At 38.8% G+C, this 72,089-nt stretch overlaps 5 non-coding genes across 5 annotated transcripts; 4 read left to right on the top strand and 1 right to left on the bottom strand.

Moving 5' to 3' along the window:
• Positions 1-6,414: 6,414 nt before the first annotated feature.
• Positions 6,415-6,522, top strand: LOC148555459 (small nucleolar RNA R71). The gene has a single exon (XR_015886626.1). It is a non-coding gene; the product is annotated as a small nucleolar RNA R71 (small nucleolar RNA).
• Positions 6,523-27,400: 20,878 nt separating this feature from the next.
• LOC148555458 (small nucleolar RNA R71) lies at positions 27,401-27,508 on the top strand. The gene has a single exon (XR_015887690.1). It is a non-coding gene; the product is annotated as a small nucleolar RNA R71 (small nucleolar RNA).
• A 9,122-nt stretch (positions 27,509-36,630) lies between these two features.
• Positions 36,631-36,738, top strand: LOC148555457 (small nucleolar RNA R71). Its single transcript, XR_015886822.1, has one exon. It is a non-coding gene; the product is annotated as a small nucleolar RNA R71 (small nucleolar RNA).
• An 18,076-nt stretch (positions 36,739-54,814) lies between these two features.
• Positions 54,815-54,922, bottom strand: LOC148555456 (small nucleolar RNA R71). The gene has a single exon (XR_015886799.1). It is a non-coding gene; the product is annotated as a small nucleolar RNA R71 (small nucleolar RNA).
• A 10,152-nt stretch (positions 54,923-65,074) lies between these two features.
• LOC148555455 (small nucleolar RNA R71) lies at positions 65,075-65,182 on the top strand. The gene has a single exon (XR_015887650.1). It is a non-coding gene; the product is annotated as a small nucleolar RNA R71 (small nucleolar RNA).
• The last annotated feature ends 6,907 nt before the right edge of the window (positions 65,183-72,089 follow it).

The following is a 72,089-nucleotide window of genomic DNA, read 5'->3' as shown; positions in this document are numbered from 1 at the left end:
TATGCTAATATGTGGCATACAGACAGGCAAAGACTATTTGGATCTGCTATCTATGACTATCGGACCTTGGTCAGAGGAAAGATTGTTCATACCCACCCTGACAAGATCAGGGAGATCTTAAAGCTACCTCAGCTAAAAGATGATCCAGACTCCTTCAATAGGAGAATGATGAGAACAGACAAGGGCCTGGATAAGATTCTAGAGGATATATGCATCCCTGGAGCCAGGTGGACCACCAGCACGAAGGGTGTCCCAATTCAACTCAAAAGAGAAGATCTCAAACCAGTCGCCAGAGGATGGCTGGACTTCATTGGGCATTCTCTGCTGCCCACTAGCAACCGTTCAGAAGTCACTATTAGAAGAGCAGTGATGATCCATTGCATCATGATGGGAAAAGAAGTGGAAGTTCAGCAACTGATTTCAACTGAATTCTACAAAATTGCAAACAAAAATTCCAAAGATGCCAGGTTGGCTTATCCAAGCTTGATTTCTATGCTCTGCAAGGACGCTGGAGTAAGGATGGGAATAACTGAATATATCTCAGTTGAGAGGCCAATCACCAAAGCATTAATTGAAAAACAACAAGCACAGGATGACCCCATCAAGAAGAGAACACAGGAAATTCTCCCAGAAATCCCTCAATCTGAATACTGGGAGTATCTTGAAACATCTATCACCAAAATGCAAGAAGCTATGGAACAAATACAGAAAGAACAGAAGGAACAAAGTAGCATTCTTTGCTATTTGCTTAAAGAACAGGAGGAGCAAGGGCGTGATTTAAGGGAATTGAAGCGCCAGAAATTATCTCTTGAAGGACCAAGCACCCCGCAGATTAGAGGAACATCCACTTCCCAGAACAAAGGTTGTTAAATTCAAATCTTAGCCTTAACTCTGTGATAACAGTTTTTATTTTAGTTTTACCTTAGGAGTCATATAGTAGTAATTAGTATCTATATTTTTGATTTTATCCCCAATTAAGCTATAATTTAATTTTATCATCATCATTAAACATGAATAAAATAGAAGAATTTCTTTAGAATAAGAGGCAATATTTTTTTTCGAGTTTTTAATAAGATAAATTCTAATTATTTATGTGTGGTGGCAATGTTCTCTATCTTCTGAATGAATGCTTGAACAGTGCATATGTATTTTGAATTTGATGTTTAAGACTGTTAAATATGTTGGCTCTTGAAAGAATGATGAACATGAGACATGTTATTGATAATCTGAAAAATCATAAAAATGATTCTTGAAGCAAGAAAAAGCAGTGAATACAAAAGCTTGCAAAAAAAAAAAAAAGCAAGCAGAAAAAGCCAATATCCCTTAAAACCAAAAGGCAAGGGTAATAAAAAGGACCCCAAGGCTTTGAGCATCAGTGGATAGGAGGGCCTAAAGGAATAAAATCCTGGTCTAAGCGGCTAAACCAAGCTGTCCCTAACCATGTACTTGTGGCGTGAAGGTGTCAAGTGAAAACTTGAGACTGAGCGGTTAAAGTCAAGGTCCAAAGCAAAAAAGAAGAGTGTGCTTAAGAACCCTGGACACCTCTAATTGGGGACTCTAGCAAAGCTGAGTCACAATCTGAAAAGGTTCACCCAATTATGTGTCTGTGGCATTTATGTATCCAGTGGTAATACTGGAAAACAAAGTGCTTAGGGCCACGACCAAGACTCATAAAGTAGCTGTGTTCAAGAATCAACATACTGAACTAGGAGAATCAATATCACTATCTGAATTCTGAGTTCCTATAGATGTCAATCACTCTGAACTTCAATGGATAAAGTGAGATGCCAAAACTGTTCATAAGCAAAAAGCTACTAGTCCCGCTCATCTAATTAGAATCTGGGCTTCACTCAAAAACTCTGATATATTATTGCTTCTTAAATTATTTGTATTCTATTTTGTTTATCTAGTTGCTTGAGGACAAGCAACAGTTTAAGTTTGGTGTTGTGATGAGCGGATATTTTATACGCTTTTTGGGGTTAATTTCATATAGTTTTTAGTGTGTTTTAGTTAGTTTTTAGTTTATTTTCAGTAGTTTCTAGGCAAAATTCATATTTCTGGACTTTACTATGGGTTTGTGTGTTTTTCTGTGATTTCAGCTATTTTCTGGCTGAAATTGAGGGAGCTGAGCAAAAATCTGATTCAGGCTGAAAAAGGACTGCTGATGCTGTTGGATTCTGACCTCCCTTCACTCAAAGTGGATTTTCTGGAGCTACAGACCTCCAAATGGCGCGCTTCCAATTGCGTTGGAAAGTAGACATCTAGGGCTTTCTAGAAATATATAATAGTCCATACTTTGCTCAAGGATAAATGACTTTAATTGGCGTTCAACGCCAGTTCCATGTTGCTGTCTGGCGTCCAGCGCCAGAAACAAGTTACAAGTTGAAGTTCAACGCCAGAAAAGGATCCAAAGCTGGCGTTGAATGCCCAAAACAGCCCTATGCACGTGATTAGCTTAAGTTTCAGCCCCATCACACACCAAGTGGGCCCCAGAAGTGGATTTCTGCACCATCTATCATAGTTTACTCATTTTCTGTAAACCTAGGTTACTAGTTGAGTATTTAAACAAATTTTAGAGATTTATTTCGGATCTCATGACATTTTAGATCTGAACTTTGTACCTTTTGATGGCATGAGTCTCTAAACTCCATTGTTGGGGGTGAGGAGCTCTGTTGTGCCTCGATGAATTAATGCCAGTATTTCTGTTTTCTATTCAATCACGCTTGTTCCTATCTAAGATGTTCATTTGCGCCTCATTATGATGAATGTGATGATCTGTGACACTCATCACCATTCTCAACCTATGAACATGTGCCTGACAACCACCTCCGTTCTACATTTGATCGAATGAGTATCTCTTAGATTCCTTAATCGGAATCTCCGTGGTATAAGCTAGAATCCATTGGCAGCATCCTTGACAATCCGGAAAGTCTAAACCTTGTCTGTGGTATTCCTAGTAGGATTTTGGGATTGGATGACTGTGACGAGCTTCAAACTCGCGAGTGCTGGGCGTAGTGACAGACGCAAAAGGATAGTGAATCCTATTCCGGTATGATCGAGAACCTACAGATGATTAGCCGTGCGGTGACAGCGCACCTGGACCATTTTCACTGAAAGGAAGGATGGTAGCCATTGACAACGGTGATCCTCTAACACACAGCTTGCCATATGAGGGATGTGCGTGCGTGAAGAAGAAGATAGGGAGAAAGCAGAGATTCAAAAGGCAAAGCATCTCCAAAACTCCAACATATTCTCATTTACTGCATAACAAGTAACCCTTAATTCATGCTCTCTTGTTCATTTGCAAGTCAATTGATAACCACTAATTAATATCCTTACTAAGAGTTGCAAGATAACCATAGTTTGCTTCAAGCCAACAATCTCCGTGGGATCGACCCTTACTCACGTAAGGTATTACTTGGACGACCCAGTGCACTTGCTGGTTAGTGGTACGAGTTGTAAAAAGTATAATTTACAATTCGTGCACCAAGTTTTTGACAGGCGGGAATACTCACCACTATACTACAACGAAGTATATTAAGGCTAAGAGAACAACTGATCATGCCATAACTTTAGAATATTGTTTTAGGATGCCGACTTGTTGGATGGGTTTTGTTAGAACTTCCCAACCTCTTCTTTGGATTTCATGTCGAATCTCCGGATACCCATTCTTCTTGAGCTTGAAAGGGACCTCAGGGATCACCTTCTTCTTGGCCACAACATCATAGAAGTGGTCTTGATGAGCTTTGGAGATGAATCTTTCCATCTCCCATGACTCGGAGGTGGAAGCTTTTGTCTTCCCTTTCCCTTTTCTAGAGGATTCTCCAGTCTTAGGTGCCATCAATGGTAATGGAAAAACAAAAAGCTTATGTTTTTACCACACCAAACTTAGAATATTGCTCGCCTTCGAGCAAGAGAAGAAAGAAAAGATGAAGAAGAAGAAGAAAATATGGAGAAGAGGGGGAGAGGTGTATTCGGCCAAGAAGAGAAGAGAGGGTTGTGTTGTGTGAAAATGAGGAAGAATGGAGGGCTTTATATAGGGAAGAGAGGGGGGATAAGGTTTCGGCCATATAGGGTGGGTTTGGGTGGGAAATTGATTTTGAATTTTGAAGGTAGGTTTATGGGGAAGAGTGGATGGATGTGAGTGGTGATAGGGAAGAGAGATTGAGGTGATTGGTGAAGAGTTTTGGGGAAGAGTGTTTATGGGATTGTGTGAAAGAGGGGTGAGAAGAAGTGAGTGGAGGTAGGTGGGGATCCTGTGGGGTCCACAGATCTTGAGGTGATCAAGGATTTACACCCTTGCACCAAATTAGGCATGCAAAATGCCCTTGCACACAACTCTGGGCGTTCAGCGCCAAATTGGTGCTTGTTCTGGGCGTTGAACACCCATTTGTTGCCTATTTCTGGCGTTGAACGCCAGAACCATGCTTGTTCTGGGCGTTCAGCGCCAGCTCTTCTCCAGGGTGCAATTCTGGCGTTCAAATGCCCAGATGCTGCCCATTTTGGGCGTTCAGCACCAGAACCATGCTCTGTTCTGGCGTTGAACGCCAGCCAGATGCTTCTTACTGGCGTTTAAACGCCAGTAAGGTCTTCCTCCAGGGTGTGATTTTTCTTCTGCTACTTTTGATTCCGTTTTCAATTTTTTTTTATTTATTTTGTGACTCCACATGATCATGAACCTAATAAAACATGAAAGAACAAGAAAAATAAAATTAGATAAAAATTGGGTTGCCTTCCAACAAGCGCTTCTTTAATGTGAATAGCTTGACAGTGGGCTCTCATGGAGCTTCACAGATGTTCAGAGCATTGTTGAGACTTCCCAACACCAAACTTAGAGTTTGACTGTGGGGGCTCTGGTTGACTCTGTTTTGAGAGAAGCTTACTGTGCCTCTTTTCCATGTTTACAGAAGGGTAACCTTGAGTTGTAAACACAAGGGAGTCCCCATTCAATTGAAGGAGTAATTCACTTCTGTCAACATCAATCACAGCTCTTGCTGTGGCTAGGAAGGGTCTTCCAAGGATGATGAATTCATCCTCATTCTTCCCAGTATCTAGGACTATGAAATCAGCAGGAATGTAAAGGCCTTCAACCTTTACTAACACGTCCTCTACTTGTCCATAAGCCTGTTTTCTTGAATTGTCTGCCATCTCTAATGAGATTTTAGCAGCTTGCACCCCATAGATTCCCAGTTTCTTTATTACAGAGAGGGGCATAAGGTTTATCCCTGAACCAAGGTCACACAGAGCCTTTTCAAAGATCATGTTGCCTACGGTACAAGGTATTACGAACTTTCCAGGATCCTGTTTCTTCTGAGGTAATGTCAGTTGATCCAGATCACTTAGTTCATTGGTGAACAAGGGAGGTTCATCTTCCCAAGTCTCAATACCAAATAATTTGGCATTCAGCTTCATGATTACACCAAGGTACTTGGTGACTTGCTCCTCAGTAACATCCTCATTCTCTTCAGAAGAGGAATACTCATCAGAGCTCATGAATGGCATAAGAAGGTTTAATGGAATCTCTATGGTCTCTGAATGAGCCTCAAATTCCTTTGGTTCCTCAGAGGGAAACTCCTTATTGATCACTGGACGTCCCAGGAGGTCTTCCTCCTTGGGATTCACGTCCTCTCCTTCCCTTACAGGTTCGGCCATGGTGATCAATTCAATGGCCTTGCACTTTCCTTTTGGATTTTCTTCTGTATTGCTTGGGAGAGTACTAGGAGGGATTTCAGTGATCCTTTTACTCAGCTGGCCCACTTGTGCTTCCAAGTTTCTAATGGAAGACCTTGTTTCATTCATGAAACTCACAGTGGCCTTAGATAGATCAGAGACTAAGTTTGCTAAATTAGAGGTATTTTGTTCAGAGTTCTCTGTCTGTTGTTGAGTGGATGATGGAAAAGGTTCACTATTGTTAAACCTATTTCTTCTACCATTATTAAAGCCTTGTTGAGGCTTTTGTTGATCCTTCCATGAGAGATTTGGGTGATTTCTCCATGATAGGTTATATGTGTTTCCATAAGGTTCACCCATGTAATTCACCTCTGCTATTGCAGGGATTTCAGGATCATAAGCTTCTTCTTCAGAAGATGCCTCTTGAGTACTGTTGGATGCAGCTTGCATTCCATTCAGACTCTGAGAAATCATATTGACTTTCTGAGTCAATATTTTATTCTGAGCCAATATAGCATTCAGAGTATCAATTTCAAGAACTCCCTTTTTCATAGGCGTCCCATTATTCACAGGATTCCTTTCAGAAGTGTACATGAACTGGTTATTAGCAACCATGTCAATGAGTTCTTGAGCTTCTGCAGGCGTTTTCTTTAGGTGAATGGATCCACCTGCAGAAGTATCCAATGACATCTTAGTTAATTCAGACAGACCATCATAGAATATATCCAGGATGGTCCATTCTGAAAGCATGTCAGAAGGACACTTTTTGGTCAGTCCTTTGTATCTCTCCCAAGCTTCATAGAGGGATTCACCTTCTTTCTGTCTGAAGATCTGAACATCCACTCTAAGCTTACTCAGCTTTTGAGGAGGAAAGAACTTGGCTAAGAAAGCCTTGACCAGCTTATCCCAAGAGTTCAGGCTATCCTTAGGTTGGGAGTCCAACCATACTCTAGCTCTGTCTCTTACAGCAAAAGGGAAAAGCATGAGCCTGTAGACTTCAGGATCTACTCCATTAGTCTTAACAGTATCACATATCTGCAAGAATTCAGTTAAGAACTGAAATGGATCTTCAGATGGAAGTCCATAAAACTTGCAGTTCTGCTGCATCAGAGAAACTAATTGAGGTTTCAGCTCAAAATTGTTTGCTCCAATGGCAGGAATGGAGATGCTTCTTCCATGTAAATTGGAATTAGGTGCAGTAAAGTCACCAAGCATTCTCCTTGCATTATTGTTGTTGGGTTCGGCTGCCATCTCCTTTTTTTGTTCGAAAATTTCTGAAAGGTTGTCTCTGGACTGTTGTATTTTAGCTTCTCTTAGTTTTCTTTTTAGAGTCCTTTCAAGTTTTGGATCTGCTTCAACAAGAGTATTCTTGTCCTTGCTCCTGCTCATATGAAAAAGAGGGAACAAAATAATAATAATAATAGGGATCCTTTTTACCACAGTATAGAGGTCCCTGTGTGAGTAGGTGAATAAATAAATAGAAGGAGATGAGGGAGAAGGATTTTCGAAAATTATTTTTGAAAAAGGGTTAGTGATTTTTGAAAATAGTTTTTGAAAAAGGTTAGTAATTTTCAAAATTATAAAATCAAAAGTTAAAATAATTAGTTAATTTAAAAAGAAATTTTGAAAAAGAGGAGAGATATTTTCGAAAATTAGAGAGAGAGTTAGTTAGGTAGTTTTGAAAAGATTTGATTTTTAAAATCACACTTAATGACTTGATTCACAAGAAATCACAAGATATGATTCTAGAACTCAAAGTTTGAATCTTTCTTAACAAGCAAGTAACAAACTTGAAATTTTTGAATCAAAACATTAATTGATGATTATATTTTTGAAAATTATGAGATAAAAGTAAGAAAAAGTTTTTTGAAAAATATTTTTATAATTTTCGAAAATAAAAAAGAAAAATTAAAAAGATTTAATTTTTGAAAAAGATTTTGAAAAAGATAAGATTTTTAAATTGAAAATTTGATTTGACTCATAGAAACAACTAGATTTTTAAAAATTTTTTAAAAAGTCAAATCTAATTTTCGAAATTTTAAGAGAGAGAAAGGGAAAGATAGTTTTTTGATTTTTGAATTTTTATGATGAGAGAGAAAAACACTAAAAATGCTCAATGCATGGAAATTTTAGATCAAAACAATGAATGCATGCAAGAATGCTATAAATGTCAAGATGAACACCAAGAACACTTTGAAGATCATGATGAACATCAAGAACATATTTTTGAAAATTTTTATATGCAAAGAAAATATGCAAGACACCAAACTTAGAAATCTTTCATGTTCAGACACTATGAATGCAAAAATGCATATGAAAAATAAGAAAAGACACAAAACATGAAGACATCAAGATCAAACAAGAAGACTTACCAAGAACAACTTGAAGATCATGAAGAACACTATGAATGCATGAATTTTTCGAAAAATGCAAGATGAACATGCAATTGACAACAAACTTTCAACTTGACTCAAGACTCAAATAAGAAATACAAAATATTTTTTTGATTTTTGATTTTATGATTTTTTTGTATTTTCTTTTAATTTTTTCGAAAATCATTTTGAAAAAAGAAAAATAAGGATTCCAAAATTTTTAATATGAATTCCAGGAATCTTATGCTCTTTAGTCTAAAGCTCCAATCAAAGGGTCATGCATGGCTTAATAGCCAGCCAAGCTTTAGTATGTAACATGAGAGTAATTCATTCAATTTTAAGCCAAAACCTCAGTCCAAAAGAATTCAGACATGGCTCTACAGCCAGCCAGGCTTCAACATGCTTCATGAAACACTAGAATTCATTCTTAAAAATTCTGAAGAAAAATATATTTTTGAAAATATTTTTTTTTTCGAAAACAGATGAGAAATTTTTGAAAGGTTTTTTGAAAAATTTTTGAAAATAAAACAAAAAGAAAATTACCTAATCTGAGCAACAAGATGAACCGTCAGTTGTCCAAACTCGAACAATCCCCGGCAACGGCGCCAAAAACTTGGTGCACGAAATTGTGATCATCAATGGCGCCATCAACATGGTACGCTCAATTGTAATCTCAACTTTTTATCACAACTTCGCACAACTAACTAGCAAGTGCACTGGGTCGTCCAAGTAATAAACCTTACGCGAGTAAGGGTCGATCCCACGGAGATTGTTGGTATGAAGCAATCTATGGTCATCTTGTAAATCTCAGTCAGGCGGATATAAAATAGTTATGGAGTTTTCGAACATAAATAATAAATAGATAGAAAATAAGGATAGAAACACTTATGTAATTCATTGGTGAGAATTTCAGATAAGCGTATGGAGATGCTTTCGTCCCTCTGAATCTCTGCTTTCATGCTGTCTTCACCCAATCAGTCTTACTCCTTTCCATGGCTGGCTTTCTGTAAGGGCATCACCGTTGTCAATGGCTACATCCCATTGGTGCACGAATTATGAATCACACTTTTCACAACTCGTACCACTAACCAGCAAGTGCACTGGGTCGTCCAAGTAATACCTTACGTGAGTAAGGGTCGAATCCCACGGAGATTGTTGGTTTGAAGCAATCTATGGTTATCTTGTAATTCTTAGTCAGGAAGTCAATTTTATTTATCAGTTGAATTGCGAATAAACAAGAGAGCATGGGTTAAAGGTTACTTGTTATGCAGTAATGGAGAATATGTTGGAGTTTTGGAGATGCTTTGTCTTCTGAATCCCTGCTTTCCTCTGTCCTCTGATTCACGCACGCACGTCCTTCTATGGCAAGCTGTGTGTTGGGGCATCACCATTGTCAGTGGTTACATCCACTCCTCTTGTGAAAATGGTCCAAATGCTCTGTCACAGCACGGCTAATCATCTGAGGTTCCCGATCATGCTGGAATAGGATTCACCCTCCTTTTGCGTCTGTCACTACGCCCAGCACTCACGAGTTTGAAGCTCGTCACAGTTATTCAATCCCTGAATCCTACTCAGAATACCACAGACAAGGTTTAGACTTTCCGGATTCTCATGAATGCCGCCATCAATCTAGCTTATACCACGAAGATTCTGATTAAGGAATCTAAGAGATATTCATTCAATCTGATATAGAACGGAGGTGATTGTCAGACACACGTTCGTAGATTGAGAAAGGTGATGAGTGTCACTAATCATCACCTTCTCCATAGTTAGGCGCGAATGGATATCTTAGATAGGAACACGCATGTTTGAATAGAAAACATAAATACTTGCATTAATTCATTTAGACACAGCAGAGCTCCTCACCCCCAACAATGGAGTTTAGAGACTCATGCCGTCAAAGAGTACAAAGTTCAGATCTAAAATGTCATGAGATGCAAAATAAGTTTCTAAAAGTTGTTTAAATACTAAACTAGTAGCCTAGGTTTACAAAAAGTGAGTAGACTATGACAGATGGTGCAGAGATCCACTTCTGGGGCCCACTTGGTGTGTGCTGGGGCTGAGACTTAAACAATTCACGTGCATAAGGCTGTTTTGGGTGTTCAACGCCAGGTTTGGATCCATTTCTGGCGTTGAACTCCAACTTTTAATCCTTTTCTGGCGCTGGACGCCAGAATTGGGCAGAGAACTGGCGTTGAACGCCAGTTTACGTCATCTATCCTTGAGCAAAGTATGGACTATTATATATTGCTGGAAAGCACTGGATGTCTACTTTCCAACGAAATTGGAAGCGCGCCATTTTGAGTTCTGTAGCTCCAGAAAATCCACTTTGAGTGCAGGGAGGTCAGAATCCAACAGCATCAGCAGTCCTTTTTCAGCCTGAATCAGATTTTTGCTCAGCTCCCTCAATTTCAGCTAGAAAAATACCTGAAATTCAGAAAAATACACAACTCATAGTAAAGTCTAGAAATGTAAATTTTTCCTAAAAACTAATGGAAACAAACTAAAAACTCACTAAAACATACTAAAAACTATATGAAATTAACCCCAAAAAGCGTATAAAATATCCGCTCATCACAACACCAAACTTAAACTGTTGCTTGTCCTTAAGCAACTAGACAAATAAAATAGAAGACTAATAAGTTAAGAAGCAATAATATCTCAGAGTTTTGAGTGAAGCTCAGATTCTAATTAGATGAGCAGGACTAGTAGCTTTTTGCTTCCGAACAGTTTTGGCATCTCACTTTATCCATTGAAGCTCAGAGTGATTGACATCTATAGGAACTTAGAATTCAGATAGTGTTATTGATTCTCCTAATGAAGTATGATGATTCTTGAACACAGCTATTTCATGAGTCTTGGCCGTGGCCCTAAGCACTTTGTTTTCTAGTATTACCACCGGATACATAAATGCCACAGACACATAATTGGGTGAACCTTTTAGATTATGACTCAGCTTTGCTAAAGTCCCCAATTAGAGGTGTCCAGAGTTCTTAAGCACACTCTTCTTTCTGCTTTGGACCTTGACTTTAACCGCTCAGTCTCAAGTTTTCACTTGACACCTTCACGCCACAAGCACATGGTTAGGGACAGCTTGGTTTAGCCGCTTAGGCCAGGATTCTATTCCATTAGGCCCTCCTATCCACTGATGCTCAAAGCCTTGGGATCCTTTTTATTACCCTCGCCTTTTGGTTTTAAGGGTTATTGGCTTTTTTTTTTGCTGCTTTTTCTTGCTTCAAGAATCATTTTTATGATTTTTCAGATTATCAATAACATGTCTCATGTTCATCATTCTTTCAAGAGCCAACATATTTAACAGTCTTAAACAACAAATTCAAAAGACATATGCACTGTTCAAGCATTCATTCAGAAGACAGAAAGTATTGCCACCACATGTAACTAATTAGAATTTCTCTTATTAAAACTCGAAATTTTATTGCCTCTTATTCAAAAGATCTACTATTTTATTCATGTTTGCTGATGATGAGAAAAATAAACTATGGCTTAATTGGAGATAAAATAAAAATAGATACTAATTACTACTATATGACTCCTAATGTGAACTTCTATAATGACACTATCACAGAGTTAAAGCAGAAATTGGAATTTAACAACCTTTGTTCTGGGAAGTAGATGTTCCTCTGATCTGTGGGGTGCTTGGTCCTTCAAGAGATAACTTCTGGCACTTCAATTCCCTTAAGTCACGCCCTTGCTCCTCTTGTTCTTTAAACATATAGGTAAGGATTTGACTGTGTTCCTTCTGTTCTTTTATTATTTGTTCCATAGCTTCCCGTATCTTGGTGACAGACGTCTCAAGATACTCCCAGTATTCAGATTGAGGGATTTCTGGGAGAAATTCCTGTGTTTTCTTCTTGGTGGGATCATCCTGTGCTTGTTGTTTCTCCATTGATGCTTTGGTGATTGGTTTCTCAACTGAGATATACTCAGTTATTCCCATCCTTACTCCAGCGTTCTTGCAGAGCAGAGAAATCACGCTTGGATAAGCCAACCTGGCTTCTTTAGAATTTTTGTTAGCAATTTTGTAGAGTTCAGCTGAGATTAGCTGATGAACTTCCACTTCTTTTCCCATCATGATGCAATGGATCATCACTGCTCTTTTAACAGTGACTTCAGAACGGTTGCTAGTGGGCAATAGAGAATGCCCAATGAAGTCCAGCCATCCTCTGGCGACTGGTTTGAGATCTTCTCTCTTGAGTTGATTTGGGACACCCTTTGTGTTGGTGGTCCACCTGGCTCCAGGGATACATATGTCCTCTAGAATCTTATCCAGGCCCTTGTCTGTTCTCATCATTCTCCTGTTGAAGGAGTTTGGATCATCTTTCAGCTGAGGTAGCTTTAAGATCTCTCTAATCTTGTCAGGGATGGTATGAACAATCTTTCCTCTGACCATGGTCCGATATTCATAGAAAGCAGTTCCAGATAGTTTTTGCTTGTCAGTCTACCATATATTAGCATAGAACTCCTGGACCATATTCCTTCTCACTTTCGTCTCAGGATTAGCTAGGACCTCCCAGTTCCTGATTCGAATTTGCTCCTGGATCTCTGGATATTCGTCTTCTTTCAGATCGAATCTAACTTTCGGGATCACTGATCTTAGACCCATTATTTTGTAATAATGGTCTGCATGTTCTTTAGATAAGAACTTTCCTTGATTCCAAAGTGGTTTTGGAACGCTCTCTTTCTTGCCTCTTGAAGTGGGTTGTTTTCCCTTAGGAGCCATGCTCTTAGTGATCACGGATAAACACACCAAACTTAGAGGTTTGCTTGTCCTCAAGCAAAAGAAAAGAAAGGAGAGGGATAGAAGGAGAGCTAGGTGCAATTGTTGATGGAGGAGGGTGGAGGCCGAACCCATATATAAAAGGAGGGGGGTGGGTTCGAAAATTTTGAAAAGATATGATAAAAAGATTGATTTGGAAAAGATAAGATAGAAGATATGATAAGAGAGGATATAGTTTAAAATTGAAAAGATATGAAAAATTTTTGAAAAAGATAAATCTAGATTTTGAAAAAGATAATGTGGAGATTTTGAAAAAGATATTGATGAGTTGAAAAGATAGATTTGTTTTTTTTTTAAAAAAAGGATTTGAAAAGAGTTGGATTGAATTTGCAAAGAGGCTTGGTGCTTATGGATTAAGATACATTTGATATTTTTAAAGTAGGGTTTTTAGAAATTAGGGATTTTAGAAATTAGGGTTTTTAACATGTTTATGCAAGAAATCATGAATTAAAAATATGGAATTTTAAAATTAGAATGAAAAAATATGAAGAAGAATGATTTTTACCTCCTCCCCACTATCCTGGCGTTTGAACGCCCAAACACTGCCTGTTTTGGGCGTTCAACGCCCAATTGCTGCTCTCCTGGGCGTTCAACGCCCAGTTGTTGCCCTTTTCTGGCGTTGAACGCCAGATTGCTATCCTTACTGGCGTTCAGCGCCCACTGGCTGCCCCTTTTGGGCGCTGAACGCCCAAAATAGGCTCTTACTGGCGTTTTCTTGCTAGTGAGCTCTTTTTCTCTGTTTTGTGTGCAGATTCCTTCTGTAACCCTGTGAACTTATGCAATTGATTCTTTATCTTGTTATCAATGAACTCTATATAAACAAATAAAAATAAAAATAGGGCAAAATGCTTAGAGGATTGATGCCCCATGGCTGGGTTGCCTCCCAGCAAGTGCTTCTTTATTGTCTTTAGCTGGACCTTGCTGAGCTTTTAGTCTAGCTTCAGCCTTGAGCACTCTTGCTCAAGGTTGCCTTCAAGATAGTGCTTGATTCTCTGTCCATTGACAATGAACCTCTTATCAAAATCAATATCTTGAAGCTCCACATAACCATATGGCGATACACTTGTAATCACGTATGGTCCCCTCCACCGGGATTTCAGTTTCCCGGGGAATAGCCTGAGTCTAGAGTTGAACAGCAGAACCTTCTGTCCTGGCTCAAAGATTCTAGATGACAGCTTTCTGTCATGCCACTTTTTTGATTTCTCTTTATAAAGCTTGGCATTTTCGAAAGCTATGAATATGAATTCCTCTAGCTCATTTAGCTGGAGCAATCTTTTTTCTCCTGCTAATTTGGCATCAAAGTTTAGGAATCTGGTTGCCCAGTAGGCTTTATGTTCCAGTTCCACGGGCAGGTGACATGCCTTACCATACACAAGTTGGTATGGAGAGGTCCCTATAGAGGTCTTGAATGCTGTTCTGTAAGCCCACAGAGCATCATCCAAGCTCTGTGCCCAATCCTTTCTACGGGTACTTACTGTCCGTTCTAGGATTCTCTTTAATTCTCTGTTAGAGACTTCAGCTTGCCCGTTAGTTTGTGGATGATATGGAGTAGCCACCTTATGGCGAATTCCATACCGAACCATGGCGGAGTAAAGTTGTTTATTGCAGAAGTGAGTGCCCCCATCACTGATTAGTACTCTAGGGACACCAAACCTGCTAAAGATATGTTTCTGGAGGAACTTCAACACTGTTTTAGTATCATTGGTGGGTGTGGCAATGGCCTCAACCCATTTTGATACATAGTCAAATGCCACCAGAATATAAGTGTTTGAGTATGATGGTGGGAAAGGTCCCATGAAGTCAATTTCCCATACATCAAACAACTCAATTTCCAAGATTCCTTGTTGAGGCATGGCGTAACCATGAGGCAGATTACCAGCTCTTTGGCAACTGTCACAGTTACGTACAAACTCTCGGGAATCTTTATAGAGTGTGGGCCAATAGAAGCCGTATTGGAGGACCTTGGTGGCTGTTCGCTCACCTCTGAAATGGCCTCCATATTGAGATCCATGGCAATGCCACAGGATCCTCTGTGCTTCTTCTCTAGGCACACACCTACGGATTATTCCGTCTGCACATCTCTTAAAGAGATAGGGTTCATCCCACAAGTAGTACTTTGCATCAGTAATTAATTTCTTCTTTTGTATCCTGTTGTACTCCTTGGGTATGAACCTTGCAGCTTTATAGTTTGCAATATCGGCAAACCATGGTGTTTCCTGAATGGCAAATAAATGCTCATCCGGAAAAGTCTCAGAGATCTCAAGAGAGGGGAGGGGCGTTCCTTCTACTGGCTCTATCCGGGACAGATGATCAGCCACTTGGTTCTCTGTCCCTTTTCTGTCTCTTATTTCTATATCAAACTCTTGCAGAAGCAACACCCATCTGATGAGCCTGGGTTTTGAATCCTGCTTTGTGAGTAGATATTTAAGAGCAGCATGATCAGTATACACAATCACTTTTGATCCTACTAAGTATGATCTGAACTTGTCAATGGCGTAAACCACTGCAAGTAATTCTTTTTCTGTGGTTGTGTAATTTTTCTAGGCATCATTTAGAACGCGACTAGCATAATAAATGACGTGCAGAAGCTTGTCATGCCTCTGTCCCAACACTGCACCAATGGCGTGATCACTGGCATCACACATTAGCTCAAATGGTAATATCCAGTCTGGTGCAGAAATAACTGGTGCTGTGACCAGCTTAGCTTTCAGCGTTTTAAATGCCTGCAGGCACTCTGTGTCAAACACAAATGGCGTGTCAGCAGCTAGCAGATTGCTTAGAGGTTTTGCGATTTTTGAAAAATCCTTTATAAACCTCCTATAGAATCCTGCATGCCCCAGAAAGCTTCTGATTGCCTTGACATTGGCAGGTGGTGGTAATTTTTCAATTACCTCTATTTTTGCTTGATCCACCTTTATTCCCTTGTTTGAGATTTTATGCCCAAGAACAATCCCTTCAGTCACCATGAAGTGACATTTTTCCCAGTTTAAAACTAGGTTGGTCTCTTGGCATCTTTTCAGAACAAGTTTCAGGTGATCAAGACAGGAGCTGAATGAGTCTCCATATACTGAGAAGTCATCCATGAAGACTTCCAGAAATTTTTCCACCATATCAGAAAAAATAGAGAGCATGCATCTCTGGAAGGTTGCAGGCACATTACACAGCCCAAATGGCATCCTTCTATAAGCAAACACTCCAGATGGACATGTGAATGCTGTTTTCTCTTGATCCTGAGGATCTACTACAATCTGGTTATAGCCCGAGTAGCCGTCCAAAAAGCAGTAATAATCATGACCTGCTAGTCTTTCTAGCATCTGGTCTTTGAATGGTAAAGGAAAATGATCCTTTCTGGTGGCTGTGTTGAGCCTTCTGTAGTCAATACACATGCGCCACCCTGTAACTGTTCTTGTAGGAACCAGTTCATTTTTTTCATTATGAATCACTGTCATGCCTCTTTTTTTTGGGACGACTTGGACAGGGCTCACCCAGGGGCTATCAGAAATAGGATAAATAATCCCAGCCTCTAGTAATTTGGTGACCTCTTTCTGCACCACTTCCTTCATGGCTGGATTTAGCCGTCTCTGTGGTTGAACCACTGGTTTAGCATTATCCTCCAATAAAATTTTGTGCATGCATCTAGCTGGGCTTATGCCCTTAAGGTCACCTTTGGACCACCCAAGAGCTGTCTTGTGTGTCCTTAGCACTTGAATAAGTGCTTCCTCTTCCTGTGAATTTAAGGCAGAGCTCATGATCACTGAAAAAGTGTCACCTTCTCCCAGAAATGCATATTTCAAGGATGGTGGTAATGGCTTGAGCTTGGGTTTAGGAGGTTTTTCCTCTTCCAGAAGAGATTTCAGAGGCTCTTTCATGTCCTCTGAATCCTCCAAATCAGGCTGAACATCTTTAAAGATGTCTTCCCCAACTCCGATTCGAGACTCTCAGCCATGTTGATCTCTTCTACCAAGGAGTCAATGAGATCAACTTTCATGCAGTCTGTTGATGTGTCTGGATGCTGCATGGCTTTGACAGCGTTCAACTTAAACTCATCATCATTGACTCTCAGGGTTATTTCCCCCTGTTGGACGTCAATGAGGGATCGTCCAGTTGCTAGGAAGGGTCTTCCTAGAATGAGAGTAGCACTCTTGTGCTCCTCCATTTCCAGCACAACGAAGTCAGTGGGAAAGGCGAATGGCCCAACCCTGATAATCATGTCTTCAATCACGCCTGATGGGTATTTAGTGGAGCCATCAGCAAGTTGGAGACATATCCGGGTTGGTTTAACTTCTTCAATTAAACCAAGCTTTCTGATAGTGGATGCAGGTATTAGGTTGATTCTTGCCCCAAGATCGCATAAAGCTGTCTTGGTGCAATTACCTTCTAATATGCATGGTATCAGAAAACTCCCAGGGTCTTTAAGCTTTTCAGGAAAGCTCTTCAGAATGACTGCACTGCATTATTCAGTGAGGAGAACTCTTTCTGTTTCTCTCCAATCCTTTTTATGACTCAAGATCTCTTTCATGAACTTGGCATAAGAAGGTATTTGCTCAAGTGCTTCTGCGAATGGAATCTTTATTTCAAGAGTCCTGAGGTAATCTGCAAAGCGAGCAAATTGCTTATCCTGCTCCTCTTTCCGGAGTTTTTGAGGATAAGGTATCTTGGCTTTATATTCCTCAACCTTAGTTGCTGCAGGTTTATTGCCTACAGAAGTGGTTGAATAAGCCTTTTTAGAGGGGTTGTTATCAGCATTTGTGTGTGTCTGATCCCTCACTGGCAATTGAGTGCCAGGGTTAGAAGCTGGAGTGAAATTGGACGCCAGCTCCTTGTCTGTTCCTGGCGTCTGAACGCCAGAACTGTGCCCATTTTGGGCGTTCAGCGCCAGATCTTGCCCATTTTGGGCGTTCAACGCCAGATCCTTGCCTATTTCTGGCGTTGAACGCCCGTCCTGCCTTGTTTCTGGCGTTGAACGCCAGTCCTGAGCATGGTATGGGCGTTCAGCGCCAGCCTTCCACCAAATTTCTGGCATTTTAGTTCCAGAATTACTTTTTCCTGGGCTCTTACTGTCCTCAGGTGAATTTTGGGTGGTTTGCTCATTTCTTAGCTTTTTGCTGCCTTGAGGTTGGGTATTTAATATTTTCCCACTTCTTAATTGAATTACTTGGCATTCTTCTGTTATTTGCCTTGACAGCTGCTGCTTTGTTTGCTTAAACTGTTCTTCCATATGTATATTAGCCATCCTTGTCTCTTGTAGTCTATCTTTGAATTCGGCTAACTGCTTTGTTAGAAAGTCCAATTGCTGATTGAATTCAGCAGCTTGTTTTACAGGGCTGAGTTCAGCAGTTACTGTCTTAACCTCTTCTTTCATGGAAGGGTCGCTACTTAGGTACAGATGCTGATTCCTGGCAACTGTATCAATGAGCTCTTGAGCCTCTTCAATTGTCTTTCTCATGTGCATAGATCCACCAGCTGAGTAATCTAGAGACATCTGAGCTCCTTCTGCAAGCCCATAATAGAAGATGTCTAACTGAACCCACTCTGAAAACATTTCAGAGGGGCATTTTTGTAGCATCTCTCTGTATCTCTCCCAGGCATCATAAAGAGATTCATTATCTCCTTGTTTAAAGCCTTGGATGTCCAGCCTTAGCTGTGTCATCCGTTTTGGGGGAAAGTATTGATTCAGGAATTTTTCTGTCAGCTGTTTCCATGTCCTTATGCTGGCCTTAGGTTGGTTATTTAACCACCTCTTAGCTTGATCTTTCACAGCAAATGGAAACAGTAATAGTCTGTAGACATCCTGATCTATTTCCTTATCATGTACTGTATCAGCAATTTGTAAAAACTGTGCCAGAAACTCTGTAGGTTCTTCCTGTGGAAGACCGAAATACTGGCAATTTTGCTGCACCATGATAATGAGCTGAGGATTAAACTTAAAGCTACTGACTCCAATGGAGGGTATGCAGATACTACTCCCATATGAAGCAGTAGAGGGGTTAGCATATGACCCCAGAGTCCTCCTAGACTGTTCATTTCCACTTAGATCCATGATGGAGAAAGGGAGATGATAAAAAAAATATATTTTATTTATTTATTTATTTATTTCGAAAATGAAATAAATTAAAATAAAATAAATAAAAATGGTTGAAAATTTTCGAAAAAAAATGAGGAGAGAGAAAGTGGTTAGGATGTTTTGAAAAGGATATGATGATTTTTGAAAAAGGTTTTAAATTTTGAAATAAAAATCTGAATTTTAAAGGCAAATTTCGAAAATTTGCTTTAAAATAGAGAGAAAAGATATTTTTGAATTTAAAGAGGAGAGAGAAAAACAATAAGATAGCACAAGATTTAAAATTTTTAGATCTAATGCTCCTTGTTTTTGAAAATTTTGGAGGGAAAACACTAAGGAAGACCAAACTTAAAACTTTTAAGATCAAGACACAAGGAAAACTCAAGAACACTTTGAAGACTCACAAGAACACAAGAACATGAAGAAAGAACACCAAACTTAAAATTTTTAGAAAACCAAACCAAAATTTTCGAAAACCAAAGGGAAATCAACAAGAAAACACCAAACTTAAAGTTTGGCACAAAATTTAATAGAGAAATTATTATTTATGAAAAAGAAGATTTTGAAAAGAATATAAAAGATTCTAACCCAATTACCAAGAACACAGATTAACGCTCTAGCCAAATGAGTTATGAATGTAACACTTGTTTTGAAGAAGTATTTTTTATTTTATTTTTTTTAACCAAGAACAATAATAAGAGACTCTAAACCAAAAAGAAAAATTTTCCTAATCTAAGAAACAAAATAAACCGTCAGTTGTTCAAACATGAACAATCCTCGGCAATGGCGCCAAAAACTTGGTGCACGAATTATGAATCACACTTTTCACAACTCGTACCACTAACCAGCAAGTGCACTGGGTCGTCCAAGTAATACCTTACGTGAGTAAGGGTCGAATCCCACGGAGATTGTTGGTTTGAAGCAATCTATGGTTATCTTGTAATTCTTAGTCAGGAAGTCAATTTTATTTATCAGTTGAATTGCGAATAAACAAGAGAGCATGGGTTAAAGGTTACTTGTTATGCAGTAATGGAGAATATGTTGGAGTTTTGGAGATGCTTTGTCTTCTGAATCCCTGCTTTCCTCTGTCTTCTGATTCACGCACGCACGTCCTTCTATGGCAAGCTGTGTGTTGGGGCATCACCGTTGTCAGTGGTTACATCCCCTCCTCTTGTGAAAATGGTCCAAATGCTCTGTCACAGCACGGCTAATCATCTGAGGTTCCCGATCATGCTGGAATAGGATTCACCCTCCTTTTGCGTCTGTCACTACGCCCAGCACTCGCGAGTTTGAAGCTCGTCACAGTCATTCAATCCCTGAATCCTACTCGGAATACCACAGACAAGGTTTAGACTTTCCGGATTCTCATGAATGCCGCCATCAATCTAGCTTATACCACGGAGATTCTGATTTAGAAATCTAAGAGATATTCATTCAATCTGATGTAGAACAGAGGTAATTGTCAGACACACGTTCGTGGATTGAGAAAGGTGATGAGTGTCACTGATCATCACCTTCTCCATAGTTAGGCGCGAATGGATATCTTAGATAGGAACACGCATGTTTGAATAGAAAACATAAATACTTGCATTAATTCATTGAGACACAGCAGAGCTCCTCACCCCCAACAATGGAGTTTAGAGACTCATGCCGTCAAAGAGTACAAAGTTCAGATCTGAAATGTCATGAGATGCAAAATGAGTTTCTAAAAGTTGTTTAAATACTAAACTAGTAGCCTAGGTTTACAAAAAGTGAGTAGACTATGACAGATGGTGCAGAGATCCACTTCTAGGGCCCACTTGGTGTGTGCTGGGGCTGAGACTTAAACAATTCACATGCATAAGGCTGTTTTGGGTGTTCAACGCCAGGTTTGACTGGCGTTGAACTCCAACTTTTAATCCTTTTCTGGCGCTGGACGCCAGAATTGGGCAGAGAACTGGCGTTGAACGCCAGTTTACGTCATCTATCCTTAAGCAAAGTATGGACTATTATATATTGCAGGAAAGCTCAGGATGTCTACTTTCCAACACAATTAGAAGCGCGCCATTTCAAGTTTTGTAGCTCCAGAAAATCCACTTTGAGTGCAGGGAGGTCAGAATCCAACAGCATCAGTAGTCCTTTTTCAGCCTGAATCAGATTTTTGCTCAGCTCCCTCAATTTCAGCCAGAAAAATACCTGAAATTACAGAAAAACACACAACTCATAGTAAAGTCCAGAAATATGAATTTTTCTTAAAAACTAATGGAAACAAACAAAAAACTCACTAAAACATACTAAAAACTATATGAAATTAACCCCAAAAAGCGTATAAAATATCCGCTCATCACCCATCCTCTTGTGAAAATGGTCCAAATGCTCTGTCATGGCACGGCTAATCATCTGAGGTTCTCGATCATACTGGAATAGGATTCACCCTCCTTTTGCGTCTGTCACTACGCCCAGCACTCGCGAGTTTGAAGCTCGTCACAGTCATTCAATCCCTGAATCCTACTCGGAATACCACAGACAAGGTTTAGACTTTCCGAATTCTCATGAATGCCGCCATCAATCTAGCTGACACCACGAAGATTCTGATTAAGAGATCTAAGAGATACTCATTCAATCTAAGGTAGAACGGAAGTCGTTGTCAGGCACGCGTTCATAGGGAATGATGATGATTGTCACGTTCATCACATTCAGGTTGAGGTGCGAATGAATATCTTAGAAGCGGAATAAGTTGAATTGAATAGAAAAACAGTAGTACTTTGCATTAATCTTTGAGGAACAGCAGAGCTCCACACCTTAATCTATGGAGTGTAGAAACTCTACCGTTGAAAATACATAAGTGAAAGGTCCAGGCATGGCCGAATGGCCAGCCCCCATGATCTAAGAACCAGACGTCCCAAGATGATCAAAAGATCAAAAGATAATCCAAAGATGATCCAAAGATGTCTAATACAATAGTAAAAAGTTCTATTTATAATAAACTAGCTACTAGGGTTTACAGAAGTAAGTAATTGATGCATAAATCAACTTCCGGGGCCCACTTGGTGTGTGCTTGGGCTGAGCTTGAATGTTACACGTGTAGAGGTCAATCTTGGAGTTGAACGCCAGTTTGTAACGTATTTCTGGCGTTTAACTCCAGACAGCAGCGTAGAACTGGCGTTCAACGCCCTTTTACGTCATCTAAACTCGGCCAAAGTATGTACTATTATATATTGATGGAAAGCCCTGGATGTCGACTTTCCAACGCAATTGGAAGCGCGCCATTTTGAGTTTTGTAGCTCCAGAAAATCCACTTTGAGTGCAAGGAGGTCAGAATCCAACAACATCAGCAGTCCTTCTTCAACCTCTGAATCTGATTTTTGCTCAAGTCCCTCAGTTTCAGCCAGAAAATACCTGAAATCACAGAAAAACACACAAACTCATAGTAAAGTCCAGAAATATGAATTTAACATAAAAACTAATGAAAACATCCCTAAAAGTAACTAGATTCTACTAAAAACATACTAAAAACAATGCCAAAAAGCGTATAAATTATCCGCTCATCACAACACCAAACTTAAATTGTTGCTTGTTCCCAAGCAACTGAAAATTAAATAGGATAAAAAGAAGAGAATATACTATAAATTCCAAACTATCAATGAAACATAGCTCCAATCAGATGTGCGGGACTTGTAGCTTTTTGCCTCTTGAATAGTTTTGGCATCTCACTTTATCCATTGAGGTTCAGAATGATTGGCATCTATAGGAACTCAGAGTTCTAATAGTGTTATTGATTCTCCTAGTTCAGTATGATGATTCTTGAACACAGCTATTTTATGAGTCTTGGCCGTGGCCCTAAGCACTTTGTTTTCCAGTATTACCACCGGATACATAAATGCCACAGACACATAATTGGGTGAACCTTTTCAGATTGTGACTCAGCTTTGCTAAATTACCCAATTAGAGGTTTCCAGGGTTCTTAAGCACACTCTTCTTTTGCTTTGGACCTTGACTTTAACCGCTCAGTCTCAAGTTTTCACTTGACACCTTCACGCCACAAGCACATGGTTAGGGACAGCTTGGTTTAGCCGCTTAGGCCAGGATTTTATTCCTTTAGGCCCTCCTATCCACTGATGCTCAAAGCCTTGGGATCCTTTTTATTGCCCTTGCCTTTTGGTTTTAAGGGTTATTGGCTTTTTTCTCTTGCCTCTTGGTTTTAAGAGCTTTTGGCTTTTTCTGCTTGCTTTTTCTCTTCTTTTTTTTCGCTATTTTTTTTCTCTTTTTTTTTCTGCAAGCTTTGTTCTTTGCTGCTTTTTCTTGCTTCAAGAATCATTTTTATGATTTTTCAGATTATCAAATAACATGTCTCCTTTTCATCATTCTTTCAAGAGCCAACATATTTAACATTCTTAAACAACAACTTCAAAAGACATATGCACTGTTCAAGCATTCATTCAGAAAACAAGAAGCATTGTCACCACATCAATATAATTAAGCTAAGTTCAAGGATAAATTCGAAACTCATGTACTTCTTGTTCTTTTGAATTAAAACATTTTTCATTTAAGAGAGGTGATGGATTCATAGGACATTCATAACTTTAAGACATAGTTACTAAATACTAATGATCATGTAATGAAGGTACAAACATGGATAAACACTTAACATAGAGAAAACGAAAAACAGAGAATGTAAGAACAAGGAATGAGTCCACCTTAGTTATGGTTGCGTTTCCTTCTTGAGGAACCAATGATGTCCTTGACCTCTTCTATGTCTCTTCCTTGTCTTTGTTGCTCCTCCCTCATTGCTTTTTGATCTTCTCTAATTTCATGGAGGATGATTGAGTGCTCTTGATGTTCCACCCTTAATTGTCCCATGTTGGAACTTAATTCTCCTAGGGAGGTGTTGATTTGCTCCCAATAGTTTTGTGGAGGAAAATGCATTTGAGGCATCTCCAGGATCTCATGGTGATGAGCTTCATGCGTCTTTTGAGATCCATGAATGGGTTCTCTTGCTTGCTCCATCCTTTTCTTAGTGATGGGCTTCTCTTCCTCAATGGGAATGTCTCCTTCTATGGAAGCTCCAGCTGAGTAACATAGATGGCAAATAAGATGAGGAAAAGCTAGCCTTGCCATGGGGGAGGACTTTTCGGCTATTTTGTAGAGTTCAAGGGAGATGACTTCATGAACTTCTACTTCCTCTCCAATCATGATGCTATGAATCATGATGGCCCGATCCACAGTAACTTCGGATCGGTTGCTGGTGGGGATGATGGAGCGTTGTATGAACTCTAACCATCCTCTAGCTACAGGCTGGAGGTCTAGTCTTCTTAGTTGAACCGGCTTGCCTTTGGAGTCAATCTTCCATTGAGATCCTTCCACACATATGTCCATGAAGACTTGATCCAACCTTTGATTAAAGTTGACCCTTCTAGTGTAGGGGCGTGCATCTCCTTGCATCATAGGCAAGTTAAACTCCAACCTCACATTTTCCGGACTAAAATCTAAGTATTTCCCCCGAACCATGGTGAGATAATTCTTTGGGTCTGGGTTTTTACTTTGATCATGGTTCCTAGTGATCCATGCATTGGCATAGAACTCTTGAACCATTAGGATGCCGACTTGTTGGATGGGTTTTGTTAGAACTTCCCAACCTCTTCTTTGGATTTCATGTCGGATCTCCGGATACTCATTCTTTTTGAGCTTGAAAGGGACCTCAGGGATCACCTTCTTCTTGACCACAACATCATAGAAGTGGTCTTGATGAGCTTTGGAGATGAATCTTTCCATCTCCCATGACTCGGAGGTGGAAGCTTTTGTCTTCCCTTTCCCTTTTCTAGAGGATTCTCCGGTCTTGGGTGCCATCAATGGTAATGGAAAAACAAAAAGCTTATGTTTTTACCACACCAAACTTAGAATATTGCTCGCCCTCGAGCAAGAGAAGAAAGAATAGATGAAGAAGAAGAAGAAAATATGGAGGAGAGGTTGGAGGGGTGTATTCGGCCAAGGAGGGGAAGAAAGGGTTGTGTTGTGTGAAAATGAAGAAGAATGGAGGGCTTTATATAGGGAAGGGAGGGGGGTAAGGTTCGGCCATAAGGGTGGGTTTTGGGTGGGAAATTGATTTTGAATTTTGAAGGTAGGTGGGGTTTATGAGGTAGGTTTATGGGGAAGAGTGGATGGATGTGAGTGGTGAAGTGGTGATAGGGAAGAGAGATTGAGGTGATTGGTGAAGAGTTTTGGGGAAGAGTGTTTATGGGATTGTGTGAAAGAGGGGTGAGAAGAAGTGAGTGGAGGTAGGTGGGGATCCTGTGGAGTCCACAGATCCTGAGGTGATCCTGTGGGGTCCACAGATCCTGAGGTGTTCAAGGATTTACAACCTTGCACCAAATTAGGCATGCAAAATGCCCTTGCACACAACTCTGGGCATTCAGCGCCAGATTGGTGCTTGTTCTGGGCGTTGAACACCCATTTGTTGCCCATTTCTGGCGTTGAACACCAGAACCATGCTTGTTCTGGGCGTTCAGTGCCAGCTCTTCTCCTGGGTGCAATTCTGGCATTCAAACGCCCAGATGCTGCTAATTTTGGGCGTTCAGTGCCAGAACCATGCTCTGTTCTAGCGTTGAACGCCAGCCAGATGCTTCTTACTGGCGTTTAAACGCCAGTAAGGTCTTCCTCCAGGGTGTGATTTTTCTTCTGCTATTTTTGATTCTGTTTTCAATTTTTATATTTATTTTGTGACTCCACATGATCATGAACCTAGTAAAACATGAAAGAACAAGAAAAATAAAATTAGATAAATAAAAATTGGGTTGCCTCCCAACAAGCGCTTCTTTAATGTCAATAGCTTGACAGTGGGCTCTCATGGAGCCTCACAGATGTTCAGAGCATTGTTGAGACTTCCCAACACCAAACTTAGAGTTTGGATATGGGAGTTCAACACCAAACTTAGAGTTTGGTTGTGGCCTCCCAACACCAAACTTAGAGTTTGACTGTGGGGGCTCTGGTTGACTCTGTTTTGAGAGAAGCTTACTGTGCCTCTTTTCCATGTTTACAGAAGGGTAACCTTGAGTTGTAAACACAAGGGAGTCCTCATTCAATTGAAGGACTAATTCACCTTTGTCAACATCAATCACAGCTCTTGCTGTGGCTAGGAAGGGTCTTCCAAGGATGATAGATTCATCCTCATCCTTCCCAGTATCAAGGACTATGAAATCAGCAGGGATGTAAAGGCCTTCAACCTTTACTAACACGTCCTCTACTTGTCCATAAGCCTGTTTTCTTGAATTGTCTGCCATCTCTAATGAGATTTTAGTGGTTTGCACCCCATAGATTCCCAGTTTCTCTATTATAGAGAGGGGCATGAGGTTTATCCCAGAGCCAAGGTCACACAGAGCCTTCTCAAAGGTCATGGTGCCTATGGTACAAGGTATTACGAACTTTCTAGGATCCTGTTTCTTCTGAGGCAATGTCAGTTGATCCAGATCACTTAGTTCATTGGTGAACAAAGGAGGTTCATCTTCCCAAGTCTCAATACCAAATAATTTGGCATTCAGCTTCATGATTGCACCAAGAAACTTGGCAGCTTGCTCTTCAGTAACATCCTCATTCTCTTCAGAAGAGGAATACTCATCAGAGATCATGAATGGCATAAGGAGGTTTAATGGAATCTCTATGGTCTCTGGATGAGCCTCAGATTCTTTTGGTTCCTTAGAGGGAAACTCCTTATTGATCACTAGACGTCCCAGGAGGTCTTCCTCCTTGGGATTCACGTCCTCTCCCTCCCTTACAGGTTCGGCCATGGTAATTAATTCAATGGCCTTGCACTCTCCTTTTGGATTTTCTTCTGTATTTCTTGGGAGAGTACTAGGAGGGATTTCAGTGATCCTTTTACTCAGCTGGCCCACTTGTGCTTCCAAATTTCTAATGGAAGACCTTGTTTCATTCATGAAACTCACAGTGGCCTTAGATAGATCAGAGACTAAGTTTGCTAAATTAGAGGTATTTTGTTCAGAGTTCTCTGTCTGTTGCTGAGTGGATGATGGAAAGTATTTACTATTGTTAAACCTATTTCTTCCACCATTATTAAAGCCTTGTTGAGGCTTTTTTTGATCCTTCCATGAGAGATTTGGGTGATTTCTCCATGATGGATTATATGTGTTTCCACAAGGCTATTGTAGGGTTTTCAGGATCAAAAGCTTCTTCTTCAGAAGATGCCTCTTGAGTACTGTTGGATGCAGCTTGCATTCCATTCAGACTCTGAGAAATCATATTGACTTGCTAAGTCAATATTTTATTCTGAGCCAATATAGCATTCAGAGTATCAATTTCAAGAACTCCCTTCTTCATAGGCGTTCCATTATTCACAAGATTCCTTTCAGAAGTGTACATGAACTGGTTATTAGCAACCATGTCAATGAGTTCTTGAGCTTCTGCAGGCGTTTTCTTTAGGTGAATGGATCCACCTGCAGAGGTATCCAATGACATTTTAGCTAATTCAGACAGACCATCATAGAATATATCCAGGATGGTCCATTCTGAAAGCATGTCAGAAGGACACTTTTTGGTCAGTTCTTTGTATCTCTCCCAAGCTTCATAGAGGGATTCACCTTCTTTCTGTCTGAAGGTCTGAACATCCACTCTAAGATTACTCAGCTTTTGAGGAGGAAAGAACTTGGCTAAGAAAGCCTTGACCAGCTTATCCCAAGAGTTCAGGCTGTCCTTAGGTTGAGAGTCCAACCATACTCTAGCTCTGTCTCTCACAGCAAAAGGGAAAAGCATGAGCCTGTAGACTTCAGGATCTACTCCATTAGTCTTAACAGTATCACATATCTGCAAGAATTCAGTTAAGAACTGAAAAGGATCTTCAGATGGAAGTCCATGAAACTTGTAGTTCTACTGCATCAGAGAAACTAATTGAGGTTTAAGCTCAAAATTGTTTGCTCCAATGGCAGGAATGGAGATGCTTCTTCCGTGTAAATTGGAATTAGGTGCAGTAAAGTCACCAAGCATCCTCCTTGCATTATTATTATTTTCGGCTGCCATCTCCTCTTCTGTTCAAAAATTTCTGAAAGGTGCTTGCTGGATTGTTGTAATTTAGCTCCTCTTAGTTTCCTCTTCAGAGTCCTTTCATGTTCTGGATCTGCTTCAACAAGAATATTCTTGTCTTTGCTCCTGCTCATATGAAAAAGAGGGAACAGAAAAATAATAATAATAGGGATCCTTTTTACCCAAGCATAGAGGTTCCCTTATGTGAGTGGAAGAAAAGAAGAAGAGAAAATCTGAACTCAGAGAGAGAGGGTTCGGATTTTTGGTGAGATGAAGTGTTAGTAGATGAATAAAGGAATAGAAGAAGATGAGAGAGAAGGAGAATTTTCGAAAATTATTTTTGAAAAAGAGTTAGTGATTTTCGAAAATAGTTTTTGAAAAAGGTTAGTAATTTTGGAAAACTAAAATCAAAAATTAAAATAATTAGTTAATTAAAAAGAAATTTTGAAAAAAGAGGGAAGATATTTTCGAAAATTAGAGAGAGAGGGAGTTAGTTAGGTAGTTTTGAAAAAGATAAGAAACAAACAAAAAGTTAGTTAGTTAGTTGAAACAAATTTGAAAATCAATTTTGAAAAGATAAGAAGATAAGAAGTTAGAAAAGATATTTTAAAATCAAATTTTTGAAAAAGATATGATTTTGAAAAAGATAAGATAGAAAGATATTTTTGAAAAGATATGATTGAAATTAGTTTTGAAAAAGATTTGATTTTTAAAATCACAATTAATGACTTGATTCACAAGAAATCACAAAATATGATTCTAGAACTTAAAGTTTGAATCTTTCTTAACAAGCAAGTAACAAACTTGAAATTTTTGAATCAAAACATTAATTGATGATGTTATTTTCGAAAATTAGGAGGTAAAGATAAGAAAAAGATTTTTGAAAAATATTTTTAAAATTTTCGAAAATAACTAAGAAAATTGAAAAAGATTTGATTTTTGAAGAAGATTTTGAAAAAGATAAGATTTTCAAATTGAAAATTTGATTTGACTCATGAAAACAACTAGATTTTTAAAATTTTTGAAAAAGTCAAATCTAATTTTCGAAATTTTAAGAGAAGAAAAAGGAGAAGATATTTTTTTTTGAATTTTGAATTTTTAATGATGAAAGAGAAAAACATGAAAAAGATGCAATGCATGAAAGTTATGGATCAAAGTATGTGATGAATGCAAGAACACTATGAATGTCAAGATGAACACCAAGAACACTTTGAATGTCATGATGAACATCAAGACTTATTTTTGAAAATTTTTATATGCAAAGAAAATATGCAAGACACCAAACTTAGAAATCTTTCATGTTTAGACACTATGAATGCAAAAATGCACATGAAAAACAAGAAAAGATGCAAAATAAGAAAACATCAAGATCAAACAAGAAGACTTACCAAGAACAACTTGAAGATCATGAAGAACACCATGAATGCATGAATTTTTCAAAAAATGCAAGATGAACATGCAATTGACACCAAACTTTAAATCTGACTCAAGACTCAAACAAGAAATACAAAATATTTTTTTTTGATTTTTATGATTTTATGATTTTTTTGTATTTTCTTTTAATTTTTTTGAAAATCATTTTGAAAAAGAAAAATAAGGATTCCAAAATTTTTAATATGAATTCCAGGAATCTTATGCTCTTTAGTCTAAAGCTCCAATCAAAGGGTCATGCATGGCTTAATAGCCAGCCAAGCTTTAGTATGTAACTCAGACATGACACGCCTGACATTCCCTACCCAGAGGAATTAGACATGGCTTTACAGCCAGCCAGGCTTCAACATGCTTCATGAAACACTAGAATTCATTCTTAAAAATTCTGAAGAAAAATATATTTTTGAAAACATTTTTATTTTAAATTTTTTTTTCGAAAACAAAGGAGAAATTTTTGAAAGGTTTTTAAAAAATTTTTGAAAATAAAACAAAAAGAAAATTACCTAATCTGAGCAACAAGATGAACTGTCAGTTGTCCAAACTCGAACAATTCCCGGCAACGGCGGCAAAAACTTGGTGCACGAAATTGTGATCATCAATGGCGCCATCAACATGGTACGCTCAATTGTAATCTCAACTTTTTATCACAACTTCGATACAACTAACCAGCAAGTGCACTGGGTCGTCCAAGTAATAAACCTTACATGAGTAAGGGTCGATCCCACGGAGATTGTTGGTATGAAGCAAGCTATGGTCACCTTGTAAATCACAGTCAGGCAGATATCAAAAGGTTATGGAGTTTTCGAAATTAAATAATAAGTAAACGTAAAATAAGGATAGAAACACTTATGTAATTCATTGGTGAGAATTTCAGATAAGTGTATAGAGATGCTTTCGTTCCTCTGAATCTCTGCTTCCCTGCTGGCTTCATCCAATCAGTCTTACTCCTTTCCATGGCTGGCTTTATGTAAGGACATCAACGTTGTCAATGGCTACTTTTAATCCTCTCTGGAAAATGGTCCGATGCGCTGTCACTGCATGGCTAATCGTCTGGAGGCATCACCCTTGTCAATGGCTGCATCCTATCCTCTTGTGAAAATGGTCCAAATGCTCTGTCACATCATGGCTAATCATATGAGATTCTCGATCATACTGGAATAGGATTCACCCTCCTTTTGCGTCTGTCACTACGCCCAACACTCGCGAGTTTGAAGTTTGTCACAGTCATTCAATCCCAGAGTCCTACTCGGAATACCACAAACAAGGTTTAGACTTTCCAGACTCTCATGAATGCCGCCATCAATCTAGCTTATACCACGAAGATTCTGATTAAGAGATCCAAGAGATACTCATTCAATCTAAGGTAGAACGGAAGTGGTTGTCAGGCACGCGTTCATAGGGAATGATGATGATTGTCACGTTCATCAAATTCAGGTTGAAGTGCGAATAAATATCTTAGAAGCGGAATAAGTTGAATTGAATAGAAAAACAGTAGTACTTTGCATTAATCTTTGAGGAACAGCAGAGCTCCACACCTTAATCTATGGAGTGTAGAAACTCTACCGTTGAAAATACATAAGTGAAAGGTTCAGGCATGGCCGAATGGCCAGCCCCCATGATCTAAGAAAAAAACGTCCTAGGATGATCAAAAGATCAAAAGCTAATCCCAAGATGTCTAATACAATAGTAAAAAGTCCTATTTATAATAAACTAGTTACTAGGGTTTACAGAAGTAAGTAATTGATGCATAAATCCACTTTCAGGGCCCACTTGGTGTGTGCTTGGGCTAAGCTTGAATGTTACACGTGTAGAGGTCAATCTTGGAGTTGAACGCCAGTTTGTAACGTATTTCTGGCGTTCAACTTTGGCTTGTGACGTGTTTCTGGCGTTTAACTCCAGACAGCAGCATAGAATGGGCGTTCAACGCCCTTTTACATCATCTAAACTCGGCTAAAGTGTGAACTATTATATATTGCTGGAAAGCCCTGGATGTCAACTTTCCAACGCAACTGAAAGCGCACCATTTTGAGTTCTGTAGCTCCAGAAAATCCACTTTGAGTGCAGGGAGGTCAGAATCCAACAGCATCAGCAGTCCTTCTTCAACCTCTGAATCTGATTTTTGCTCAAGTCCCTCAATTTAAGCCAGAAAATACCTGAAATCACAGAAAAATACACAAACTCATAGTAAAGTCCAGAAATGTGAATTTAACATAAAAACTAATGAAAACATCCCTAAAAGTAACTAGATTCTACTAAAAACATACTAAAAACAATGCCAAAAAGCGTATAAATTATCCGCTCATCACAACACCAAACTTAAATTGTTGCTTGTCCCCAAGCAACTGAAAATCAAATAGGATAAAAAGAAGAGAGTATACTATAAATTCCAAACTATCAATGAAACATATCTCCAATTAAATGAGCGGGACTTGTAGCTTTTTGCCTCTTGAGTAGTTTTGGCATCTCACTTTATCCATTGAAGTTTAGAATGATTGGCATCTATAGGAACTCAGAGTTCAGATAGTGTTATTGATTCTCCTAGTTCAGTATGATGATTCTTGAACACAGCTATTTTATGAGTCTTGGCCGTGGCCCTAAGCACTTTGTTTTCCAGTATTACCACCGGATACATAAATGCCACAGACACATAATTGGGTGAACCTTTTCAGATTTTGACTCAGCTTTGCTAAAGTCCCCAATTAGAGGTGTCCAGGGTTCTTAAGCACACTCTTCTTTTGCTTTGGACCTTGACTTTAACCGCTCAGTCTCAAGTTTTCACTTGACACCTTCACGCCACAAGCACATGGTTAGGGACAGCTTGGCTTAGCCGCTTAGGCCAGGATTTTATTCCTTTAGGCCCTCCTATCCACTGATGCTCAAAGCCTTGGGATACTTTTTATTACCCCTGCCTTTTGGTTTTAAGGGTTACTGGCTTTTTGCTCTTGCCTCTTGGTTTTAAGAGTTTTTGGCTTTTTCTGCTTGCTTTTTCTTTTTCTTTCTATTTTTTTTCGCCTATTTTTTTTTCTGCAAGCTTTGTTCTTTGCTGCTTTTTCTTGCTTCAAGAATCATTTTTATGATTTTTCAGATTATCAAATAACATGTCTCCTTGTCATCATTCTTTCAAGAGCCAACATATTTAACATTCTTAAACAACAACTTCAAAAGACATATGCACTGTTCAAGCATTCATTCAGAAAACAAGAAGCATTGTCACTACATCAATATTATTAAACTAAGTTCAAGGATAACTTCGAAACTCATGTACTTCTTGTTCTTTTGAATTAAAACAGTTTTCATTTAAGAGAGGTGATGGATTCATAGGACATTCATAACTTTAAGACAAAGTTACTAAATACTAATGATCTTGTAATGAAGACACAAACATAGATAAGCACTTAACATAGAGAAAACGAAAAACAGAGAAAGTAAGAACAAGGAATGAGTCCACCATAGTGATGAGTGTGTTTCCTTCTTGAGGAACCAATGATGTCCTTGAGCTCTTCTATGTCTCTTCCTTGTCTTTGTTGCTACTCCCTCATTGCTTTTTGATCTTCTCTTATTTCATGAAGGATGATGGAGTGCTCTTGATGTTCCACCCTTAATTGTCCCATGTTGGAACTTAATTCTCCTAGGGAGGTGTTGATTTGCTCCCAATAGTTTTATGGAGGAAAATGCATTTGAGGCATCTCCAGGATCTCATGGTGATGAGCTTCATGCGTCTCTTGAGATCCATGAATGGGCTCTCTTGCTTGCTCTATCCTTTTCTTAGAGATGGGCTTCTCTTCCTTAATGGGAATGTCTCCTTCTATGAAAGCTCCAACTGAGTAACATAGATGGCAGATGAGGTGAGGAAAGGCTAACCTTGCCATAGTAGAGGACTCGTCAGCCACCTTGTAGAATTCTTGAGGTATAATCTCATGAACCTCCACCTCTTCTCCAATCATGATGCTATGGATCATGATGGCCCGATCTATAGTAACTTCAGACCGGTTGCTAGTGGGAATGATTGAGCATTAAATGAACTCCGACCATCCTCTAGCTATAGGCTTAAGGTCCAGTCTTCTCAGTTGAACCGGTTTGCCTTTTGAGTCAATCTTCCATTGAGCTCCTTCCACACATATGTCCATGAGGACTTGGTCCAACCTTTTATCAAAGTTGACCCTTCTAGTTTAGGGGCGTGCATCTCCTTGCATCATAGGCAAGTCAAACGCCAACCTCACATTTTTCGGACTAAAATCTAAGTATTTCCCCCGAACAATGGTGAGATAATTCTTTGGATCCGGGTTCTTACTTTGATCATGGTTCCTAGTGATCCATGCATTGGCATAGAACTCTTAAACCATTAGTATGCCGACTTGTTGGATGGGTTTTGTTAGAACTTCCCAACCTCTTCTTTGGATTTCATGTCGGATCTCCGGATACTCATTCTTCTTGAGCTTGAAAGGGACCTCGGAGATCACCTTCTTCTTGGCCACAACATCATAGAAGTGGTCTTGATGAGCTTTGGAGATGAATCTTTCCATCTCCCATGACTCGGAGGTGGAAGCTTTTGTCTTCCCTTTCCCTTTTTTAGAGGATTCTCTGGTCTTGGGTGCCATCATTGGTAATGGAAAAACAAAAAGCTTATGCTTTTACCACACCAAACTTAAAATATTGCTCGCCCTCGAGCAAGAGAAGAAGGAAAAGATGAAGAAGAAGAAGAAAATATGGAGAAGAGGGGGAGAGGTGTATTCGGCCAAGAAGAGAAGAGAGGGTTGTGTTGTGTGAAAATGAGGAAGAATGGAAGGCTTTATATATGGAAGGGAGGGGGGGTTAGGTTCGGCCATATAGGGTGGGTTGGGTGGGAAATTGATTTTGAATTTTGAATGTAGGTGGAGTTTATGAGGTAGGTTTATGGGGAAGAGTGGATGGATGTGAGTGGTGAAGTGGTGATAGGGAAGAGAGATTGAGGTAATTGGTGAAGAGTTTTGGGGTAGAGTGTTTATGGGATTGTGTGAAAGAAGGGTGAGAAGAAGTGAGTGGAGGTAGGTGGGGATCCTGTGCGGTCCACAGATCCTGAGGTGATCTTGTGGGGTCCACAGATCCTGAGGTGTTCAAGGATTTACAACCTTGCACCAAATTAGGCATGTAAAATGCCTTTGCACACAACTCTGGGCGTTCAGTGCCAGATTGGTGCTTGTTCTGGGCGTTGAACGCCCATTTGTTGCCCATTTCTGGCGTTGAACGCCAGAACCATGCTTGTTCTGGGCGTTCAGCGCCAGCTCTTCTCCAGGGTGCAATTCTGGCGTTCAAACGCCCAGATGCTGCCCATTTTGGGCGTTCAGCGCCAGAACCATGCTCTGTTCTGGCGTTGAACGTCAGCCAGATGCTTCTTAGTGGCGTTTAAACGCCAGTAAGGCCTTCCTCCAGGGTGTGATTTTTCTTCTGCTATTTTTGATTCCGTTTTCAATTTTTATATTTATTTTGTGACTCCACATCATCATGAACCGAATAAAACATGAAAGAACAAGAAAAATATAATTAGATAAATAAAAATTGGGTTGCCTCCCAACAAGCGCTTCTTTAATGTCAATAGCTTGACAGTGGGCTCTCATGGAGCCTCACAGATGTTCAGAGCATTATTGAGACTTCCCAACACCAAACTTAGAGTTTGGATATGGGAGTTCAACACCAAACTTAGAGTTTGGTTGTGGCCTCCCAACACCAAACTTAGAGTTTGACTGTGGGGGCTCTGGTTGACTCTGTTCTGAGAGAAGCTTTTTATGCTTCCTCTCAATGTTTACAGAAGGATGTCCTTGAGTTTTAAACTCAAGGGAGTCCTCATTCAACTAAAGGACTAGTTCACCTCTGTCAACATCAATTACAGCTCTTGCTGTGGCTAGGAAGGGTCTTCCAAGGATGATGAATTCATCCTCATCCTTCCCAGTATCTAGGACTATGAAATCAGCAGGGATGTAAAGGCCTTCAACCTTTACTAACACGTCCTCTACTTGTCCATAAGCCTGTTTTCTTGAATTGTCTGCCATCTCTAATGAGATTTTAGCAGCTTGTTCCCCATAGATTTCCAGTTTCTCTATTACAGAGAGGGGCATGAGGTTTATCCCTGAACCAAGGTCACACAGAGCCTTTTCAAAGATCATGTTGCCTATGGTACAAGATATTACGAACTTTCCAGGGTCCTGTTTCTTCTGAGGCAATCTCAGTTGATCTAGATCACTTAGTTCATTGGTGAACAAGGGAGGTTCATCTTCCCAAGTCTCAATACCAAATAATTTGGCATTCAGCTTCATGATTGCACCAAGAAACTTGGCAGCTTGCTCTTCAGTAACATCCTCATTCTCTTCAGAAGAGGAATACTCATCAGAGCTCATGAATGGCATAATGAGGTTCAATGGAATCTCTATGGTCTCTAGATGAGTCTCAGATTCCTTTGGTTCCTCAGAGGGAAACTCCTTATTGATCACTGGACGTCCCAGGAGGTCTTCCTCCTTGGGATTCACGTCCTCTCCCTCCCTTACAGGTTCGGCCATGGTAATTAATTCAATGGCCTTGCACTCTCCTTTTGGATTCTCTTCTGTATTGCTTGAGAGAGTACTAGGAGGGATTTCAGTGATCCTTTTACTTAGCTGGCCCACTTGTGCCTCCAAATTTCTAATGGATGACCTTGTTTCATTCATGAAACTCACAGTGGCCTTAGATAGATCAGAGACTAAGTTTGCTAAATTAGAGGTATTTTGTTCAGAGTTCTCTGTCTGTTGCTGAGTGGATGATGGAAAAGGTTTACTATTGTTAAACCTATTTCTTCCACCATTATTAAAGCCTTGTTGAGGCTTTCGTTGATCCTTCCATGAGAGATTTGGGTGATTTCTCCATGATGGATTATATGTGTTTCCATACGGTTCACCCATATAATTTACCTCTGCTATTGCAGGGTTTTCAGGATCATAAGCTTCTTCTTCAGAAGATGCCTCTTGAGTACTGTTGGATGCAGCTTGCATTCCATTCAGACTCTGAGAAATCATATTGACTTGCTGAGTCAATATTTTATTCTGAGCCAGTATGGCATTCAGAGTATCAATTTCAAGAACTCCTTTCTTCATAGGCGTCCCATTACTCACAGGATTCCTCTCAGAAGTGTACATGAACTGGTTATTAGCAACCATGTCAATGAGTTCTTGAGCTTCTGTAGGCGTTTTCTTTAAGTGAATGGATCCACCTGCAGAAGTATCCAATGACATCTTAGCTAATTCAGACAGACCATCATAGAATATATCCAGGATGGTCCATTCTGAAAGCATGTCAGAAGGACACTTTTTGGTCAGTTCTTTGTATCTCTCCCAAGCTTCATAGAGGGATTCACCTTCTTTCTGTCTGAAGGTCTGAACATCCACTCTAAGCTTACTCAGCTTTTGAGGAGGAAGGAACTTGGCTAAGAAAGCCTTGACCAGCTTATCCCAAGAGTTCAGGCTATCCTTAGGTTGAGAGTCCAACCATACTCTAGCTCTGTCTATTACAGCAAAAGGGAAAAGCATGAGCCTGTAGACTTCAGGATCTACTCCATTAGTCTTAACAGTATCACAGATCTGCAAGAATTCAGTTAAGAACTGAAAAGGATCTTCAGATGGAAGTCCATGAAACTTGCAGTTCTGCTGCAACAGAGAAACTAATTGAGGCTTCAGCTCAAAATTGTTTGCTCCAATGGCAGGAATGGAGATGCTTCTTCCATGTAAATTGGAATTAGGTGCAGTAAAGTCACCAAGCATCCTCCTTGCATTATTATTATTTTCGGCTGCCATCTTCTCTTCTTGTTCGAAAATTTCTAAAAGGTGCTTGCTTGATTGTTGTAATTTAGCTTCTCTTAGTTTTCTCTTCAGAGTCCTTTCAGGTTCTGGATCTGCTTCAACAAGAATGTTCTTGTCCTTGCTCCTGCTCATATGAAAAAGAGGGACAGAAAAATAATAATAATAGGGGTCCTTTTTACCACAGTATAGAGGTCCCTGTGTGAGTAGAAGAAAAGAAGGAGATGAGAGAGAAAGAGAATTTTTGAAAATAATTTTTGAAAAAGAGTTAGTGATTTTCGAAAATTGTTTTTGAAAAAGGTTAGTAATTTTCGAAAATTAAAATCAAAAATTAAAATAATTAGTTAATTAAAAAGAAATTTTGAAAAAGAGGGAAGATATTTTCGAAAATTAGAGAGAGAGAGAGAGTTAGTTAGGTAGTTTTGAAAAAGGTAAAAAAAAACAAAAAGTTAGTTAGTTAGTTGAAATAAATTTGAAAATCAATTTTGAAAAGATAAGAAGATAAGAAGTTAGAAAGGATATTTTAAAATCAAATTTTTGAAAAAGATAAGATAAAGAGATATTTTTGAAAAGATATGATTGAAATTAGTTTTGAAAAAGATTTGATTTTTAAAATCACAATTAATGACTTGATTGACAAGAAATCACAAGATATGATTCTAGAACTCAAAGTTTGAATCTTTCTTAACAAGCAAGTAACAAACTTGAAATTTTTGAATCAAAACATTAATTGATGATGTTATTTTCAAAAATTAGGAGATAAAGATAAGAAAAATATTTTTCAAAATATTTTTAAAATTTTCGAAAATAACTAAGAAAAATGAAAAAGATTTGATTTTTGAAAAAGATTTTGAAAAAGATAAGCTTTTTAAATTGAAAATTTGATTTGACTCATAAGAAACAACTAGATTTTAAAATTTTTTGAAAAAGTGAACTCAAATTTTCGAATTTTATGAGAGAAAAGAGGGAAAGATATTTACAATTAAGCTTAAGGTTTATTTTATGCACTATTGAGGCATCACCTTCTTCTTGGTGCACGAAATTATGATCATGAATGGCGCCATCAACATGGTACGCTCAATTGTAATCTCAACTTTTTATCACAACTTCGCACAGCTAACCAACAAGTGCACTGGGTCGTCCAAGTAATAAACCTTACGTGAGTAAGGGTCGATCCCACGGAGATTGTTGGTATGAAGCAAGCTATGGTCACCTTGTAAATCTCAGTCAGGCGGATATCAAAAGGTTATGGAGTTTTCGAAAATTTAATAATAAGTAAACATAAAATAAGGATAGAAACACTTATGTAATTCATTGGTGAGAATTTCAGATAAGCGTATAGAGATGCTTTCGTTCCTCTGAACCTTTGCTTTCCCGCTGTCTTCATCCAATCAGCCTTACTCCTTTCCATGGCTGGCTTTATGTAAAGGCATCACCGTTGTCAATGGCTACATCCCATCCTTTTGTAAAAATGGTCCAAATGCTCTATCACAGCATGGCTAATCATCTGAGGTTCTCGATCATACTGGAATAGGATTCACCCTCCTTTTGCGTCTGTCACTACGCCCAGCACTCGCGAGTTTGAAGTTCGTCATAGTCATTCAATCCCAGAGTCCTACTCGGAATACCACAGACAAGGTTTAGACTTTCCGGACTCTCATGAATGCCGCCATCAATCTAGCTTATACCACGAAGATTCTGATTAAGAGATCCAAGAGATACTCATTCAATCTAAGGTAGAACGGAAGTGGTTGTCAGGAACACGTTCATAGGGAATGATGATGATTGTCACATTCATCACATTCAGATTGAAGTGCGAATGAATATCTTAGAAGCGGAATAAGTTGAATTGAATAGAAAAATAGTAGTACTTTGCATTAATCTTTGAGGAACAGCAGAGCTCCACACCTTAATCTATGGAGTGCAAAAACTCTACCGTTTGAAAATACATAAGTGATGAAGGTCCAGGAATGGCCGAGAGGCCAGCCCCCATGATCTAAGAACTAGGCATCCCAAGATGATCAAAAGATCAAAAGATAATCCAAAGATGATCCAAAGATGTCTAATACAATAGTAAAAAGTTCTATTTATAATAAACTAGCTACTAGGGTTTACAGAAGTAAGTAATTGATGCATAAATCCACTTCCGGGGCCCACTTGGTGTGTGCTTGGGCTGAGCTTGAATGTTACACGTGCAGAGGCTCTTTCTGGAGTTGAACGCCAGGTTGTAACGTATTTTTGGCGTTCAACTCTGGTTTGTGACTTGTTTCTGGCGTTTAACTCCAGACAACAGCGTAGAACTGGCGTTCAACGCCCTTTTATGTCGTCTAAACTCGGCCAAAGTATAGACTATTATATATTGATGGAAAGACCTGGATGTCTACTTTCCAACACAATTGGAAGCGCGCCATTTTGAGTTCTGTAGCTCCAGAAAATCTACTTTGAGTGCAGGGAGGTCAGAATCCAACAGCATCAGCAGTCCTTCTTCAACCTCTGAATCTGATTTTTGCTCAAGTCCCTCAGTTTCAGCCAGAAAATACCTGAAATCATAGAAAAACACACAAAATCATAGTAAAGTCCAGAAATGTGAATTTAACATAAAAACTAATGAAAACATCCCTAAAAGTAACTAGATTCTACTAAAAACATACTAAAAACAATGCCAAAAAGCGTATAAATTATCCGCTCATCACAACACCAAACTTAAATTGTTGCTTGTCCCCAAGCAACTGAAAATCAAATAGGATAAAAAGAAGAGAATATACTATAAATTCCAAATTATCAATGAAACATAGCTCCAATCAGATGAGCGGGACTTGTAGCTTTTTGCCTCTTGAATAGTTTTGGCATCTCACTTTATCCATTGAGGTTCAGAATGATTGGCATCTATAGGAACTCAGAGTTCAGATAGTGTTATTGATTCTCCTAGTTCAGTATGATGATTCTTGAACACAGCTATTTTATGAGTCTTGGCCGTGGCCCTAAGCACTTTGTTTTCCAGTATTACCACCGGATACATAAATGCCACAGACACATAATTGGGTGAACCTTTTCAGATTGTGACTCAGCTTTGCTAAAGTCCCCAATTAGAGGTGTCCAGGGTTCTTAAGCACACTCTTCTTTTGCTTTGGACCTTGACTTTAACCACTCAGTCTCAAGTTTTCACTTGACACCTTCACGCCACAAGCACATGGTTAGGGACAGCTTGGTTTAGCTGCTTAGGCCAGGATTTTATTCCTTTAGGCCCTCCTATCCACTGATGCTCAAAGCCTTGGGATCCTTTTTATTGCCCTTGCCTTTTGGTTTTAAGGGTTATTGGGTTTTTGCTCTTGCCTCTTGGTTTTAAGAGCTTTTGGCTTTTTCTGCTTGCTTTTTCTCTTCTTCTTTTTTTTTTCGCTATTTTTTTTCTCTTTTTTTTTCTGCAAGCTTTGTTCTTTGCTGCTTTTTCTTGCTTCAAGAATCATTTTTATAATTTTTCAGATTATCAAATAACATTCCTCCTTGTCATCATTCTTTCAAGAGCCAACATATTTAACATTCTTAAACAACAACTTCAAAAGACATATGCACTGTTCAAGCATTCATTCAGAAAACAAGAAGCATTGTCACTACATCAATATTATTAAACTAAGTTCAAGGATAACTTCGAAACTCATGTACTTCTTGTTCTTTTGAATTAAAACAGTTTTCATTTAAGAGAGGTGATGGATTCATAGGACATTCATAACTTTAAGACATAGTTACTAAATACTAATGATCATGTAATGAAGACACAAACATGGATAAGCACTTAACATAGAGAAAACGAAAAACAGAGAATGTAAGAACAAGGAATGAGTCCACCTTAGTGATGGTGGCATTTCCTTCTTGAGGAACCAGTGATGTCCTTGAGCTCTTCTATGTCTCTTCCTTGTCTTTGTTGCTCCTCCCTCATTGCTTTTTGATCTTCTCTAATTTCATGGAGGATGATTGAGTGCTCTTGATGTTCTACCCTTAATTGTCCCATGTTGGAACTTAATTCTCCTAGGGAGGTGTTGATTTTCTCCCAATAGTTTTGTGGAGGAAAATGCATTTGAGCCATCTCCGGGATCTCATGATGATGAGCTTCATGCATCTCTTGAGATCCATGAATGGGTTCTCTTGCTTGCTCCATCCTTTTCTTAGTGATGGGCTTCTCTTTCTCAATGGGAATGTCTCCTTCTATGAAAGCTCCAGCTGAGTAACATAGATGGCAAATAAGATGAGGAAAAGCTAGCCTTGCCATGAGAGAGGACTTTTCGGCTATTTTGTAGAGTTCAAGGGAGATGACTTCATGAACTTCTACTTCCTCTCCAATCATGATGCTATGAATCATGATGGCCCGATCCACAGTAACTTCGGATCGGTTGCTGGTGGGGATGATGGAGCGTTGTATGAACTCTAACCATCCTCTAGCTACAGGCTTGAGGTCCAGTCTTCTTAGTTGAACCGGCTTGCCTTTGGAGTCAATCTTCCATTGAGCTCCTTCCACACATATGTCCATGAGGACTTGGTCCAACCTTTGATTAAAGTTGACCCTTCTAGTGTAGGGGCGTGCATCTCCTTGCATCATAGGCAAGTTAAACGCCAACCTCACATTTTCCGGACTAAAATCTAAGTATTTCCCCCGAACCATGGTGAGATAATTCTTTGGGTCCAGGTTCTTACTTTGATCATGGTTCATAGTGATCCATGCATTGGCATAGAACTCTTGAACCATTAGGATGCCGACTTGTTGGATGGGTTTTGTTAGAACTTCCCAACCTCTTCTTTGGATTTCATGTCGGATCACCGGATACTCATTCTTCTTGAGCTTGAAAGGGACCTCAGGGATCACCTTCTTCTTGGCCACAACATCATAGAAGTGGTCTTGATGAGCTTTGGAGATGAATCTTTCCATCTCCCATGACTCGGAGGTGGAAGCTTTTGTCTTCCCTTTCCCTTTTCTAGAGGATTCTACGGTCTTAGGTGCCATCAATGGTAATGGAAAAACAAAAAGCTTATGCTTTTACCACACCAAACTTAGAATATTGCTCGCCCTCGAGCAAGAGAAGAAAGAAAAGATGAAGAAGAAGAAGAAGATATGGAGAAGAGGGGCAGAGGTGTATTCGGCCAAGGAGAGAAGAGAGGGTTGTGTTGTGTGAAAATGAGGAAGAATGGAGGGCTTTATATAGGGAAGGGAGGAGGGTTAGGTTCGGCCATTTAAGGTGGGTTGGGTGGGAAATTGATTTTGAATTTTGAAGGTAGGTGGAGTTTATGAGGTAGGTTTATGGGGAAGAGTGGATGGATGTAAGTGGTGAAGTGGTGATAGGGAAGAGAGATTGAGGTGATTGGTGAAGAGTTTTGGGGAAGAGTGTTTATGGGATTGTGTGAAATAAGGGTGAGAAGAAGTGAGTGGAGGTAGGTGGGGATCCTGTGGGTCCACAGATCCTGAGGTGATCCTGTGGGGTCCACAGATGTTGAGGTGTTCGAGGATTTACAACCTTGCACCAAATTAGGCATGTAAAATGCCCTTGCACACAATTCTAGGCGTTCAGCGCCAGATTGGTGCTTGTTCTGGGCATTGAACGCCCATTTGTTGCCCATTTCTGGCGTTGAACGCCAGAACCTGGGCGTTCAGCGCCAGCTCTTCTCCAGGGTGCAATTCTGGCGTTCAAACGCCCAGATGCTGCCCATTTTGGGCGTTCATCGCCAGAACCATGCTCTGTTCTGGCATTGAACGCCTGCCAGATGCTTCTTACTGGCATTAAAACGCCAGTGAGATCCTCCTCCAGGGTGTGATTTTTCTTCTGCTGTTTTTGATTCCTTTTTCAATTTTTATATTTATTTTGTGACTCCACATGATCATGAACTTAATAAAACATGAAAGAACAAGAAAAATAAAATTAGATAAAAATTGGGTTGCCTCCCAACAAGCGCTTCTTTAATGTCAATAGCTTGACAGTGGGCTCTCATGGAGCCTCACAGATGTTTAGAGCATTGTTGATACTCCCCAACACCAAACGTAGAGTTTGGATATGGGAGTTCAACACCAAACTTAGAGTTTGATTGTGGCCTCCCAACACCAAACGTAGAGTTTGACTGTGGGGGCTCTGGTTGACTCTGTTTTGAGAGAAGCTTTTTATGCTTCCTCTCCATGTTTACAGAAGGATAACCTTGAGTTGTAAACACAAGGGAGTCCCCATTCAATTGAAGGACTAATTCACCTTTGTCAACATCAATCATAGCTCTTGATGTGGCTAGGAAGGGTCTTCCAAGGATGATGGATTCATCCTCATCCTTCCCAGTATCAAGGACTATGAAATCAACAGGGATGTAAAGGCCTTCAACCTTTACTAACACGTCCTCTACTTGTTCATAAGCCTGTTTTCTTGAATTGTCTGCCATCTCTAAGGAGATTTTAGTGGTTTGCACCCCATAGATTCCCAATTTGTCTATTACAGAGAGCAAAATACACTATTTATCAAACTTAAACTGTTGCTTGTCCTCAAGTAGCTAGATAAATAAAATAGAATACAAATAATTTAAGAAGCAATAATATCTCAGTGTTTTTGAGTGAAGCTCAGATTCTAATTAGATGAGCGGGACTAGTAGCTTTTTGCTTCTGAACAGTTTTGGCATCTCACTTTATCCACTGAAGTTCAGAGTGATTGGCATCTATAGGAACTCAGAATTCAGATAGTGATATTGATTCTCTTAGTTCAGTATGTTGATTCTTGAACACAGCTACTTTATGAGTCTTGGCCGTGGCCCTAAGCACTTTGTTTTTCAGTATTACCACCGGATACATAAATGCCACAGACACATAATTGGGTGAACCTTTTCAGATTGTGACTCAGCTTTGCTAGAGTCCCCAATTAGAGGTGTCTAGGGTTCTTAAGCACACTCTTCTTTTTGCTTTGGACCTTGACTTTAACCGCTCAGTCTCAAGTTTTCACTTGACACCTTCACGCCACAAGCACATGGTTAGGGACATCTTGGTTTAGCCGCTTAGGCTGGGATTTTATTCCTTTAGGCCCTCCTATCCACTGATGCTCAAAGCCTTGGGGTCCTTTTTATTACCCTTGCCTTTTGGTTTTAAGGGCTATTGGCTTTTTGCTCTTGCCTTTTGGTTTTAAGAGCTTTGGCTTTTTCTGCTTGCTTTTTCTTTTTCTTTCTCTATTTTTTTCTGCAAGCTTTTGTATTCACTGCCCTTTCTTGCTTCAAGAATCAATTTTATGATTTTTTCAGATTATCAATAACATGTCTCATGTTCATCATTCTTTCAAGAGCCAACATATTTAACAGTCTTAAACATCAAATTCAAAAGACATATGCACTTTTCAAGCATTCATTCAGAAGACAGAGAGCATTGCCACCACATATAAATAATTAGAATTTATCTTATTAAAAACTCGAAAAAATATTGCCTCTTATTCTAAAGAAATCCATCTATTTTATTCATGTTTAATGATGATGATAAAATTAAATTATAGCTCAATTGGGGATAAAATCAAAAATATAGATACTAATTACTACTATATGACTCCTAAGGTAAAACTAAAATAAAAACAGTTATCACAGAGTTAAGGCTAAGATTGGAATTTAACAACCTTTGTTCTGGGAAGTGGATGTTCCTCTAATCTGCGGGGTGCTTGGTCCTTCAAGAGATAATTTCTGGCGCTTCAATTCCCTTAAATCACGCCCTTGCTCCTCCTGTTCTTTAAGCAAATAGCAAAGAATGCTACTTTGTTCCTTCTGTTCTTTCTGTATTTGTTCCATAGCTTCTTGCATCTTGGTGATAGATGTTTCAAGATACTCCAAGTATTCAGATTGAGGGATTTCTGAGAGAATTTCCTGTGTTCTCTTCTTGATGGGGTCATCCTGTGCTTGTTGTTTTTCCATTGATGCTTTGGTGATTGGCCTCTCAACTGAGATATACTCAGTTATTCCCATCCTTACTCTAGCGTCCTTACAGAGCATAGAAATCAAGCTTGGATAAGCCAACCTGGCATCTTTGGAATTTTTGTTTGCAATTTTGTAGAATTCAGTTGAAATCAGTTGATGAAATTCCACTTCTTTTCCCATCATGATGCAATGGATCATCACTGCTCTTCTAATAGTGACTTCCGAATGGTTGCTAGTGGGCAGCAGAGAATGCCCAATGAAATCCAGCCATCCTCTGGCGACTGGTTTGAGATCTTCTCTTTTGAGTTGATTTGGGACACCCTTCGTGCTGGTGGTCCACCTGGCTCCAGGGATGCATATATCCTCTAGAATCTTATCCAGGCCCTTGTCTGTTCTCATCATTCTCCTATTGAAGGAGTCTGGATTATCTTTCAGCTGAGGTAGTTTTAAGATCTCCCTGATCTTGTCAGGGTGGGTATGAACAATCTTTCCTCTGACCAAGGTCTGATAGTCATAGATAGCAGATCCAGATAGTCTTTGCCTGTCTGTATGCCACATATTAGCATAGAACTCCTGGACCATATTCCTTCCCACTTTCGTTTCAGGATTAGCTAGGATCTCCCAGTTCCTGATTCGAATTTGCTCCTGGATCTCCGGATATTCGTCTTCTTTCAGATCGAATCTAACTTCCGGGATCACTGATCTTAGACCCATTATTTTGTAATAATGGTCTAAATGTTCTTTAGTTAAGAACTTCCCTTGATTCCAAAGTGGTTTTGGAACGCTTTCTTTCTTGCCTCTTGGAGAGGGTTGTTTTCCTTTAGGAGCCATGATCTTAGTGATCACAGATAAGCACACCAAACTTAGAGGTTTGCTTGTCCTCAAGTAATAAAAAAAAGAAAGGAGAGGGAGAGAAGGGGAGCTAGGGGCAATGGTGGATGGGAGGGGAGGGAGGCCGAACCCATATTTAAAGGGAGAGGGGGTGGGTTTTCGAAAATAGGGAGGAAGATTAGATAGAAGATATGATTTTTAAGAAAAATTTAAGTATGATAAGAAAAGATATAATTTAAAATTGAAAAGATATGAGAGATATTTGAAAAAGATAAAATTGGATTTTTGAAAAAGATATTGATTAGTTGAAAAGATTTTTGAATGAAAAGAGATAGATTTGTTTTGAAAATTTTGAAAAAGAGTTGAATTGGATTGAAAAAACATTTGTGCTTATGGATTAAGATACATTTGATATTTTTAAAATAGGGTTTTTAGAAAGTAGGGATTTTAGAAATCAGGGTTCTTAACATGTTTATGCAAGAAATCATGAATTGAAACATGAAAATCAAATTTAGAATGAAAAATGTGAAGTAAAAAATGAATTCACCTCCTTCCCACCATCCTGGCGTTTGAACGCCCAAATGCTGCCTCTCCTGGGCGTTCAACGCCCAGCTGCTGCATATTTCTGGCGTTGAACGCCAGGAACTCCTTTGTCACTGGGCGTTTTTCTGAACGCCCAGGACGCTGTAAATCTGGCGTTAAACGCCCAGAAGGAGCTTCTTTCTGGCGTTTAACGCCCAGATGGCTATCCTTACTGGCGTTCAACGCTCAGTGGATGCTTCTTTTGGGCGTTGAACGCCCAAAATAGACTCTTACTGGCGTTTTCTTGCCAGTGATCCTTTTTTTTCTTTGTTTTGTGTGCAGAATCCTTCTGTAACCCTGTGAACTTATACAATTGACTCTTTACCTTAGTATCAGTGAACTTTATATAAACAAATAAAATCAAGAATAGGGCAAAATGCTTAGAGGAAGTGATGCCCCATGGTTGGGTTGCCTCCCAGCAAGCGCTTCTTTATTGTCTTTAGCTGGACCTTGCTGAGCTTTTAATCTAGCTTCAGCCTTGAGCACTCTTGCTCAACATTGCCTTCAAGATAGTGCTTGATTCTCTGTCCATTAACAATGAACTTCTTATCAGAATCACTATCTTGAAGCTCCACATAACTATATGGTGATACACTTGTAATCACATATGGTCCCCTCCACCAGGACTTCAGTTTCCCGGGGAATAGCCTGAGCCTAGAGTTAAACAACAGAACCTTTTGTCCTGGTTCAAAGATTCTAGATGACAGCTTTCTGTCATGCCACTTTTTTTATTTTTCTTTGTAAAGCTTGGCATTTTCGAAAGCAGTGAATCTGAATTCCTTTAGCTCATTTAGCTGGAGAAATCTTTTTTCTCCAGCTAATTTGGCATCAAAGTTTAGGAATCTAGTTGCCCAGTAGGCTTTATGTTCCAGTTCTACGGGCAGGTGGCATGCCTTACCATACACAGGTTGGTATGCAGAGGTCCCTATAGGAGTCTTGAATGCTGTTCTGTAAGCCCATAGAGCATCATCCAAGGTTCGTGCCCAATCCTTTCTACGGGTACTTACAGTCCGTTCCAGGATTCTTTTTAGTTCTCTGTTAGAGACTTCAGCTTGCCCATTTGTCTGTGGATGATATGGAGTCGCCACCTTGTGGCGAATCCCATACTGGACCATGGCAGAGTAAAGCTGTTTGTTGCAGAAGTGAGTGCCCCCACCACTAATCAGTACCCTGGGGACACCAAACCTGCTGAATATATGTTTCTGGAGGAATTTCAGCACTGTTTTAGTATCATTGGTGGGTGTGGCAATGGCCTCAACCCAATTTGATATATAGTCAACTGCCACCAGAATATAAGTGTTGGAGTATGATGGAGGGAAAGGCCCCATGAAATCAATACCCCATACATCAAACAACTCAATCTCCAAGATTCCTTGTTGAGGCATGGCGTAACTGTGAGGCAAATTACCAGCTCTCTGGCAACTGTCACAGTTACATACAAACTCTCGGGAATCTCTGTAGAGTGTAGGCCAGTAGAAGCCACATTGGAGGACCTTGGTGGCTATTCGCTCACCTCCGAAATGACCTCCATATTGTGACCCGTGGCAATGCCATAAGATCCTTTGTGCTTCTTCTTTAGGCACACACCTACGGATTATGCCATCTGCACATCTCTTAAAGAGATAAGGTTCATCCCACAAGTAGTACTTTGCATCAGTAATTAATTTTTTCTTTTGTTGCCTGCTGTACTCCTTGGGAATGAACCTTGCAGCTTTGTAGTTTGCAATGTCTGCAAACCATGGTGTTTCTTGAATGGCAAACAAATGTTCATCCGGAAAGGTCTCAGAGATTTCAAGAGAGGGGAATGACGTCCCTTCTATTGGCTCTATCCGGGACAGATGATCAGCCACTTGGTTCTCTGTCCCTTTTCTGTCTCTTATTTCTATATCAAACTTTTGCAGAAGCAACACCCATCTTATGAGTCTGGGTTTTGAATCCTGCTTTGTGAGTAGATATTTAAGAGCAGCATGATCTGTGTACACAATCACTTTTGATCCTACTAAGTATGATCTAAACTTGTCAATGGCATAAACCACTGCAAGCAATTCTTTTTCTGTGGTTGTGTAATTTTTCTAGGCATCATTCAAAACACGGCTAGCATAATAGATGACATGCAGAAGCTTGTCATGCCTCTGCCCCAGTACTGCACCAATGGCGTGATCACTGGCATCACACATTAGCTCAAATGGTAATGTCCAGTCTAGTGCAGAAATAACTGGTGCTGTGACCAGCTTGGCTTTCAGCGTTTCAAACGCCTACAGACACTCTGTGTCAAACACAAATGGCGTGTCAGCAGCTAGCAGATTGCTAAGAGGTTTTGCGATTTTTGAAAAATCTTTTATAAACCTCCTATAGAATCCTGCATGCCCCAGAAAGCTTCTGATTACCTTAACATTGGCAGGTGGTGGTAATTTTTCAATTACCTCTATTTTTGCTTGATCCACCTCTATTCCCTTGTTTGAAATTTTATGCCCAAGGACAATCCCTTCAGTCACCATAAAGTGACATTTTTCTCAGTTTAAAACTAGGTTGGTCTCTTGGCATCTTTTCAGAACTAGTTTCAGGTGATCAAGACAGGAGTTGAATGAGTCTCCATATACTGAGAAGTCATCCATGAAGACTTCCAGAAATTTTTCCACCATATCAGAGAAAATAGAGAGCATGCATCTCTGGAAGGTTGCATGCACATTACACAGCCCAAATGGCATCCTTCTATAAGCAAACACTCCAAATGGACATGTGAATGCTGTTTTCTCCTGATCCTGGGGATCTACTGCAATCTGGTTATAGCCTGAGTAGCCATCCAAAAAGCAGTAATAATCATGACCTGCCAATCTTTCTAGCATTTGGTCTATGAATGGTAAAGGAAAATGATCCTTTCTGGTGGCTGTATTGAGCCTTCTGTAGTCAATACACATGCGCCACCCTGTAACTGTTCTTGTAGGAACCAGTTCATTCTTTTCATTATGAACCACTGTCATGCCTCCCTTTTTGGGGACAACTTGGACAGGGCTCACCTAGGGGCTGTCAGAAATAGGATAAATAATCCCAGCCTCCAGTAATTTGGTGACCTCTTTTTGCACCACTTCCTTCATGGCTGGATTTAGCCGCCTCTGTGGTTGAACCACTGGTTTAGCATTATCCTCCAATAAGATTTTGTGCATGCATCTAGCTGGGCTTATGCCCTTAAGGTCACCTATGGACCACCCAAGAGCTGTCTTGTGTGTCCTTAGCACTTGAATAAGTGCTTCCTCTTCCTGTGGATTTAAAGCAAAGCTTATGATCACTGGAAAAGTGTCACCTTCTCCCAGAAATGCATATTTTAGGGATGGTGGTAATGGTTTGAGCTCGGGTTTAGGAGGTTTTTCCTCTTCCAGAGGAAATTTCAGAGGATCTTTCATTTCCTCTGAATCCTCCAAATCAGGCTAAACATCTTTGAAGATGTCTTCCAACTCTGATTTGAGACTCACAGCCATGTTGATCTTCTCTACCAAAGAGTCAATAAGATCAACTTTCATGCAATCTTTTGATGTGTCTGGATGCTGCATGGCTTTGACAGCATTCAACTTAAACTCATCATTATTGACTCTCAGGGTTATTTCCCCTTGTTGGACATAAATGAGAGTTCGTCCAGTTGCTAGGAGGGGTCTTCCTAAAATGAGAGTGGCACTCTTGTGCTCCTCCATTTCCAGCACTACAAAGTCAGTGGGAAAGGCGAATGGCCCAACTCTGACAATCATGTCTTCAATCACGCCTGATGGGTATTTAATGGAGCCATCAGCAAGTTGGAGACATATCCGGGTTGGTTTAACTTCTTCAGTTAAACCAAGCTTTCAGATAGTAGATGCAGGTATTAGGTTGATGCTTGCCCCAAGATCACATAAAGCTGTCTTGGTGCAATTACCGTCTAATGTGCATGGTATCAGAAAACTCCCAGGGTCTTTAAGCTTTTCAGGAAAGCTTTTCAGAATGACTGCACTGCATTCTTCAGTGAGGAGAACTCTTTCAGTTTCTCTCCAATCCTTCTTATGGCTCAAGATCTCTTTCATGAACTTGGTATAAGAAGGTATTTGCTCAAGTGCCTCTGCAAATGGAATCTTTATTTCAAGAGTCCTGAGATAATCTGCAAAGCGAGCAAATTGCTTATCCTGCTCTTCTTGGCGGAGTTTTTGAGGATAAGGTATCTTGGCTTTATACTCCTCAACCTTAGTTGCTGTAAGTTTATTTCCTACAGAAGTGGTTGAAGAAGCCTTTTTAGATGGGTTGTTATCAGCACTTGTGTGTGTCTGATCCCTCACTGGCAATTGAGTGCCAGAGTTAGAAGCTGGAGTGACGTTAGACGCCAGCTCCTTATCTGTTCCTGGCATTTGAACGCCAGAACTGAGCTTCTTTTGGGCGTTCAACGCCAGATCCTTGCTTGTTTCTGGCGTTGAACGCCAGTCCTGAGCATAGTCTGGGCGTTCAGCGCCAGCCTTCCACCCAACTTCTGGCATTTTAGTGCCAGAATTATTTTTCCCAGGGCTCTTACTGTCCTCAGATGGATTTTGGGTGGTTTGCTCATTTCTTGGTTTCCTGCTGCCTTGAAGTGGGGTATTTAGTGCTTTCCCACTTCTTAACTGAACTGCTTGACATTCTTCTATTATTTATTTTGACAGCTGCTGCTTTGTTTGCTTTAATTGTACTTCCATGTTTATATTAGCCATCCTTGTCTCTTGTAGTTTATCCTTGAATTTAGCTAACTGTTTTGTTAGAAGATCCAATTGCTGATTGAATTCAGTAGCTTGCTCTGCAGGACTGAGTTCAGCAGTTACTGTTTTAGCCTCTTCTTTCATGGAAGAGTCACTGCTTAGGTACAGATGCTGATTTCTAGCAACTGTATCAATGAGCTCTTGAGCTTCTTCAATTTTCTTTCTCATGTGGATAAATCCACCAGCTGAGCAATCTAGAGAGATCTGAGCTCTTTTTGTAAGCCCATAATAGAAGATGTCTAACTGAACCCACTCTGAAAATATTTCAGAGGGGCAGTTTTGTAGCATCTCTCTGTATCTCTCCCAGGCATCATAAAGAGATTCATTATCTCCTTGTTTAAAGCCTTGGATGTCCAGCCTTAGCTGTGTCATTCGTTTTAGAGGAAAGTATTGATTCAGGAATTTTTCTGTCAGCTGTTTCCATGTCCTTATGCTAGCCTTAGGTTGGTTGTTTAACCACCTTTTAGCTTGGTCTTTTACAGCAAATAGAAACAGTAATAATCTGTAGACATCCTGATCTACTTCCTTATCATATACTGTGTCAGCAATCTGTAAAAACTGTGCCAGAAACTCTGTAGGCTCTTCCTGTGGAAGACCGAAATACTGGCAACTTTGCTACACCATGATAATGAGCTGAGGATTCAACTCAAAGCTACTGACTCCAATGGAGGGTATGCAGATATTACTCCCATATGAAGCAGTAGAGGGGTTAGCATATGAGCAGAGTCCTCCTGGACTGTTCATTTCCACTTAGATCCATGATGGAGAAAGGGAGATGATGTAAAATGAAAAATTTATTTTTATTTATTTATTTATTTATTTAATTATTTCGAAAATAGAGTAAATTAAAATAAAATAAATAAAAATAGGTGAAGATTTTCGAAAAAAAAATGAGGAGAGAGAAAGTGGTCAAGAAGTTTTGAAAAAGAAATGATTTGAAAAAGATTTTAAATTTTTGAAAAAAAAATCTGAATTTTAAAAATAAATTTCGAAAATTTGTTTTAAAAAATAGAGAGAAAAGATATTTTTGAATTTAAAGAGGAAAGAGAGAAACAATAAGATAGCACAAGATTTAAAATTTTTAGATCTAATGCTCCTTGTTTTCGAAAATTTTAGAGGAAAAATACCAAAGAACACCAAAATTAAAAATTTTAAGATCAAGACACAAGAAAAACTCAAGAACACTTTGAAGACTCACAAGAACACAAGAACATGAAGAAAGAACACCAAACTTAAAATTTTTAGAAAACCAAAATAAAATTTTCGAAAAACAAAGGAAAATCAACAAGAAAACACCAAACTTAAAGTTTGGCATGAGATTTAATAGAAAAATTATTTATTTTTTTTTAAGAAAAATTTTTGAAAAGAAAATAAAAGACTCTGACCCAAAAGACAAAAATTTCCTAATCTAAGCAACAAGATTCTCCGTCAGTTGTTCAAACTCAAACAATCCCCGGCAACGGCGCCAAAAACCTGAGATTATTATTATTATCAGTTGTCTTTCCTGCTGATTCTTTTCCTAGACTTTCTTTTTGTTTTATTTTCAAAAATTTTTCAAAAAAAAAACTTTCAAAAATTTCTCATCTGTTTTCGAAAAAAAAAATGTTTTCAAAAATATATTTTTCTTCAGAATTTTTAAGAATGAATTCTAGTGTTTCATGAAGCATGGCTGGCTATAAAGCCATGTCTAAATTCTTTTGGACTGAGGTTTTGGCTTAAAATTGAATGAATTACTCTCATGTTACATACTAAAGCTTGGCTGGCTATTAAGCCTTCATCTTTCATTTTTCGAAAAATTCATGCATTCATAGTGTTCCTCATGATCTTCAAGTTGTTCTTGGTAAGTCTTCTTGTTTGATCTTGATGTCTTCATGTTTTGTGTCTTTTCTTGTTTTTCATATGCATTTTTGCATTCATAGTGTCTGAACATGAAAGATTTCTAAGTTTGGTGTCTTCATATTTTCTTTGCATATAAAAATTTTCAAAAATATGTTCTTGATGTTCATCATGATCTTCAAAGTGTTCTTGGTGTTCATCTTGACACTCATAGCATTCTTGCATGCATTCATTGTTTTGATCTAAAATTTCCATGCATTGAGCATTTTTAGTGTTTTTCTCTCTCATCATAAAAATTCAAAAATCAAAAAAATATCTTTCCCTTTTTCTCTCTTAAAATTTCGAAAATTAGATTTGACTTTTTAAAAAATTTTTAAAAATCTAGTTGTTTCTATGAGTCAAATCAAATTTTCGATTTAAAAATCTTATCTTTTTCAAAAATCAAATCTTTTTAATTTTTCTTTTTTATTTTCGAAAATTATAAAAATATTTTTCAAAAATCTTTTTCTTACTTTTATCTCATAATTTTCGAAAATATCATCATCAATTAATGTTTTGATTCAAAAATTTCAAGTTTGTTACTTACTTGTTAAGAAAGATTCAAACTTTGAGTTCTAGAATTATATCTTGTGATTTCTTGTGAATCAAGTCATTAATTGTGATTTTAAAAATCAAATCTTTTTCAAAACCAATTTCAATCATATCTTTTCAAAAATATCTTCTTATCTTATCTTTTTCAAAATTTGATTTCAAAATATCTTTTCTAACTTCTTATCTTCTTATCTTTTCAAAATTGATTTTCAAATTTGTTTTAACTAACTAACTAACTTTTTGTTTGTTTCTTATCTTTTTCAAAACTACCTAACTAACTCTCTCTCTCTAATTTTCGAAAATATCTCTCCTCTTTTTCAAAATTTCTTTTTAAATTAACTAATTATTTTAAATTTTGATTTTAAAATTTCAAAAATTACTAACCTTTTTCAAAAACTATTTTCAAAAATCACTAACCCTTTTTCAAAAATAATTTTCGAAAATCCTTCTCCCTCATCTCCTTCTAATTATTTATTCATCTACTAACACTTCTCTTCATCTCACATCACTGCCCCTATCCTTACCCTTGTGTTTGGATTCTTCATTCTTCTTCACTCCTATTCCTTTTCTTCTTCTACTAACAATAAGGAACCTCTTTACTGTGACATAGAGGATTCCTCTTCTTTTCTTGTTCTCGTCTCTTTCTTATGAGCAGGAACAAGGAAAAAGGCATTCTTGTTGAAGCTGATCAAGAATCTGAAAGGACTCTGAAAAGGAAACTAAGAGAAGCTAAATTACAACAATCCAGAGACAACCTCATTGAAAATTTCGAACAAGTAAAGGAGATGGCAGCCGAACCCAACAACAATAATGCAAGGAGAATGCTTGGTGACTTTACTGCACCAAATTCCAATTTACATGAAAGAAGCATCTCCATCCCTGCCATTGGAGCAAACAACTTTGAGCTGAAACCTCAATTAGTTTCTCTGATGCAGCAGAACTGCAAGTTTCATGGACTTCCATCCGAAGATCCTTTTCAGTTCTTAACTGAATTCTTGTAGATATGTGATACTGTTAAGACTAATGGAGTAGATCCTGAAGTCTACAGGCTCATGCTTTTCCCTTTTGCTGTAAGAGACAGAGCTAGAGTATGGTTGGACTCTCAACCTAAGGATAGCCTGAACTCTTGGGATAAGCTGGTCAAGGCTTTCTTAGCCAAGTTCTTTCCTCCTCAAAAGCTGAGCAAGCTTAGAGTGGATGTTCAGACCTTCAGACAGAAAGAAGGTGAATCCCTCTATGAAGCTTGGGAGAGATACAAAGGATTGACCAAAAAGTGTCTTTCTGACATGCTTTCAGAATGGACCATCCTGGACATATTCTATGATGGTCTGTCTGAATTAGCTAAAATGTCATTGGATACCTCTGCAGGTGGATCCATTCACCTAAAGAAAACGCCTGCAGAAGCTCAAGAACTCATTGACATGGTTGCTAATAACCAGTTCATGTACACTTCTGAGAGGAATCCTGTGAGTAATGGGACGCCTATAAAGAAGGGAGTTCTTGAAATTGATACTCTGAATGCCATATTGGCTCAGAATAAAATATTGACTCAGCAAGTCAATATGATTTCTCAGAGTCTGAATGGAATGCAAGCTGCATCCAACAGTACTCAAGAGGCACCTTCTGAAGAAGAGGCCTATGATCCTGAGAACCCTGCAATAGCAGAGGTAAATTACTTAGGTGAACCTTATGGAAACACCTATAACTCATCATGGAGAAATCATCCAAATTTCTCATGGAAAGATCAACAAAAACCTCAACAAGGCTTTAATAATGGTGGAAGAAACAGGTTTAGCAGTAGCAAGCCTTTTCCATCATCCACTCAGCAACAAACAGAGAACTCTGAACAAAATACCTCTAATTTAGCAAACTTAGTCTCTGATCTATCTAAGGCCACTGTGAGTTTCATGAATGAAACAAGGTCTTTCATTAGAAATTTGGAAGCACAAGTGGGCCAGCTGAGTAAAACAATCACTGAAATCCCTCCTAGTACTCTCCCAAGCAATACAGAAGAAAATCCAAAAGGAGAGTGCAAGGCCATTGAATTAATCACCATGGCCGAACCTGTAAGGGAAGGAGAGGACGTGAATCCCAAGGAGGAAGACCTCCTGGGACGTCCAGTGATCAATAAGGAGTTTCCCTCTGAGGAACCAAAGGAACCTGAGGTTCATCCAGAGACCATAGAGATTTCATTAAACCTCCTTATGCCATTCATGAGCTCTGATGAGTATTCCTCTTCTGAAGAGAATGAGGATGTTACTGAGGAGCAAGTCACCAAGTACCTTGGTGCAATCATGAAGCTGAACGCCAAATTATTTGGTATTGAGACTTGGGAAGATGAACCTCCCTTGTTCACCAATGAACTAAGTGATGTGGATCAACTGTCATTACCTCAGAAGAAACAGGATCCTGGAAAGTTCGTAATACCTTGTACCATAGGCAACATGATCTTTGAAAAGGCTCTGTGTGACCATGGTTCAGGGATAAACCTTTTGCCCCTCTCTGTAATAGAGAAACTGGGAATCTATGGGGTGCAGGCTTCTAAAATCTCATTAGAGATGGTAGAAAATTCAAGAAAACAGGCTTATGGACAAGTAGAGGACGTGTTAGTAAAGGTTGAAGTCCTTTACATCCCTGCTGATTTCATAGTCCTAGATACTGGGAAGGATGAGGATGAATTCATCATCCTTGGAAGACCCTTCCTAGCCACAGCAAGAGCTGTGATTGATGTTGACAGATGTGAATTAGTCCATCAATTGAATGTGGACTCCCTTGTGTTTACAACTCAAGGTTATCCTTCTGTAAACATGGAGAGGAAGCATAAAAAGCTTCTCTCAGAACAGAGTCAACCAGAGCCCCCACTGTCAAACTCTAAGTTTGGTGTTGGGAGGCCACAACCAAACTCTAAGTTTGGTGTTGAACTCCCATATCCAAACTCTATGTTTGGTGTTGGGAAGTCTCAACAATGCTCTGAACATCTGTGAGGCTCAATGAGAGCCCACTGTCAAGCTATTGTCAAGCTATCTAATTATATTTTTCTTGTTCTTTCATGTTTTATTAGGTTCATGATCATGTGGAGTCACAAAATAAATATAAAAATTGAAAACAGAATCAAAAGCAGCAGAAGAAAAATCACACCCTGGAGGAAGGCCTTACTGGCATTTAAACGCCAGTAAGAAGCATCTGGCTGGCGTTCAACGCCAGAACAGAGCATGGTTCTGGCGCTAAACGCCCAAAATGGGCAGCATCTGGGCGTTTGAATGCCAGAATTGCACCCTGGAGAAGAGCTGCAGCTGAACGCCCAGAACAAGCATGGTTCTGGTGTTCAACGCCAGAAATGGGCAACAAATGGGCGTTCAACGCCCAGAACAAGCACCAATCTGGCGCTGAACGCCTAGAGTTGTGTGCAAGGGCATTTTGCATGCCTAATTTGGTGCAAGGTTGTAAATCCTTGAACACCTCAAGATCTGTGGACCCCACAGGATCACCTCAGGATCTGTGGACCCCATAGGATCCCCACCTACCTCCACTCACTTCTTCTCACCCTTCTTTCACACAATCACATAAACACTCTTCCCCAAAACTCTTCACCAATCACCTCAATCTCTCTTCCCTATCACCACTTCACCACTCACATCCATCCACTCTTCCCCATAAACCTACCTCATAAACTCCACCTACCTTCAAAATTCAAAATCAATTTCCCACCCAACCCACCCTAAATGGCCGAACCTAACCCCCCCTCTCTTCCCTATATAAAGCCCTCCATTCTTCCTCATTTCCACACAACACAACCCTCTCTTCTCTTCTTGGCCGAATACACCTCTCCCCCTCTTCTCCATATTTTCTTCTTCTTCATCATCTTTTCTTTCTTCTCTTGCTCGAGGGCGAGCAATATTCTAAGTTTGGTGTGGCAAAAGAATAAGCTTTTTGTTTTTCCATTACCATTGATGGAACCTAAGACCGGAGAATCCTCTAGAAATGGGAAAGGGAAGACAAAAGCTTCCACCTCCGAGTCATGGGAGATGGAAAGATTCATCTCCAAAGTTCATCAAGACCACTTCTATGATGTTGTGGCCAAGAAGAAGGTGATCCCTGAGGTCCCTTTCAAGCTCAAGAAGAATGAGTATCCGGAGATCCGACATGAAATCCAAACAAGAAGTTGGAAAGTTCTAACAAAACCCATCCAACAAGTCGGCATCCTAATGGTTCAAGAGTTCTATGCCAATGCATGGATCACTAGGAACCATGATCAAAGTAAGAACCCGGACCCAAAGAATCATCTCACCATGGTTCGGGGGAAATACTTAGATTTTAGTCCGGAAAATGTGAGGTTGGCGTTTAACTTGCCTATAATGCAAGGAGATGCACACCCCTACCCTAGAAGGGTCAACTTTAATCAAAGGTTGGACCAAGTCCTCATGGACATATGTGTGGAAGGAGCTCAATGGAAGATTGACTCCAAAGGCAAGCCGGTTCAACTAAGAAGACTGGACCTTAAGCCTATAGCTAGAGGATGGTTGGAGTTCATTCAACGCTCAATCATTCCTACTAGCAACCGGTCTGAAGTTACTATAGACCGGGCCATCATGATCCATAGCATCATGATTGGAGAAGAGGTGGATGTTCATGAGATTATACCTCAAGAATTCTACAAGGTGGCTGACAAGTCCTCCACTATGGCAAGGTTAGCCTTTCCTCACCTCATCTGCCATCTATGTTACTCAGTTGGAGCTTTCATAAAAGGAGACATTCCCATTGAGGAAGAGAAGCCCATCTCTAAGAAAAGGATAGAGCAAGCAAGAGAGCCCATTCATGGATCTCAAGAGGTGCACGAAGCTCATCACCATGAGATTCCGGAGATGCCTCAAATGCATTTTCCTCCACAAAACCATTGGGAGCAAATCAACACCTCCCTAGGAGAATTAAGTTCCAACATGGGACAATTAAGGGTGGAACATCAAGAGCACTCCATCATCCTTCATGAAATAAGAGAAGATCAAAAAGCAATGAGGGAGGAGCAACAAAGACAAGGAAGAGACATAGAAGAGCTCAAGAACATCATTGGTTCCTCAAGAAGGAAACGCACCCATCACTAAGGTGGACTCATTCCTTGTTCTTACTTTCTCTGTTTTTCGTTTTCTCTATGTTAAGTGCTTATCTATGTTTGTGTCTTCATTACATGATCATTAGTATTTAGTAACTTTGTCTTAAAGTTATGAATGTCCTATGAATCCATCACCTCTCTTAAATGAAAACTGTTTTAATTCAAAAGAACAAGAAGTACATGAGTTTCAAACTTATCATTGAACTTAGTTTAATTATATTGATGTCGTGACAATGCTTCTTATTTTCTGAATGTATGCTTGAACAGTGCTTATGTCTTTTGAAGTTGTTGTTTAAGAATGTTAAATATGTTGGCTCTGTGTGACCTTGGTTCAGGAATAAACCTCATGCCCCTCTTTGTAATAGAGAAACTGGGAATCTATGGGGTGCAAGCTGCTAAAATCTCATTAGAGATGGCAGACAATTCAAGAAAACAGGCATATGGACAAGTAGAGGACGTGTTAGTAAAGGTTGAAGGCCTTTACATCCCTGGTGATTTCATAGTCCTGGATACTGGAAAGGAAGAGGATGAATCCATCATCCTAGGAAGACCTTTCCTGGCCACAGCAAGAGCTGTGATTGATGTTGACAGAGGTGAAATAGTCCTTCAATGGAATGAGGACTCCCTTGTGTTTAAAACTCAAGGATCTCCCTCTGCAACCATGGAGAGGAAGCAGAAAAAGCTTCTCTCAAAGCAGAGTCAACCAGAGCCCCCACAGTCAAACTCTAAGTTTGGTGTTGGGAGGCCACAACCAAACTCTAAGTTTGGTGTTGAACTCCCATATCCAAACTCTAAGTTTGGTGTTGGAGAGTCTCAACAAAGCTCTGCACATCTGTGAGGCTCCATGAGAGCCCACTGTCAAGCTATTGACATTAAAGAAGCACTTGTTGGGAGGCAACCCAATTTTTATTTATCTAACTATATTTTTCTTAGTTATAAGTCTTTATAGGTTCATGATCATGTGGAGTCACAAAATAAATATAAAAATTGAAAACGGAATCAAAAATAGCAGAAGAAAATCCACACCCTGGAGGAGCATCTGTCTGGCGTTCAGCGCTAGAACAGAGCATGGTTCTGGCGCTGAACGCCCAAAATGGGCAGCTTCTGGGCACTGAACGCCAGAACAGGCATGGTTCTGGCGTTCAACGCCAGAAATGGCACACAAATGGGCGTTGAACGCCCAAAATGGCCACCAACCTGGCGCTGAACGCCCAGAGTTGGGTGCAAAGGCATTTTTGCATGCCTAATGGGTGCAGGGATGTAAATCCTTGAACACCTCAGGATCTGTAGACCCCACAGGATCCACTCAGGATCTGTGGACCCCACAGGATCCACTCAAGATCTGTGGACCCCACAGGATCCCCACCTACCTCATCATCTCTCTTTCCATTCATGATCATCCCTTCTGTTTTCCATTCACCACTCACATCCATACATCCCAATTACCTACAAAATTCAATATCTTTTTCCCACCCAATCCCACCCATATGGCCGAATACACACATCCATCCATCTCCTCCATATCTTCTTCTTCTTCTTCTATTCTTTCTTCTTTTGCTCGAGGGCGAGCAACATTCTAAGTTTGGTGTGGTAAAAGCATAGCTTTTTTGTTTTTTCCATAACCATTGATGGCACCTAAGGCCAGAGAAACCTCTAGAAAGAGGAAAGGGAAGACAAAAGCTTCCATCAAGGGTCTATAGCTCAGTGGTAGAACATTTGACTGCAAATCAAGAGATCCCTGAGATACCTCAGGGGATACATTTTCTTCCACACAATTATTGGAAGCAACTAAGGGTGGAACATCAAGAGCACTCCATCATCCTTCATGAAATAAGAGAAGATCAAAAAGCAAGGAAAGGAGGAGCAACAAAGACAAGGAAGAGACATAGAAGAGCTCAAGGACATCATTGGTTCCTCAAGAAGGAAACGCCACCATCACTAAGGTGGATTCATTCCTTGTTCTTATTTCTTCTGTTTTTCGTTTTCTATGTTATGTGCTTATCTATGTTTGTGTCTTCATTACATGATCATTAGTAGTTAGTAACTTTGTCTTAAAGTTATAAATGTCCTATGAATCCATCACCTCTCTTAAATGAAAAAAATGTTTTAATTCAAAAGAACAAGAAGTACATGAGTCTCGAATTTATCCTTGAACTTAGTTTAATTATATTGATGTGGTGACAATGCTTCTTGTTTTCTGAATGTATGCTTGAATAGTGTATATATCTTTTGAAGTTGTTATTTAAGAATGTTAAATATGTTGGCTCTTGAAAGAATGATGACTAGGAGACATGTTATTTGATAATCTGAAAAATCATAAAAATGATTCTTGAAGCAAGAAAAAGCAGCAAAGAACAAAGCTTGCAGAAAAAAAAATAGGCGAAAAAAAATAGAAAGAAAAAGAAAAAGCAAGCAGAAAAAGCCAAAAGCTCTTAAAACCAAGAGGCAAGAGCAAAAAGCCAAAAAGCCAATAACCCTTAAAACCAAAAGGCAAGGGCAAATAAAAAGGATCCCAAGGCTTTGAGCATCAGTGCATAGGAGGGCCTACAGGAATAAAATCCTGGCCTAAGCGGCTAAACCAAGCTGTCCCTAACCATGTGCTTGTGGCGTGTAGGTGTCAAGTGAAAACTTGAGACTGAGCGGTTAAAGTCAAGGTCCAAAACAAAAAAGAGTGTGCTTAAGAACCCTGGACACCTCTAATTGGGGACTTTAGCAAAGCTGAGTCACAATATGAAAAGGTTCACCCAATTATGTGTCTGTGGCATTTATGTATCCGGTGGTAATACTGGAAAACAAAGTGCTTAGGGCCACGGCCAAGACTCATAAAACAGCTGTGTTCAATAATCATCATACTGAACTAGGAGAATCAATAACACTATCTGAACTCTGAGTTCCTATAGATGCCAATCATTCTGAACCTCAATGGATAAAGTAAGATGCCAAAACTATTCAAGAGGCAAAAAGCTACAAGTCCCGCTCATCTGATTGGAGCTATGTTTCATTGATAGTTTGGAATTTATAGTATATTCTATTCTTTTTATCCTATTTTGATTTTCAGTTGCTTGGGGACAAGCAACAATTTAAGTTTGGTGTTGTGATGAGCGGATAATTTATACACTTTTTGGCATTGTTTTTAGTATATTTTTAGTAGAATCTAGTTACTTTTAGGGATGTTTTTAATAGATTTTATGTTAAATTCACATTTCTGGACTTTACTATGAGTTTGTGTGTTTTTCTATGATTTCAGGTATTTTCTTGCTGAAATTGAGGGACCTGAGCAAAAATCAGATTCAGAGGTTGAAGAAGGACTGCTAATGCTGTTGGATTCTGACCTCCCTGCACTCAAAGTGGATTTTCTGGAGCTACAAAACTCAAAATGGCGCGCTTCCAATTGTGTTGGAAAGTAGACATCCAGGGCTTTCCAGAAATATATAATAGTCCATACTTTACCCAAGTTTAGATGATGCAAACTGGCGTTCAACGCCAGCTCTCTGCCCAACTCTAGAGTTCAGCGCCAGAAATGGATCAAAAACCAGAGTTGAACGCCAGAAATGGATCCAAACCTGGCGTTCAACTCCACAAATGGCTTCTGCACGTGGAAAGTTAAAGTTCAGCCCAAGTACACACCAAGTGGGTCCCGGAAGTGGATTTATGCATCAATTACTTATTTCTGTAAACCCTAGTGACTAGTTTATTATAAATAGGACCTTTTGCTATTGTATTAGACATCTAGGAACGCATAGTTCTTAGACCATGGTGGCTGGCCTCTCGGCCATGCCTGGACCTTTCACTTATGTATTTTCAACGGTAGAGTTTCTACACTCCATAGATTAAGGTGTGGAGCTCTGCTGTTCCTCAAAGATTAATGCAAAGTACTACTGTTTTCTATTCAATTCATCTTATTTCGCTTCTAAGATATTCATTCGTACTTCAATCTGAATGCGATGAATGTGACAATCATCATCATTCCCTATGAACGCGTGCCTGACAACCACTTCCGTTCTACCTTCGACTGAATGAATATCTCTTAGATCTCTTAATCAGGATCTTCGTGGTGTAAGCTAGAATGATGGCGGCATTCAAGAGAATCCAAAAAGTCTAAACCTTGTCTGTGGTATTCCGAGTAGGATTCAATGATTGAATGACTGTGACGAGCTTCAAACTCGCGAGTGCTGGGCGTTAGTGACAGACGCAAAAGGAGGGTGAATCCTATTCCAGCATGATCGAGAACCGACAGATGATTAGCCGTGCTGTGACAGAGCATGTGAGCATATTTTTCACTGAGAGGAGGGGATGTAGCCACTGACAACGGTGATGCCCTTGCATAAAGCCAGCTATGGAAAGGAGTAAGACTCATTGGATGAAGATAGCAGGAAAGCAGAGGTTCAGAGGAATGAAAAGCATCTCCATTCGCTTATCTGAAATTCCTACCAATGACTTACATAAGTACCTCTATCCCTATTCTATTATTTATTATTCAAAAACATCATTATCAATTTATATCTGCCTAAATGAGATTTGCAAGGTGACCATAGCTTGCTTCATACCGACAATCTCCGTGGGATTCAACCCTTACTCACGTAAGGTATTACTTGGACGACCCAGTGCACTTGCTGGTTAGTTACACGGAGTTGTGAACTATGGTCTTGGCATCATGTTTTTGGCGCCATTACCAGGGAAAGAAAGAGCGATGAATTTTACATAATTAAAGTGTAATCACGATTCCGCGTACCAGTTGTGGCCTCCCAACACCAAACTTAGAGTTTGATAGTGGGGGCTCTGGTTGACTCTGTTCTGAGAGAAGCTTTTGATGCTTCCTCTCCTTGTTTATAGAAGGGTAACCTTGAGTTGTAAATACAAGGGAGTCCTCATTCAGTTGAAGGACTAATTCACCTCTGTCAACATCAATCACAGCTCTTGCTGTGGCTAGGAAAGGTCTTCCAAGGATAATGGATTCATCCTCATCCTTCCCAGTATCAAGGATTATGAAATCAGCAGGGATGTAAAGGCCTTCAACCTTTATTAACATGTCCTCTACTTGTCCATAAGCCTGTTTTCTTGAATTGTTTGCCATCTCTAATGAGATTTTAGTAGCTTGCACCCCATAGATTCCCAGTTTCTTTATTACAGAGAGGGGCATGAGGTTTATCCCTGAACCAAGGTCACACAGAGCCTTTTCAAAGATCATGTTGCCTATGGTACAAGGTATTACGAACTTTCCAGGATCCTGTTTCTTCTGAGGCAATGTCAGTTGATCCAGATCACTTAGTTCATTGGTGAACAAGGGAGGTTCATCTTCCCAAGTCTCAATACCAAATAATTTGTCGTTCAGCTTCATGATTGCACCAAGGTACTTGGTGACTTGCTCCTCAGTAACATCCTCATTCTCTTCAGAAGAGGAATACTCATCAGAGCTCATGAATGGCATAAGGAGGTTTAATAGAATCTCTATGGTCTCTGGATGAGCCTCAGATTCCTTTGGTTCCTCAGAGGGAAACTCCTTATTGATCACTGGACGTCCCAGGAGGTCTTCCTCCTTGGGATTCACGTCCTCTCCTTCCCTTACAGGTTCGGCCATGGTGATTAATTCAATGGCCTTGCACTCTCGTTTTGGATTTTCTTCTGTATTGCTTGGGAGAGTACTATGAGGGATTTCAGTGATCCTTTTACTCAGCTGGCCCACTTGTGCTTCCAAATTTCTAATGGAAGACCTTGTTTCATTCATGAAACTCACAGTGGCCTTAGATAGATCAGAGACTAAGTTTGCTAAATTAGAGGTATTTTGTTCAGAGTTCTCTGTCTGTTACTGAGTGGATGATGGAAAAGGCTTGCTGTTGCGAAACCTGTATCTTCCACCATTATTAAAGCCTTGTTGAGGCTTTTGTTGATCCTTCCATGAGAAATTTGGATGATTTCTCCATGATGAGTTATAGGTGTTTCCATAAGGTTCACCCATATAATTTACCTCTGCTATTGCAGGATTTTCAGGATCATAAGCTTCTTCTTCAGAAGATGCCTCTTGAGTACTGTTGGATGTAGCTTGCATTCCATTCAGACTCTGAGAGATCATATTGACTTGCTGAATCAATATTTTTTTCTAAGCCAATATGGCATTCAGAGTATCAATTTCAAGAACTCCCTTCTTCATAGGTGTCCCATTATTCACAGGATTCCTTTAAGTGTACATAAACTGGTTATTAGCAACCATGTCAATGAGTTCTTGAGCTTCTGCAGGCGTTTTCTTTAGGTGAATGGATCCACCTGCAGAGGTATCTAATGACATTTTAGCTAATTCAGACAAACCATCATAGAATATATCCAGGATGGTCCATTCTGAAAGCATGTCAGAAGAACACTTTTTGGTCAGTTCTTTGTATCTCTCCCAAGCTTCATAGAGGGATTCACCTTCTTTCTGTCTGAAGGTCTGAACATCCACTCTAAGCTTGCTCAGCTTTTGAGGAGGAAAGAACTTGGCTAAGAAAGCCTTGACCAGCTTGTCCCAAGAGTTCATGCTATCCTTAGGTTGAGAGTCCAACCATACTCTAGCTCTGTCTCTTACAGCAAAAGGGAAAAGCATGAGCCTGTAGACTTCAGGATCTTCTCTATTAGTCTTAACAGTATCACATATTTGCAAGAATTCAATTAAGAACTGAAAAGGATCTTCGGATGGAAGTCCATGAAACTTGCAGTTCTGCTGCATCAGAGAAACTAATTGAAGTTTCAGCTCAAAGTTGTTTGCTCCAATGGCAGGGATGGAGATGCTTCTTCCATGTAAACTGGAATTTGGTGCAGTAAAGTCACCAAGCATTCTCCTTGCATTATTGTTGTTGGGTTCGGCTGCCATCTCCTTTACTTGTTCGAAATTTTCAATGAGGTTGTCTCTGGAGTGTTGTAATTTAGCTTCTCTTAGTTTCCTTTTCAGAGTCCTTTCAGGTTCTGGATCAGCTTCAACAAGAATGCTTTTTTCCTTGTTCCTGCTCATAAGAAAGAGAAGAGAACAAGAAAAGAAGAGGAATCCTCTATGTCACAGTAAAGAGGTTCCTTATTGTTAGTAGAAGAAGAAAAAGAATAGGGGTGAAGAAGAATGAAGAATCCAAACACAAGGGTAAGGATAGGGGCAGTGATGTGAGATGAAGAGAAGTGTTAGTAGATGAATAAATAATTAGAAGGAGATGAGGGAGAAGGATTTTCGAAAATTATTTTTGAAAAAGGGTTAGTGATTTTTGAAAATAGTTTTTGAAAAAGGTTAGTAATTTTTGAAATTTTAAAATCAAAAGTTAAAATAATTAGTTAATTTAAAAAGAAATTTTGAAAAAGAGGAGAGATATTTTCGAAAATTAGAGAGAGAGTTAGTTAGGTAGTTTTGAAAAAGATAAGAAACAAACAAAAAGTTAGTTAGTTAGTTGAAACAAATTTGAAAATCAATTTTGAAAAGATAAGAAGATAGGAAGTTAGAAAAGATATTTTAAAATCAAATTTTGAAAAAGATAAGATAAGAAGATATTTTTGAAAAGATATGATTGAAATTAGTTTTTTGAAAAAAGATTTGATTTTTAAAATCACACTTAATGACTTGATTCACAAGAAATCACAAGATATGATTCTAGAACTCAAAGTTTGAATCTTTCTTAACAAGCAAGTAACAAACTTGAAATTTTTGAATCAAAACATTAATTGATGATGTTATTTTCGAAAATATGATGTAAAGATAAGAAAAAGATTTTTGAAAAATATTTTTAAAATTTTCGAAAATAACTAAGAAAAATGAAAAAGATTTGATTTTTGAAAAAGATTTTGAAAAAGATAGGATTTTTAAATTGAAAATTTTGATTTGACTCATGAAGATAACTAGATTTTTAAAAATTTTTTAAAAAGTCAAATCTAATTTTCGAAATTTTAAGAGAGAGAAAGGGAAAGATATTTTTTTGATTTTTGAATTTTTATGATGAGAGAGAAAAACACTAAAAATGCTCAATGCATGGAAATTTTAGATCAAAACAATGAATGCATGCAAGAATGCTATGAATGTCAAGATGAACACCAAGAACACTTTGAAGATCATGATGAACATCAAGAACATAATTTTGAAAATTTTTATATGCAAAGAAAACATGCAAGACACCAAACTTAGAAATCTTTCATGTTCAGACACTATGAATGCAAAAATGCATATGAAAAACAAGAAAAGACACAAAACATGAAGACATCAAGATCAAACAAGAAGATTTACTAAGAACAACTTGAAGATCATGAAGAACACTATGAATGCATGAATTTTTCGAAAAATGCAAGATGAACATGCAATTGACACCAAACTTTCAACTTGACTCAAGACTCAAATAAGAAATACAAAATATTTTTTTGATTTTTGATTTTATGAATTTTTTGTATTTTCTTTTAATTTTTTTCGAAAATCATTCTGAAAAAGAAAAATAAGGATTCTAAAATTTTTAATATGAATTCCAGGAATCTTATGCTCTTTAGTCTAAAGCTCCAATCAAAGGGTCAGGCATGGCTTAATAGCCAGCCAAGCTTTAGTATATAACATGAGAGTAATTCATTCAATTTTAAGCCAAAACCTCAGTCCAAAAGAATTTAGACATGGCTTTATAGCCAGACATACTTCATGAAACACTAGAATTCATTCTTAAAAATTCTGAAGAAAAATATATTTTTGAAAACTTTTTTTTTTCGAAAACAGATGAGAAATTTTTCAAAGTTTTTTTTTTGAAAAATTTTTGAAAATAAAACAAAAAGAAAATTACCTAATCTGAGCAACAAGATGAACCGTCAGTTGTCCAAACTCAAACAATCCCCGGCAACGGCGCCAAAAACTTTTAGGGATGAGCGGATAATTTATACGCTTTTTGGCATTGTTTTTAGTAGAATCTAGTTACTTTTAGGGATGTTTTCATTAGTTTTTATGTTAAATTCACATTTCTGGACTTTACTATGAGTTTGTGTGTTTTTCTGTGATTTCAGATATTTTCTGGCTGAAATTAAAGGACTTGAGCAAAAATCAGATTTAGAGGTTGAAAAAGGACTGCTGATGCTGTTGGATTCTGACCTCCCTGCACTCAAAGTGGATTTTCTGGAGCTACAGAACTCAAAATGGCGTGCTTCTAATTGTGTTGGAAAGTAGACATCCAGGGCGTTTCAGCAATATATAATATTCCATACTTTGAACGAGTTTAGATGACGTAAAAGGGCGTTGAACGCCAGTTCTACGCTGCTGTCTGGAGTTTAACGCCAAAAACAAGTCACAAACCAGAGTTGAACGCCAGAAATACGTTACAAACTGGCGTTCAACTCCAAGAATGACCTCTACACGTGTAACATTCAAGCTCAGCCCAAGCACACACCAAGTGGGCCCCGGAAGTGGATTTATGCATCAATTACTTACTTCTATAATTCCTAGTAGCTAGTTTATTATAAATAGGACTTTTTACTATTGTATTAGACATCTTGGGATTAGCTTTTGATCTTTTGATCATCCTAGGACGTTTTGTTCCTTGATCATGGGGGCTGGCCATTTGGCCACGCCTGGACCTTTCACTTATGTATTTTCAACGGTAGAGTTTCTACACTCCATAGATTAAGGTGTGGAGCTCTGCTGTTCCTCAAAGATTAATGCAAAGTACTACTGTTTTTCTATTCAATTCAACTTATTCCGCTTCTAAGATATTCATTCACACTTCAACCTGAATGTGATGAACGTGACAATCATCATCATTCCCTATGAACGCGTGCCTGACAACCACTTCCGTTCTACCTTAGATTGAATGAGTATCTCTTAGATCTCTTAATCAGAATCTTCGTGGTATAAGCTAGATTGATGGCGGCATTCATGATGGTCCGGTAAGTCTAAACCTTGTCTGTGGTATTCCGAGTAGGACTCTGGGATTGAATGACTGTGACGAACTTCAAACTCGCGAGTGCTGGGCGTAGTGACAGACGCAAAAGGAGGGTGAATCCTATTCCAGTATGATCGAGAACCTCAGATGATTAGCCGTGCCGTGACAGAGCATTTGGACCATTTTCACAAGAGGATGGGATGTAGCCATTGACAACGGTGATGCCCTTACAGAAAGCCAGCCATGGAAAGGAGTAAGACTGATTGGGTGAAGACAGCAAGAAAGCAGAGATTCAGAGGGACGAAAGCATCTCTATACGCTTATCTGAAATTCTCACCAATGAATTACATAAGTGTTTCTATCCTTATTTTCTATCTATTTATTATTTATGTTCGAAAACTCCATAACTATTTTATATCCGCCTGACTGAGATTTACAAGATGACCATAGCTTGCTTCATACTAACAATCTCCGTGGGATCGACCCTTACTCACGTAAGGTTTATTACTTGGACGATCCAGTGCACTTGCTGGTTAGTTGTATCAAAGTTGTGAATGAAAAACTATTTATTAAGACGTGCGTACAGAGTTTCTGGCGCCGTTACCTGAGATCATAATTTCGTGCACCAAGTTTTTGGCACCGTTGACGGGGATTGTTCGAGTTTGGACAACTAACGGTTCATCTTGTTGCTCAGATTGGGTAACTTTCTTTTCGTTTTCTTTTCAAAAAAAATTTTTTCAAAAACCTTTCAAAAATTTCTCATCTGTTTTCGAAAAAAATTTTAAAATAAAAATGTTTTCAAAAATATATTTTTTTTCAGAATTTTTAAGAATGAATTCTAGTGTTTCATGAAGCATGTTGAAACCTGGCTGGCTATAAAGCCATGTCTAAATTCTTTTGGACTGAGGTTTTGGCTTAAGATTGAATGAATTACTCTCATGTTACATACTAAAGCTTGGCTGGCTATTAAGCCATGCCTGACCCTTTGATTGGAGCTTTAGACTAAAGAGCATAAGATTCCTGGAATTCATATTAAAAATTTTGGAATCCTTATTTTTCTTTTTCAGAATGATTTTCGAAAAAAATTAAAAGAAAATACAAAAAATTCATAAAATCAAAAAAATAAAAAATATTTTGTGTTTCTTGTTTGAGTCATGTGTCATGTTATAAGTTTGGTGTCAATTGCATATTCATCTTTCATTTTTCAAAAATTCATGCATTCAGAGTGTTCTTCATGATCTTCAAGTTGTTCTTAGTAAGTCTTCTTGTTTGATCTTGATGTTTTCATGTTTTGTGTCTTTTCTTGTTTTTCATGTGCATTTTTGAATTCATAGTGTCTAAACATGAAAGATTTCTAAGTTTGGTGTCTTGCATGTTTTCTTTGCATATAAAAATTTTCAAAAATAAGTCTTGATGTTCATCATGACATTCAAAGTGTTCTTGGTGTTCATCTTGACATTCATAGTGTTCTTGCATGCATTCATTGTTTTGATCTAAAAATTTTCATGCATTGCATCATTTTGTTGTTTTTCTCTGTCATCAAAAATAAAAAAAATATCTTTCCCTTTTTCTCTCTTAAAATTTCGAAAATTAGATTTGACTTTTTCAAAAATTTTTAAAAATCTAGTTGTTTCTATGAGTCAAATCAAATTTTCAATTTAAAAATCTTATCTTTTACAAAATCTTTTTCAAAAATCAAATCTTTTTCATTTTTCTTTTTTATTTTCGAAAATTATAAAAATATTTTTCAAAAATCTTTTTCTTACTTTTATCTCATAATTTTCGAAAATATCATCATCAATTAATGTTTTGATTCAAAAATTTCAAGTTTGTTACTTGTTAAGAAAGATTCAAACTTTGAGTTCTAGAATCATATCTTGTGATTTCTTTTGAATCAAGTCATTAATTGTGATTTTAAAAATCAAATCTTTTTCAAAACCAATTTCAATCATATCTTTTCAAAAATATCTTCTTATCTTATCTTTTTCAAAATTTGATTTCAAAATATCTTTTCTAACTTCTTATCTTCTTATCTTTTCAAAATTGATTTTCAAATTTGTTTCAACTAACTAACTAACTTTTTGTTTGTTTCTTATCTTTTTCAAAACTACCTAACTAACTCTCTCTCTAATTTTCGAAAATATCTCTCCTCTTTTTCAAAATTTCTTTTTAAATTAACTAATTATTTTAACTTTTGATTTTAAAATTTCGAAAATTACTAACCTTTTTCAAAAACTATTTTCAAAAATCACTAACCCTTTTTCAAAAATAATTTTCGAAAATCCTTCTCTCTCATCTCCTTCTAATTATTTATTCATCTACTAACACTTCTCTTCATCTAACATCACTGCCCCTATCCTTACCCTTGTGTTTGGATTCATCATTCTTCTTCAACCCTATTCCTTTTCTTCTTCTACTAACAATAAGGAACCTCTTTACTGTGACATAGAGGATTTCTCTTCTTTTCTTGTTCTCTTCTCTTTCTTATGAGCAGGAACAAGGAAAAAGGCATTCTTGTTGAAGTTGATCCAGAACCTGAAAGGACTCTGAAGAGGAAACTAAGAGAAGCTAAATTACAACAATCCAGAGACAACCTTATTGAAAATTTCGAACAAGTAAAGGAGATGGTAGCCGAACCCAACAACAATAATGCAAGGAGAATGCTTGGTGACTTTACTGCACCAAATTCCAATTTACATGGAAGAAGCATCTCCATCCCTACCATTGGAGCAAACAATTTTGAGCTTAAACCTCAAATAGTTTCTCTGATGCAACAAAACTACAAGTTTCATGGACTTCCATCTGAAGATCCTTTTCAGTTCTTAACTGAATTCTTGCAGATCTATGATACTGTTAAGACTAATGGAGTAGATCCTGAAGTCTACAGGCTCATGCTTTTCCCTTTTGCTGTAAGAGACAAAGCTAGAGTATGGTTGGACTCTCAACCTAAGGATAGCCTGAACTCTTGGGATAAGCTGGTCAAGGCTTTCTTAGCTAAGTTCTTTCCTCCTCAAAAGCTGAGTAAGCTTAGAGTGGATGTTCAGACCTTCAGACAGAAAGAAGGTGAATCCCTCTATGTAGCTTGGGAGAGATACAAAAGACTGACCAAAAAGTGTCGTTCTGACATGCTTTCAGAATGGACCATACTGGACATATTCTATGATGGTATGTCTGAATTAGCTAAAATGTCATTGGATACCTCTGCAGGTGGATCCATTCACCTAAAGAAAATGACTGCAGAAGCTCAAGAATTCATTGACATGGTTGCTAATAACCAGTTCATGTACACTTCTGAGAGGAATCCTGTGAGTAATGGGACGCCTATGAAGAAGGGAGTTCTTGAAATTGATACTCTGAATGCCATATTGTCTCAGAATAAAATATTGACTCAGCAAGTCAATATGATTTCTCAGAGTCTGAATGGAATGTAAGCTGCATCCAACAGTACTCAAGAGGCATCTTCTGAAGAAGAAGCTTATGATCCTGACAACCCTGCAA

Source organism: Arachis ipaensis, chromosome B6 (genome assembly GCF_059453495.1).
Source record: "Arachis ipaensis isolate K30076 ecotype BB chromosome B6, ASM5945349v1, whole genome shotgun sequence".
NCBI lineage: Eukaryota > Viridiplantae > Streptophyta > Magnoliopsida > Fabales > Fabaceae > Arachis > Arachis ipaensis.
The sequence above is the reverse complement of the archived record's forward strand: the minus strand, read 5'-3'. Positions and strand labels throughout refer to the sequence as shown.